Below are 72,089 nucleotides of genomic sequence, written 5' to 3'. Positions count from 1 at the left end.
CCCTTAAACCTAATAACATGTTTCAGCACCTTTAGCAGCAATACATTCCACATTTGACTCAGTTGTTCATAGGATATTATCCCAAAAGGCTTTGGGATCACCAAAGTGCTTTTTTGCTAATGTGAGATGATCATTGATGTTTCTCTTGGTTAGCAGTTGTTTCCACCTTGTTACTTTCCCAAGAATCCCATTTTTGCCCAGTCTCTTTCTTAATTGTGGAGTCATGACTACTGATTTTGCTGAGGCTAGAGAGCCCTGCCAATCGCCAACTATTTTTTGGGTATGCTGCCATGTACAACACAGTTGCCTGTGGTGTAAAAAACAGTCCCTTATGCATGATAGCATGTGCTTCAACTGCAGTGCTCATTCCATGGATAAGAGTGGTATAGCAGTGACTTAGGAGACACAGCTGATACCATTCAGGAATAAGGAAGAAAAGGAAAAAAGGAAAACTACATTTATAATTGATGACACAAGGGGGGTAGACATGATGGGGGTTTAAATTTGGAGAGAGGGATATGGAAATTTGTCAGATAAATTGTTTACATGCACCAGGCACATGTTTGGTGTCCATCATGTGCTAATCGGTGCCTGCCTGAACTGATGTGGATTGTTGCCATGTTGCAGAATGTTGTGGAAAAGACACTTAAGATCACTAGCACTGCAATAAAAAAAAACGGATGTAAAACAGCCCTTCCATCGGCCGTTCCACAGGACTGGTGAAGGCGGCAGCTATCATTAAAGTTTAAAGAAAAACGTTTAGGGCACTGGCTATTTCCATCCGCCACTTGGGCGGTGCAGACATGGCTCAGCTTCATTTTATTAAGCGGTAAACAGATTTTGATGGGTTATATATAGACTTTGCAGAATTTTGTGGCTTCTGGCCAAATTGCCATGGGATACCATGACTAAATATGCTGGTTCGGAATAGCGCTTGCGCTAATAAGGTGCCAAGAAGAAGGGGAAGATGAACCCATGACCCAAATTCTTAAAGTTGCCTGTACCCCTGAAAAGGGAGCTCGCTTTGCTGTTGAATGGAGGGGGAGCCCGTTGACAACAGAAACACTGGCTGCCTCCTGCCCCAGGGGTCAGGGACACATGCTCACCATAATGAAAGCAGTGAGCATCTCTCAACAGGGGGTAAAAACAACCGAGTCCCTCCCCACTCTCTCCGTCCAGCTTTGTTTGCCACCTCACATTTGCTGTCTCCAGCATTTTCTGTTTTACAAGCTCTTCACACTGTGTAGGCGGCCGCAAGGGGCATGTCTTTATTTTTTTTTATAGCCTGGTGCAGACATCATATTGTGGATATATTGGACAGGGAGTGCAGACAAACTGCTATAATTCACTTGTCATTTGGCCGTCTTTGTGCAGGTATAGGAAACTTTTTATAGTATAATGTAGCTAATATAATTTTTATCTAATCTATGTTTCACACAGTGTACAACAGTTACAATAAAGGGATGAAAACCTTTATTTTCTTCTTCCCATTTCGGAATGCCAAGCGGGATATATATCAGTGCTTCATTTGCAACTCCACAGACTTTGCAGTCACCTGATCAACCAACGGTGCTTAGGTGTGAGTGGCACTGTCATCCCAGCCAATTAAGGGCCTTATTTACTAATGATTTGCGGTGTTTTTATAGATGCTAACTAGACAAATAGCATTTTTCCCTATTTACTAAGGTGTTGCTCTGGAGATTTGCACTGGTTAAATGAGAAAAATGCGGCATTTCTGTGTTTGGGTTAATGGATATGTATTTAAGGGCATTCTGATGATAGACCACAAAAATATGGGAGGAGAGAATTGAAATCTATGCGTATAACCAGCTGCAGGTGATTTGTCATGCCTGGTGGCCCATGCAGAAAAGGTAATTGCATCTGTTTCTTAAAAGCGGGTGTTAACTTCTTTCACAAGTCACAAGATCAGAATGGCCGTTCTTAAGAGGAAACATCGTCAGCATGTTAGAGCAAGGGAAAGTCCCGTAAATGTAACTGTTTGGATTTAGATTTTTTAGATTTTTTTTTTTTTTTAAATGGACGCACAAGCAACTTTGTATCTTACTGTGAAGTGAGTTGTGGTAACGTCCAAACAGACGTGGAAAGCTGCTTTTGTCTGTTTCTTAATACCCAAGTAAGCTTTTACAAAGCAAATTGCTGACCATATGGACCAATCTGGTGTGTGCGTATTATAAATGCACGAGACCAGGTAACTGTTTCTCTTCCATTAGCATGGCATCTAGAAGATGAGGATATGTCAACACAGCAAGCAAATTAGCTGAACACATTTAACATATATCTCCAAACTTACTTAAAAAGTCATATTGATGAGTAAAATTAACATGTATTAAAGAAAATAAATACCATTTAAAATGTCTAAGGTCTCCCCAAAAGGACACTACACATAGAGGGTTGTTAACTCCATCTAGTGTCCCTAATGTCCAATTCTGTAGCCCCCTCCATAACCTCTCTGTGGGCGGTATGGTGGTGCAGTGGGTAGTACTGTCGCCTGCCAGCAAGAAGGTCCTGGGTTTGAATTCGGCCTGGGCCCTTCTGTGTGAAGTTTGCGTGTTCTTCCTGTGGCCGCGTGGGTTTCCTCTGGGTACTCCGGTTTCCTCCTTCAGTCAAAGACATGCAGGTAGGCTAACTGGTGACTCTAACATTGCCTGTAGTTCATTGTTTATTCCCATTCTCCATGACATTTCCAGTTGGTCTCCCCTCTGAAAATGGTATATCTCCCAAAATATTCAACAATATGGGCTGCTTCTGCTGGAGCTAATGTGGACCCTAATAAATGAAAAAAAAAAAGAATATGCAAACAAAAAAATACATGAAAAAGTACAAACTAACATCCTGAGAGCAAAAAAAAAACCAATAACAAACGATTACTTTTTCAGTTTTAATATTTTTTTGTTGGTGGATCTGAAATGAGGATGACGAACACAGTATTGTAAACAGAGATGTGAAAGTAAATCATCTGTCAACTTTATATATTAAGACATAACTAACCCTCATCTAGTCCACACCAAGTCTGAACAGTACAAATAATCTACCCTCATGTGACTCATAACACACAAATTTTACTTTGTGATTGTTTATTCAATTAAATTGAATCCAACATGTAGAAGCCATGTGTGGAAATAGTGCCCTTACTGCTGCCATAACAATTTAGAAGGTGATAATCAAGTGCACACAAATAGTTGCTCATCAGGAAAGTATACCTCCTGTATATAAAAGCAGAGACTTTGACAGTTTGGTCTGGAACATTAAGGTTTGTTATGACACAGCAAGGACCAAAGATGTCTGGAATGATCTCAGAGAAGCAACTGTTGCTCCTTATCAGTCTGGGAAGGGTTATAATGCCATTTCCCAGAAATAGGAAATCCATTATTCCAGAGTAAGAAAGATAATTTCGCAGGAGTGTGCGTCCCAGAAAATTCAGCCCAAGATTGGACCATATGATGTTCCAAGGAATTGCAAAGAATCTTAAATCTACATCCAGGGATCTACAGGAATACAAATAGAGACAGAGCGCAATTAAGCCCCGCCCACACCCGGAGGAGAAAACAATCCATCGCTCTCCATTGACTGTATTGCGTGAAGGTGCCTCCTTGTCACTTCCGTCTGCTAGCAAACAACAGAAAAATGCCTGTGTGGTGGGATGCACTTCCAACAGGGTAAAGAACCCAGAACAAAGTTTTTATAAGCTGCCGAACCGAAAAACTGAACCTTGGTGGATACAAGGTGGATACAAGCAATAAGACGTGAGGCATCAGCAGGAAGAATGGGAAAACTGTGGGATCCTGACATAGTTGCACACGTATGCCTACGTGTAAATGCCTACGTGTGCAACAAGCAATCAGCTTTCACTGGATACTCTTCTCATGCCAAGCTTTTATTACATCTTTTATAACATTGGGAATGTAACTTTCATAAAACTGAGGCTATGTGCCTTGATTATTATTAAATAAGTTACAGATGCTAATTTGACCAGACAAACTGTAGAGGTTGAAGCTAACTAAGCTATGCAAGGCCTGGTTTTGATCTTTGTTAGGTTAAATGATGATCTTATCTGGTGATTCGATCAAATAGTTGTAAATATCAAAGTATTTCACTTCTGGCCATTCAGTGGGACCAAGATAAGGAGAAGGGACACTGAGATAGACCGACAATATTGAGTTTGTCACAGGGTTCGTACGGTCATGAAAAACCTGGAAAAGTCATTGAAATTTAAAATGCAATTTCCAGGCCCTGGAAAAGTTATGGAAAATAATATTTTTTGAAAAGTTTTGGAAAAGTAATGGAAATATAGCTAAAGTTGCATCAAATATAATTACTAATTAATCCAATCATAAAAATAGTATGCATAGTAATAAAACGTAAATTGGCACGTAACCTTCGCGGTATTTTGGTGGTGTGAGAAGTTAATTTGGTCTGGCTCAGTCTGTTTACAGGCACGCCCAACACGCACGCTTCTGCTAATGTAGCAGTTAGTAAACGTAGGCCCTACTGTGCCGACAATATGCTAGGGAAGTGCAGCTTCAATTATATATCAGGGCTCGAAATTAACTTTTTTACTTGGTAGCACTGGTGGTCCCAACTTCAAAAAGTTAGGAGCACCCACCAAAATGTAAGGAGCGCCAACAATATATGCAATAGATTTTTTATTGGTAAAAAATGACAATATAACAGTACGGTTTACAAGTAACAGTTAAACTGTCACGCCTAAAATGTGTCGACTCTTCAAGGAATTGCGTGTTATGCATTCAAACGACAAAACGCTTCTCGTCACATTCATACCGCTAATTAAATCAACCGCCAGTAAACTGCGTCGGAGAAATTAGCTGTTTCAACCAGGTCGCTACACAAAACACGTTAAGTTAACGTTTCAAAAAAAATGCCGCAATCCTTCGCTTCAACTTTTCAGCTTTCGATCGATAACGCTAATAAATTGAACATAAACTTTTGTCTTCAGGTAACATTAGTTAACGTGTTAGCTCTCTGTGTCGCGTGACAGTAGAGTGCAGAGAAAGGGAGTGATTGAAGGCTAATATTAACCAATTTAAAATCAGCATTAAAGGTAAGAATGTCAAGCTCACGACTGGTTAGAAGGGTCATCGTCAGCTCACAAGGCACATACTGAGTGTACTAACTAGCGAATGTACAGAGAAAGAGACGTTCGGCTAGAAAAATAAAAAAGGTCGCACCAGCACAATTATTTGCACTGGCACAGATGCTCCCAATTATATTTCGAGGTCGCACAGATTAAATGGTCGCAATTTCGAGCCCTGTTTGAGACATTGACAAAAATGTTAAACTATTCAAATTAAAATGAGAGAATGTATCTAAGTGTGTCTGTCTGGTGTTTATTTGTTTTAGAGAGGCACCATATGTTTCAGATGCAGACCTAATTTTACTTAGTGTTACAATAAATAATTTTAAATCGTCCTGCTGAGATAGTCATGTGTTTTGTTCATGGAAATTCAGTTAAGTTGTGTTAGGTTGTGGAGAAGTCATGGAAAAGTCATTGAAAATCATTGGTGAAAAAGTGTATGAACCCTGTTGTCAATATACCTTTTCCTCTCCGGTAGACATAGGGTGCTAAAATAATCCTTTCACATGCTGAAATCTAATGTTTTTAGCTAGCTACAGGCATTTTGTTAGCGTTTCAGCCCTTGGTTGCATATTGTGGCGCCGATTGTTTTCCCCTCCGGTGGGTGTGGTTTTCAGTGTATGACACGTTGCGCTCTGTCTGTATGTAAAATTTAATGGCTCCCCCATTTTCTAAAAACAGAAAAAATATGGCTGGGAGAAAACCCTGTCTCTATAGAAAGAACATTGCAGCATGGCTTAGATTCACAAAATTGCACCAGAATTAACCACTAGACTTCTGGAACACGTCCCTCTGGACATGTGAAACCAAAGTGGAGTTATTTGGCAGTAATACACAATGCCATGTTTGGCAAAATCCAAACATCGCATATTGCCACAGTAGTCCATCCATCATGCAAGGGGGTGGATGGGTGATGATTTGGGGCTGTTTTGCAGCCACAGACTTGGACACATTACAATCATTGAGTCCATCATGCATTCCTCTCTATACTAGCATATTCTAGAAGAGAATGTGAGACCATCAGTTCAACAGCTAAAACTTGACTGAAAGTGAATCATGCAACAGGGCACATATAGTATATCTATGACTGAATGGCTGAAAAGAATTAGGGTTTTGGAATGAAAAACGATGCAGATTTGCCCTGTTTTCTGTTGGATCTGTAAGTAGCGTTACTTTTTGCCAGTTACATTAGGCAGCTAGATGCTCAAGGTTGGGTAGCTTTTATATTAAATTCTGTTCTCCCATCAAGATGTCTTCTCCTATGCTGTCACCATGTATAGTTGCTAGCTTGGTAATTCTCCTGTATTCATTTTGATCAGGGAACATGGATTCAATACAGCATGCATGCTATCTGGCTAAGTGTAGCCAACTTCACTAACAAAGTTAACTATGTTACTAACAAAGACTCCCATCCTCATCAGGGTTCACTGATGATAAAACATAGCAAAAAACGATACCTAGGCATCGGTAGTTCTCCTGTATTTATTTTAATCAGGATAACTGAATTCGATACAGCATACATGCTATCTAGCTACATGTAGCCAACTTCACTAACAAAGCTAACGAAGTTGATAATCAATAATCATATGACCTATGTTACAGTGCTTCCAATGTGGAAAATGACGCTAAATTAATATTTTCTAAAATTTCAACGTATTATTTTAAACTTTATACCTCAGAAATTTAACCATGTTTACAAAAGATTACATTTTATTTGGTAAACGCTTTTATCCAAAGCGACGCACTATAACTGCATACTTAACGTCGTTGGAACAACTACAGAACACAGATCAGAGAAGGTAGCTACAATTCACACAATGTACCAGTTATCCATTGCCATGACTATATACATAGTATTTTGTATTTCAGAAAATAAAAAAGCTAATATTTGGAAAGGCTACGTATAACTTCATGAAAAAGTGAATCCCTTTATATGAAGTATGTTAGACCTATAGCATGCCAATGTTACTTATTCCACACACAATTCCATGTTTACCTCCCAGTTCTAACTAAATGTCCAGAATAGCAAAATACCGGACAAGGAAAAACACAAAATAGCTGCAACAGCACTACAGAGTTGCTACCTTACGATTTTCCCACACGCTAAAGGGTGCACTCAGTATAAAGTTTGTTATAACACTCTCTAATTACTGTTACCAATTACTGTTATATAGAATCATTCATGTTATTAAAATGCAATTTTCTGTATCTCACCACTTTGTTTAACATTTTGCTTGTAGTCCTCGAGATTGTGTCCTCAACAGAGGTGTGGGTGGGATTGAGGACAGAAAAGGAGACTTAATTACAAACACAAAGTCTAGAAGGGCCACCTAAATAGTATGCCTTCATCATCATCATCATAAGGTGCAGTTTAAGATTTAGCATTTGCATATTATTATTGTTATTATTATTATTATTATTATTATTATCTATACCTGCTTATTCCAGGCAGGGTCACAGGGGATGCTGGAGCCAATCCCAGCATGCATTGGGCAAGAGGCATATGGGCAATTTCTCCAATTAGTCTCCAATTAGCCTTACCTGCATGTCTTTGGACTGTGGGAGGAAACCGGAGTACCCGGAGGAAACCCACGTGGACATGAAGAGAACATGAAAACTCCACACAGAAAGGCCCAGGCCGAATTCGAACCCAGGACCTTCTTTCTGTGACCTGACAGTGCTACCCACTGCACCACCGTGCCACTCTATTATTATTATTATTATTATTATTATTATTATTATTATTATTAATTTACAAATGAAATAACACTATACTAGTAGGACACTATTTTGCGTGTTTTCATGGGGTGGAAATGAAACATATACTATCCTTACTTTAGCCCATAAAGGACATGCACCTCCATGTAACGGGGAATGAATGGGGAAGTTGAAAAAGAAAGTATGCTTTCGTATCACTTGTGACATGTTATGCTTGGACTGATGCCATCACAGGCCAGGAAACTTCAATTAGAGTGTGGTACAGTATGTGGCCCCACATGCCTTTATTGGGGAACATTTTGGCAGGTGAGAGAAGCCAGTGTCCCCTTTCAGTTTACAAGGGCCTACCTCCCAGTGATGTGGTTGTGGAAGCCTGGCGCGAGGCAGAATCCGAGCCTCTTGCTGCAGGCAGATGCTTCTCTCTGACTCCCTCGCTGTTCTTTGTGAGACAGCTGTGCCGAGATTTAGATCTCGTAATTCAGCTGGTTGAAAGAGACAGCAGTTTGTTTCTCAGGAGGCTCAGCAGAAGATTTGGGTGTGTCCTGGGACGCATCAGCAGTGCAAACATAGTGGTGTTGCATGGTAAAAACAGGGAATGTATTCATTGGGCCTATGACTGCTGTAAAGGTTTTAGGGCATATGACTGACTTTTAATGTTGCTTTTGTTCTGCTACTGCTCCAGTTTTCATTTTGAGGGTTAGGCTAACTATTTTCTCAACCCCATGTTTTAGGGTTTGGCCAAGGACATGCAAAGTTAGCTCTTTTAATAGAAATAGTAAATACAGTATGTCTGAATCTAAACTACATAGCCACAATTTATTACTTGAAATTATACATTGGGTGGTCTCTGGCTTAGACACAGCATGAGAATGTACTGAAATATCTCAGCCACAAACAGAGATGTTGATTTTAGTATTTGATATATGATTTAAAATCTTGTCAGGAAACGCAGTAGCGCACATTGGTTTTGAATAAATTAGAAATTCTGTGGGAGACATTTTATATTGCTCCACAGTAAACATATATAATATTAAGAGTACCATGAGCAGGAGGAAGATAAATAGGTAAATGTCAACCATTTGTTGTTACCTCTGTTTCAAAAACACATTTTGATATTTTTAATCTTTCAAATTGGACCAATCCAGAGCAGACAACATTGTGTCCCGCTCCCCTCCTGCCAGACTGTTTTTCGGCCCAATGTGATGCCACATAGGGGATGTCACAAAAACAGCAAGTCAGGTGAGATTCCAAATCAATTTGTCAGCAGCAGGTGAACAGATTTGCTATTGCCGTTCGATGAAAAAAAAGTGGTCTTCTTCAGGCGATTGACAAGGCAGCTGTGGCCTTTTCACAGAGATTTGGGACTGAGTCCCACTGACGGATTCCTGTGCTCGCTCAGCAATCTCAAGTGTCAGAATGATCCATCAGGTTTCCCCGATGTGGAATGTGTGTTCACAGAGGCTGCTGGAAAGAACAGAATTTAGCATGTTTTGGCTCGAGGGAGGTGTGCTTTTTTTTGCTGTTACAACAGCAATTTTTGTCAGTTTATTATTTTGGCAAACTGTAGGTGAGCAGCAATTCATATCCAGAAAGGAAAGGTGGGGTCTAGAGTGTGTGTTCAGTGTGTGGGTGGGTGGAGGCGTCCTTACAGCCAGTTCCAATGTTGGTAAGATCAAATGGAACATGTGTGCTCCACCAAAGCCAATAATTAAAAGCACGTTCTTGGCAAGGCTGAAACATATTTTCAAATATGTCAATATTTTTAGGAACCCTTCTGAACAATAGAGGAAGCACAAGGGATTGTTAGCGTGCATGTTCTCTTAATCAGGTAATCTTGGGAAATGCAATTTAACAAACTTGCAGATTATAAAATTATGAGCCAACATTTTTTAAATTAAACATTCCACTGCAATGTGGGTGTTTCATGTCAAATTCTAAAATACTTCCTAATGGTAGTGTTTATTTTCCTTCCGTTGGAAATATTTCATGAAAATTCAGCTCAGTTGCTTTATATATATATATATATATATATATATATATATACATATTTTTTTTACCAACACTGAACTTCTTCACCTTAATTAAATGCATAAAATACAAAACTGTATTTTATTGCTTTTATCATTATTGTGTTATAATAATAACAACAGTAACTATTGATAAGGAGAGAGAAAGAGAAACATCTTTAATATCTCATGTGGAGCAATACAGTAATCTTTGTGTTTACACTCATTTGTCATACAAATTAGGTTATATTGTTAATATCCAGCTAATTAGATGCACCAAACATACAGTAGTAAATATTTGGGAAGAAACGGTTTAAAAATTTTTTTTAAAAAAAGCTGTTGGTCAAACCAACATAAGAAGCATCTAATTTTTATTTATCTCCTCTGTTTGGACTTAATGTCTCTCCAATTCTACCTCTTGCATCAGTGTCTGTTATGTCTCTCCTCTGTTTGGACTTAATGTCTCACCTGTGCTTCCTGTTGCATCAGTGACAGTTATGTCTCTCCTCTGTTTGGACTTAATGTCTCAGCTATGCTTCATGTTGCATCAGTGACAGTTATCCTTCCTCTCTGTTTGGACTTAATGTCTCTCCTATGCTTCCTGTTTTATCCATGTTTATTATGTCTCTCCTCTGTTTGGACTTAATGTCTCACCTATGCTTCCTGTTGCATCAGTGACAGTTTTGCTTCCTCTCTATTTGAACTTAATGTCTCACCTATGTTTCATATTGAATCAGTGACAGTTATGCCTTTCCTCTGTTTGGAGTTGATGTCTTGCCTATCCTATTTCCAAACCTGGGTTATTGTGTTTAGTAAACTACCATAATTCTGTATATACCAGTAAGGATAATTTAGCAACATGTTTCATTAATATTTTGAACAAAATTTTCTTTCTGTAACATGAAGCCTATAAGGTTCTGAAATATTGTCACTTTTAGGCAAGTGCACCAAAGGAGTGGCTACAGTTCAACTGCAGTGCCCCTTATGTGCATGGCACAGTTGTGATTTCTGATCCTAATTTTGGAAGAAAAAATACAAAATTGGAGGAAAATTGTTTAAAGAATGTATTTATTTATTTTATTATTTATGTTATTTTTCTATTTCATTATTTATTTATTTACTTGTTGACTGTTGAATTATTGTTGTGATTTTATACATGTAAGAAGAGCCACAAAAAACTGACAGGATTTATTTCAATCGTTTTTTTAATTCACTGACAATAAGGATACATCATCTGTGACATACAAAAGACAGATTTCAGAAAGTAAGCAACGGCACGTTCTCATCAAGAAATAGTCTTATATTTCCATGAACCAATGGCACCTAAAACAAAACAAATGAATGATTGCATTTCTGAATGCTCAAAGTGCTTTACAGTGAAGAGTGGGAACTCACCTCACCCACCACCAATGTGTATCACCCACCTGGGTGATGCACGGCAGCCATTATGCGCCCGAACGCTCAACACACATCAGCTAAGGTGAAGAGGGAGAAGACATTTTTTTGCCAATTGAATCATGGGATGATTAGGCGGCAAGTTTGACAGAGCCAGGTTGGGAACAACAGTGCCTTTTAGTATCCTAGTAACCTCAAACAAGATAGTTAACAATGTTTTGAATTTTACATAATACTATTTACTGTGAGGTGTGTCATGTTCAAGGGGACATTTTTTGACATGCTGATGGCCTGCCTTGAAGTGTTAGTGGTTGCCATAGCATGATCAGGTTTTTCTCATTTTCCTCTCTTCCTTTTTGAGCTTTTTTTAAATCTATATTGGCAAGTTAACGTTAACTTTAGGTTTCAAAATAAGAGCAAGCGCATTCTGACTCGATGACATAGCTGGATAGATTGCAGGGGGATATAATCAGGCATAAACTAGTGGTCATTGAACGGTGGTCAATATACAGAAATGTTGACTGCTCATTGACCAACCAAAACTGAGTATTTAACAAAGCCAAAGTTCACAAGACTTAAGATAAGAAATTTAATAATTAAAAAAAAAACTTGAATTAGTTTTAACAGAAGCTGCCCGCAGACATATAATGTGATTATAAGTTTTACATTTCTATTTGTGTGTGTGTGGGTGTGTGTGTGTACTAGAAATATTAGGCGTATTTCATGCACTACATTACTCAGAGTCAAACCCCTAACCCTGCCACGCATCCCTGTGACAACCAGCATGGAGATCTGAGACACACCATGCATGGAATACTTCACTACAAACCTGTAATGAGGGAGAGAGAGACAGACAGAGAACAGAGCAACAGAAAAAAACAAATTAATTCCTTCCCCAAATGATTGTGTATGGGGGTGGGGGGGGGGGGGGGTGGGGAGCAAGCAGGAACATTGCATAAACCATTCTCCCTACACCCCTAAATAAATAATATGCATGAATTGCTGGCTGTCTTCCTGGCATCGTACTGGGCAGGTCGGACGAGGTGCAGAATCTGGCAGCCAATTTGCCAGTGGGTACAGAGGATAATTGTTTTGTTAGTGGGGCCTGTGCAGAACCGAGGCAGGGATATGTCTGGCTCATCATTCAGTTGTCTCTGATGAGGTGTGGAAAAACAGGAGAAATCCAATAGACCCCTAATTTGAAGGTCTATTGGCATCTCCATAGCTAGAGCAAGCACATCACTGCTGTCTGATTGACAAGAGGAGAGGCTACTGAATGAAAAGATCAGGAATGCCTTGTTGACTTGACCCCTCCACTCCTGGGTGAACAAGGGGTGATGCTTTATTGCTCCTGGGTGGCACAAGGAGCAATAATGCATCACCCTTCTGTCACAACTGGCACAGTCAAGGTTTGATCTGCCCAGTGGAGTGCATGACTTTACTCAGAAAAAGTGCCACAGCTGAATATGGTGCTCAGTACATCTGATGGATATGAAACACAGGGGACCCGTCCATCCGTCCGTTATCTATACCCGCTTATCCTGGTCAGGGTATCGCAGCACAGGACATCCCTACTCCTTTTTTTCACATTCTTGAACTGGTGTGTTGAAATACTGATTTTTTACTTAATATGGAAAATACAAGTATACATTCTCTTTCAAAAAGGCTGAGCCAAAAAAACTCTGCCATGTTCAGTTGTTTGGTTGCCTCTGCTAGTTATCTTTGTACTTCATCAAGATGGTCGTAATGTGATGTTGGATATGTTTGAGGACACATCCAGACACTTTTCTTGATAACAGTCCAAGGAAAGCAGTGAGACAGCAAGATTAATGAAAGAAGACTTCAGGAGATGATACGCATAATGATGCAATAACATAAACACTTAAGCGTGTGAGGAAGTAGTCCATTTGTTATATTGCTATTCCTTTAAAAAAAAAAAATGGCTCACAGAAAAACAAAGCCAAAAAGAAAACAATGTAATAGGATGCACCAACATTTCTCATGATTTTCTAGGAATTCCCATTTGAAGCAAAATTAAAGAAAGCTGTCATCATTAATACCCTTTGAATGATTCGTATGGCCTTTTCCGGAGAGGCCTGGGATCCAAGAAGTACATTTTTGGAAGCCACAGCTAACCCCAACGCACTCCCTTCCAGCCTCAGTGCAATGAGTCAATGATTAGCAAAATGATTAATATAGCTAGGGACAACTATTCCGAAAAGGGCCTCAGTTCACTTCAAGCAGCAAGTTTAGCCTCTAATGAATACCTTTTCTGGCAGTGACTGGGTTCTGTCTGCATATCACTGAGAATCTTTCATCAAGCCTAATCTAGCTGGAGCCAGTATTCAGTGTGAGGATTGTTTGTCTGCAGCATGAACATTTTGTTGGGTTTAGTTGGTTTTATGGCAAGCTGAATGCTTTGAAATCTGCCTCTTACAGGATATAGGACAAAAATTAACTCTACTTAGGTATGCGTCCAGGTATGCGTATTGTTGGGACATACAACAGCAAAATAGCAAGAAGAATCTAGATATTAAATCACAGATGTTAACCATGATGGGACCACATAGCAGTGGCCAATGTGGACCAGCGTCTCATTCATCTCTCAGGGAGCCTTCCCAAGGCTCTCTGGCTCAAACCAATGCCCATCTCACTGAACTGAGGCTCACTAACATCAACAAGTTAAATTATTTTTTCTCAAATACAGAACAGATACTTTTTATCATTAATTCTTCTGGGCAGAGCATTTTTAATGAAACTTAGTTTGAGAATGACAGTGTCAGCACCTCAACAATGAGTCATATTTATAGAAAAGGGGTATATGAAAAGGGATTTATGAAATGTGGTGTAAAATTCATAGAAGATACTAAAAAATATTTGAAAACATTCTTTGAAACCGGAGTTTCAGAACAAAACAATTTTTTCAACAGCAACTTTTCAAACTAAAATTGTCGTGAAATGATACACTAGAAAGTATATTTTAAGAATTACATATAGTGCTATAAATATTTGACATATTTTTCCATTTTACTATGAAATCAGCATCTTTATATTAACACTGCCATAATGCGTAATGTATTCACTCACTGTTACTTAACTAACATTATTGCACATCATTCTGCCCTGACTCTTTCTTGAGGGGAAAATGTAAATGCAAACTTTTTTTAACCATTCTTTTTAATTGTTTTTGAAAGGTAACACACAGCTGTGCATTTCCAATAACGATTAGTGGTTCAGCCCACCACAAGAAGCACTAGTTAAAAGAGGCCAGGACTTACATGAGGGAGCATAACTGGACAGAACATTTATCCTGAGTTCCAAGCTAGCTCCTAAACGCTAACTCCATACCCTTCAGTTTACCTATCCTTTATTTGTGGCTATGGCACCTGTGATTTGGCCATGAAAGAGGAGAGAGGACACCTCCTAAAGGAAGTCTCATTTACAGCCTGCTCAGTTTTTGACCTTTCGATTCATCGGTAGAGCATGATGATCAAGCAATGGTGAAGTAGGAGGAGGCAGAGGAACAACTTTATCGGTAATTATATGGAATGCACTCTCCCTTGATACTGTGTTTTTTCAAAGGGAGGTATGTTCTATACTATAGAACCCATTCACTTCTTAACATTTCATTGTGAGGAGTTGTCTTTTTGATTTAAGAAAAATGTAATGATGATTGCCAGATCTTTGAGTCACTAGGTTCTAAGGGAGGGGTTAAGGTCTGGTCCAGAACTCAGAGGTAGGCTGTGTTTTGCCATGTGACTATGTGTAGTCAATTGAACAGTGTCAAAACTTGAGAAAAAAAAAAAAACAACAAAATTACACATTTTGAAATCAACAGCAGATGAGACGATGTAAGGAGAAAATATTGTGAAGAAAAGAAAAGCTGAACAGCACCCCCTGCTTGGAAGCATCACATTAGTTTACTTTTTTTTTTTTTTTCAGATTCAACACTTTCAATTCATTAAATTCAAATTTTGAATCCTGGTATTATCTGGCAATAGTGTGTCTGAAAGATAAATAATTGCAGTGCAATTATTGAGTGTTCACTGGAAAGTACAGATATATGAATCACAGCAGCATAAATGCACTGCTGGGAATACATCTAGGCAAAGCTGAAGGACACACTAACTGGTAGGAGTTCTGTAGGATGGCGATGGGGTTATACTTGAAGCCAAATGTGTAAGAGGCAGGTTTTCTGGTGTTGTGGGCTGAGGACTCAGCAGTCTTAGTTTGCCTCGTAGGTCAGTCGGTCCGTCTGTCCGACCCCCACACCCACCGCAAAATTCAGACCTGGTGTCACAGATCAGGCTGCTCTACAAATGCTTAAATCCACTCTACATCACTTTCAAAAGCCTCTTTTGACATGCGATGAAGTGTTTGGCTCCAAAACAAAATGGAGGAGAATTATGGGAAGAAGATTTATGACGAAGAATTACGATAATCATTCAGCTGCACTGATAAATCTTCAGAATGAGCAGAAACAGGTTGGGTTTGCATAGGAAATGTTTGTGCGTAGTTCAGTCTGAATCTGTATTTTTTGGGCAGGCTCAATATATTAGCCGAACAAGACATGAAACAAGGAAAATGAATGCTTGCTCCTTTGAATTAATTAGTTTCTTTTCAGGGAGTTAGAAAGACTATTTATGTGTGTGCGCACACACGTGTGTTTGTGTGTGTGTGTGTGTGCCTGTGTGTGCGCGTGCGTGTGTGTGTGTGTTTTATAAGAGGACTCATGGAATATATATTCAATTTACACAGTTCACTGGCTATAAACATTTGATTTAAACATCACTGATTTGCTGCCTTGTCGCAATCATTCTGATAATGTAGCTATGTTTATTACAGTTTTCAACATATAATAAGGGGTTAGGTATACCATTGGTGGGGTTTCTGGAGAATAGCCCCTCCTCCAGAAGGATCCATGAGTTCACCTCTTACAATCAGGACCCACTTCCTCCTTGGATGGATAACCAAACACAAGAGCTTCAGTTTGCCTTCATGCCTGTTTACGCCACAGTGCTGATGTCGTAATGGCAGGGACAAGGCTTTGGTATCCCTCCTCTGAAATTTCATGCCTCTAATATAATAAGGTGCTCAGCAGGCAGGTACAGTAGAAACATGAGTTTTATTGCCTCTGGCCCCAAGAGATTACATGCTGCTATACTAGCAGGGACAAAATTGTAGAGGTTCCCTACGCTCTTGAACCTTGATGGATGGGGGTAGTAGGTGGGAACCCTTTCTTTTTAAGCTTTGTAATTATTGGGCTCTGCTCAGCTTTACACTGCTGATCTCTCTCCAAGCGCAATCTGATCTAGGGTAGGATGCCATTTGTGAAATATATCCACTCATTTGATCTACTTACAGATTATCCCCAAGCGTGGGTGATTACACATGGCAAACTTCTTGAAAGACCATAAAATAGATATAAAGGGTAGCTATCATAATGAATAGTCAACATATGAAGTCAACATTTATTCAGAAATGTAATTGTTTACTGCATGTACATAGGTGGAATACTTTCAGATGTACATTGTAATTATATGTCAGTGTAACTCATTTTATAATACTGTATTTAAGACATAACATCCTGTGAGTCCAATTCTTATCAATCATACACCCAGTAGCAGTCATCAAATAGCCAGAAAATGATTTTTTTTTTTTTTTAAGCGGTGTTTAGATAAAGAGAACTGTAACAGCTGTTCTGGAATATAAGCAAGTTTTCTACTTCTATTCCCTTAGGAAGTTGGGCATTAATTTGTCATGCATTACATTTTGATAAATAAGTTTGCATGTCGGTAATATGCTGTGACTGCAAAGCAATAATCAGTAGCTCTAAAAAATGCTGAATGTTAAATGGTATTAAAAAGTACTGAAAAAATAACCGAATTGCATATGCTGTCAGCATACTCTTTAATTTGAATATTTCCCAAATATCAGCTCATGCCACAACTTTAGTTTGCACTCACATAATAAGTATGATGTTTTTGGAGAAGGCATGGCATCTGCTTGGTTAAAATTACATCTCCTGGGTAGTGCATCCACCAAAAGCACTAGGTCTCAGTACTGTCTGGTCTGGTGCTGTCTGTCCAGGCCTCCTATGGGAGGGACATTTTCACACACATCATTGCGTAACAGTGACTTCTCCATATGCTTGGTTGTCTGTAGCCTGGCTGTACCCACGGTGTAAGCAGTACCATCCCCTGGGACAGTGATTATACAGCTCAGCTGGTGGACTGAAAAGTGAAAATAAGATATTGGCTGCAGACATGTAGGAGGACATGCCTGCCATTTCACACCCTGACAAATCAAAGGAAAGGGACATTACAATAATATGTCGGGACAAAAACTTGTTCCAACAAATATTGAGGTGCACACATGCACATGTTTGCAATAAGAATACAGATGTATGTCACAATGATGTAAGGAAACCACATATGCATTTAGTTTTTAAAAGAGAAAGCCTACACCAAATTTATCACGGCTGACACAACCAAGACAGGTTACGGGAGACAATCCAGGGATTTTATGTTGGAGAGAGGGACATTGACATTCATCTGAGAAATTTCAGGTGTGCAGCAGACACGTGTTTGGTGTCCATCTCTCAGTATAGATGATTATTGCAACCAAAAGCCCATAGGATGTCAAGAAAACAGCAGGCACGCACACAGAATGATTTCCTGCAGATATTTTATCTTTAAACGGAAGGGGCGGAAAAAAATTAGAATGGCATTCTTGCATGATTCCACAAGGAACCCCTATGGACCAATCAATGGACAAATTTATCACCAACATTACAATATCCACACAGTCATTATGGGTTGCTGCAAAAAACTGCTTTGAGAATGCAGTGTGGAAACACATGTGAAGCGTCTGTTTGCCGGTCCTCCCTTCTTTAAATATAAATCTCTACCAGAAAGGAATGACTGCTGTCAGAACATACTTTATCAATAAAAATCAACTTTTATTGTTTATTAATTATAATTTATTATGTGTGCTGCAATAGCAGGCCCACTCACCTTTTGGCTTTTCAACTTGAAATGCCTTTGAAGAGCACTCAGATATCTCTTGAGTAAATTTCTATAATGCATATTCATTTGAAATGAAAAGATGCACAAATAGCAACTTACCTCACACTTCATTTATAACAGTTAATATTTAGTGATTGCATGATATGGAAACAAAAATAAAACACATGGTAAAACACTCAAGCAAAAGTCACAGTGGTTCAAAAGCAAATTTGTTTCAAGAGTCCCTGCCAAAAAAACATAGCAATTTCAGTGTACTTCAGTGAGCAGTGTCAAAGCCCTTTGACCTTATTTTTTCTTTCTTTGCTGGGAATTTCACATGAACCTTTAACATCGTGAGTGCATCACCTTGTCTCTCTGACAGACAAACTAATTTAGTGGACTCTATTTTGACAATGCAAATGCAATAGTTAATGATCACATTATAGAGCAATGGTAAAAAGGCAGTTGAGAGCTGTTTTATGTGGAAAGCAATGGGACTAAGTGGAGGTTTCTCATAAAAATCAGTTCAAATAACAGATTATATTATCTGTTGGCACAGCAAGGGTCATGGACAATCAGATTGTGTACACATTTCAGTCAGTTACGTTGTGGTAATTTTGGTATGGATAACATATATAATCCACATCAGAAAGGACGTGACCAGACTTGGGTCAAATACGCATTTGTCTATTTTTTGTCTACACCACTCATTTATACGATAAAACACATCATAATTGATTTTATTTATTTATTTTTGCTGTAATAGATGTGTGGTGCTTAACTGATTATGACTACTCATTTCATAACTGCAGGGTTAAAAAAAGACTGTACCCTCATGATGTATTGTATGAGTCATTTTTACCCTGAGGATGCCAGGAAGGTTAAATGCAGAATTCTTATTTGATGATAATAAAATTATAGGGTTTGCCTAGTGTTGTGGCTGTGGCTTCATTGTGTTTCTAAACCCATCAGGTACACCCACAAGCACCTGTATCTTTCAAAAAAATCATCTTTTAGGTGAGGAAAAAACTTCCACTGTTTGACCTTCTGTTACTTTCTTTCAGAAGCATTTAGAGTAAATCTTGCAAATTGAACTCCCAAGGGTTACGTTTCATAAAACACCAGGATTATGCCTGTAGTCCAAATGATTCAAGAATAGTAACCATTTTATTTTGGGTATGCCATTTTCAGGCTGTTAAGAAACAGGGCGATACATAAGGTTACTGTGTGTCTTTTGTTATTTCTTCAAAGGTGTTTTGGTACAATATGTTGTACATTACAAGGTTTGAGTCTTTAAAACAAGGAGCGATATTGAATGCGTTAAAAATCTGCATCTTTCTTAAAGGGAACCCTGCCTGTTAAGCCTTTTGGCTTTAATGTGGTGTAAATCCTTCAGCTCATAGCCCGCCATTGTTATTACCATTGCAATGCACTCTGGGTAGTGACGTCAAATGGTTGTTCAGGTCTCTAGTCCATTGAAAATGTTGCTCGATGGACAGCAGCCTTTTCGATTTGAGTCAGAACTGGACATTACTCAGGAGGAAAGCACTGAGGACACCCCTCAATAAATCAAAATGATAATGATCGGAGGAGATGAGAGTAGGGCATAAGACTAGAGATCGTGTCTGTGCGGCAACTGGTCGCCTATGCCAACAGAGAGATGGAAAAGTTGCCTGTTGTAAAGATCTGTGCTTTCTAGCAGCAGCTGTTCAAAGTCACTTTACTACAGTATATGGGTCAAACTATTGCTTTTGGTGAAACTGAAATGTGCCATCATCCCCATTCATTTCACTGATGTAATGTTATTGAAAATTTATGACGTGGATCAATAATAACATTACGACATGAGCTTAAACCGGTGATAATGCCTCCTTTAAATGCGTAATCCCTAAATGATAATGCGTGCTGATACACTAAGATGTCTATTGAACCCACCCTATTCACATATATCCCGTGTATCACATCACACACAAATTCTGTGACATTGTATTGATATTGTTCACTATTAATAACCGCAACTGCTGAACAAAACAACTGAGTTAACCTCCAGTGCAACCATTTTACATCACCTACCCAAAGTGCACTGCGCATCTAAAACAATGACGATCTCCATAGGTCAAAATTTCTATTAAAAGCTGGGGCTTTAAAAAAAAAAAAAAAAAAAAAAAAAACTGAAATCTTTTCTGTGGTTTTTACAACATATTTCCATAGTTCAGGGCATTTACTGTACAACACATTAAACCATACAAGTCTTAACAGGTGGGGTTTCCTTTAAGTAATTGTACACCACATTATAGGAAATTAAAGCATCAGTTGATTTGACTGATAAAAACGAATGGGACCTAAATATATGACATTATTCTACATGGTACGTGTGGCTACTTCAGACAAAATGTGAGAGTCCTTCAAAGGACTTTACCATTAGAATAGTCAGATTAAGAACTGCGTACAATTTACAGGTTGTAACTGTGATTGGTATCAATTGCAGCATACACAGGGGTCCCCAAGAGAGTTTGAAAATCACTCTCTTACTGTTGTTTTTTTATTATTTTTTACTTTTCTAATATGTTTGCTTAATATTGTAGCTTCCCATAACACTGTCATATTGCTATCGAAAAATATTTGCATCCAAAACATCAAGTTTTTTCAAAGATTATGATGACAAAATAAGCTTAAATGGGCAATAATATTTGGTCAAATTAATACGAGGAAAAATAAAGCGTATGCCTACATGTGCTGAAATGTGCACATGCAGGGGAAAGAAGGGGGCATTTGGGTTCATTAACAGCAATTCAACAACATCTATAAAATTATTGGCTGGACCGCAACAGCGGGGACAGCCCTATAAATGTGAATGTCTGTGACTGAGTGACTGAGCGAGTGACAAAGTTACACCATTGGTCGGCCGGTTCGGTCCAGCCATATACTAGGTTTTGACCTGGTCTTGTTTTAATAGCAGTGTGCTGGCAGACAGTAAATCCAATTTTTTCTTTGATGTACACCCTTGTCCAGGGCAATGTACACACTCCCCAGTTCAAAAAATAGATACTTTTCTAATCCAGTACAGGCAATTTATTTTGATTGAGGTGACCCACTCGGAAATATATATATATATATATACGCAACAGCAGTGCAATAGAACAGTGCGTACATGTTTGGATCCCTTATAATCTCACTCAGCCATGTATGATTCTGTGTATCAGTTGTACTGTATGTATTTCTGAACTGATACTGTAATCCCTGTTCAGAGTCATCCCAGAATGCCGATAATATTTTGGGCTCAGTACCTCACCTCTATTTGGAAGGGATACATCCAGTGGCTAAAAGACTTGAAAACACTGGACGCCTTGGTTAACAAACTGTCAAATGTTTCACGTGGTAGAACACAGCAGAGACCTCCTGTCTGGTCATCTTTGAAGATCGTTGGATTGAATGCTTGGTGTCATCTTAGCTTGGAATTGACTTTGATTTATTGAGTTTTTTTATGTTTTGACAGTTTGACGCGTTCACTCTTTTAATAACACCAGCATGGGCAAGTCGTATATTTCATATTACATCAAATATATATTATGAAGCATTTGCTGGCACAGATTATATAGTGGTACAATTTTGTAGGGTATCGACTTGTGTTTTATTCATTAAAAAGAAAAGATACATTGGCGGTAGGAAAAATGATGATACAGCTAACCGTATTTCTTCTCCTCTGTGCAATAACAAGATTAAACGATGGATAGTTCTCCAGGGAAGCAAGCTCTATTGAGGCAATTACGGAGTGTCTCCTCCATAAGAGCTCCTCAGATGCGGTGTCAGATGACAATTTCATTAGCTAAGATTAGAAGCGGATATGAGAAATTACACAACATTATTGCACTTTGCTGCCTGAAAGATCCGAGTTGTCATATGAGTCTTGACAAGCTTTGACAGATGTATTAAGAAGCGTGAGACTTGGGGAGAATTAGAAAGACTGCTCTCGGTCTCCACGCCAAGACGCAGGAACATTGTTGCATGCTTGCGTGCGCGTGTGCTTGCGTGAGTGTGTCCTTTTAATCAAGAAGAAGGGAGGGCACATCACATATGATTGTAATTTATGAAAGTGCTGGCTTTTTGCTTCAGCCATTTGTTATACTTTTCATATTTAAGTGTATTTTCCCTCTTTCCTCCCGGCTTTCCCATTCGTTTTAAAGCACCCCCCATTTCTCAGATTTTTGGCCCTTTTTTGGTTTGCTTTTTCTTCATATTTTTTTTCCTTTTATACAAAACTAGCCAAGCTTTGGATTGCTTGGAAGAATATGATGACCACTGTCTTCACAGACAGGCGTGAACATGCAAAACATTGTTTCTGAGAAGAAAGGTCTTCAATAACTGTTGGAACATTTTTTAACGATCTGAATCCAAATTCCATCAAGGTACTTCAAAAAAAAGTATAGCTGTTGTCATAGCAATGCGTAATGGTTATCTGAGTAGTCAGAGCCATATCTCGAAGGGAAACTAAAGCCTAATGGAGAAAATAAAAATAAATCTGGAACAGATGTTCTCAGGGGAAAGTCACAACCACAGAGATTTAGCTTATTTTAATGAGGGGGTGCATCTCACTTTGCTGTCAGCAGTCAGAAAGATGCTGATAGGAAATTTGCACATTGAAATAAAACTCACTGGATACTGGCAAACCAGGCTGTATCCTGGTCAGGCAACCACACCCTTAGCTAAAAAAGTACACCCTTAGCTGCAAAAATATGTCAAAGAAGTAGTGAGACCCTCAAGGACTGTCCTTAACATTTTCTAGTAAAGCAGCTCATACGATTATATCTGCATTACTAAGTTAAGGGCAATGTGCGTACTTTGTATATTGAATATTGCCTTTGGGGTCCTATTCTGCTGGTATTCATGCTTTTGCTTTGTCTTCAATTTAAAAAAATAATGTGCACCTTAAAAATAATAAAAATAACAAATACTTTTGCCATATTTTAGAATTCAAAAATAAGAATGATATGCATTAATGTTAGATTGAAGGAAGTGTATTGAAGATTTCTGGAGATTCCTCGTGTCTTCCTGTTATCTGAAGGATCCAAATGATCCAGAAGAATCCTGAATGAAAACAGCAAAGCCTTGATAATAAAGTTAGAATACTATGCATTTAATGAAAGGTAAAAAGAAAAAAAACATAGAAACCTCCCCTTTCTCCCCTGCCCCAGCAGCAGCAGCACCACCTTTCATGACTCTGATGATACTTAGTTGGGTTGATGCCATCCATAAAAGTCACCCGGGCAGTTGGTTCCTATTAAAGCCGATGTCCTGAAGTCTCGGCATCCTTCGTAGATAAAAAGATGGGGAGAGGGCCTGCCGCGGGTTAGAGAGGCATGCCAAGGCTTGGGTTCCACTGCCCTCCCCCGCCCCCAACCCCCACCCCAAGGCTCTGGTCTTCATAAGCCCACACGAGCCCAGTCAAGTTCCGATAAAGACCAGGCCAAACGAGCCGGGGCGCTCCTGCGGGGAAGCAGAGCAGGTGCTGAAAGAGAAGAAAAGGTCCATTTCATTTGCCGGCTCCACTGATTTTCATGCCGCTAGCTCCCCGCAGCTCCAGCTCCCTCCCCCCCGTAGCTGGCAGGCTCCAGTTCCTCTGATATAGGCCACGTTAATGAGTGCCAGTTGTTTCTCGTTGGATCCGGGGCTTCACAATCACCGGCTGCTCTTTGGCGTCGGATCAGTCGGGCTGCGAACGGGCCTCGTCCGCATCTGGGCGGCTCTCTGAGGCGAACCGCTTTGATTTGTCTCTGGATTGCATAAAGACTGCCATCGTAATGGGTTTACAAGCCCAGGTTTTAGCGGTTAGCACTTGTTTTTTTTTTTTCTTGTCTTTTTTCAAGCAAGCATTCTATGATGGGATGGAGGAAATGTCTGTTGACTGTTGACAAAACAAACATGACAAATCAAAAAGTGCTGCTGTCACGTGCAGTGCGTGAGATAAAAAAGGTGTGTACATATTTCATTGAATAGTGATGTCATCAATAGATAAAGCAAGTGAATGGAACAATTTATGCTGTAGGACCTAAGAAGGGTTTCAGTGTCATTCTTTTTCTATTTCCTCTTCTTCTTCTTCTTCTTCTTATTTTAAATCATTATTATTGAACTATAAATGCATTCTAAATGGCAATAATAAACGCATCGTGAAATTCATTATTCCTCAGAATGTGGAAGTTTCATCACCCAGGATTGTTCTGTAACAGGCAGGTAAACTCAAACAAGAAATCAATTCACTTGTTAATTTGGTATTTCACAGTTCAGATATGCTGCTTCCCACATTTGTCTCCAACTCCACACATGCACTCCCATGCAGGGGTACAGATGAACTTCTGGCAAAACAACAAACACATTGGGAACTTTGTCACCTAGAAACTGCAGGTAGCTAATCCCTAATTCCATGTAAAGACAGGGAGGAAAGGTCAGTAACGTACCATTGGAAGACACCAGCATTCGTCAGGACATACAATGACATCACATGCTGTGTAATTTGTATAAGCCAACATGAGGTGTAATTAAAAACAAAATTATAGGATCTATACTTATCCACAGTCTACAAAATGGCAAACAACTGGGAGTATTCCATTTGGAAAGGAAAACAAAATGTGGGATTGCTTGCCACTATAAATTTTTTAAAACTGCTGCTTGTAAAGCACAAAAAGGCAACGAGTTCACCTTGCACTGGTTTCGTAAAAAAATATGTCTATTTAACATTTGCATAAATTATTTTATGAAAAGAACAACATATATTTTAGTGTCTACAGCAGAAGATGCATGATACCTAATTTTCAACCACTAAATCTTCAAGTTCTGGGCTACCACAGTGCCCATGGTTTCCATTTTTGCTGTAAATATAATTACCCATCATGTCTGAGATAGTTCAAAAGTTCCAGTAAGAGCAAACCATATGGTCTTCAGCAAGCTCTCTAGGTGAGGAATTTATGTATGTACAGTAAGCTCGCCATGTCCAATCTTGCCAAAAACGTGTCACTGACATGACAATTATTTAAACTATTTAGTGGATATTTGGTATCCTGTAAAATCAATTCTACTTGCACTACTTTAGTTGAAAGAATCTGAAGTACGGAAGATTTGATATTGAGAAGATATACCGGAATATGTCATGATGGTAATGTCACTTGCTGCATCAGTTGTTCTTATGCCTATTTGAGGCTACTGAAGTTATGTAGTGCTTATGAAGGAGTTGTATAGCTCTTATGAAGGACTGTTCATATAAAGCATTGCCAAATCTTTTAGGGATCAGGACAGCAGAAACTCTATCCATCTTTTGCTAGAGACTGAAGAGAAACATCCTCTTTGGCTATCATCTTTGTTTTTGGATTTTTAATAGTTGGTGTGTCAGGCACAGTTTACACTCAGATATTATAAATGGGCTTTCTCTGTCTTCTTGGTGATATCTCAATTTTGTGTTCCTGTGACTAACATTGATGTTCTCAATTCTTTTTAAGTGCTCTAGATTACAGCATCTGCTAAATGATTGTAATTTAATGCATTGTAACTGAAACATCTATTTTTGTGAATCAATTAAAACAAAAACATGGATTTTATCTAGGAAAACTGTATCACCTGCTTGTTGAAACAATAAAAGCAGCCATTTGTCCCCAAGATGAGGCAATTTATCTGCTTTTATCAGTTTAATATTACACATCCCTATCAAGGGACAAGAGGAAAGGGACAGTATATTCAGCTGATTCCCATAACAGGGACCTGAAAAAGGGATTTGCTCTATTTTTAATAAGCATCATTCTTGTGTCCTCTGGGAATGGTGCTTTTGTTCCTATTCCAGGCAGAACTGATTACAGAAGGTTTTAGGTTCATATCCCTGGTGGACGAGTACTGATGTTTTTACCCTTGGGCAGTGTAGAGTATTAGAACAAAATTACTTCTGTAATGATTCATCTGTGAGTGATTGAAGTGTGAAATACATACTGTAACTTGCACTGGTAGCAAATAAATCCTTTGGAACATTTTCTGTTTACATTCCTCCATACTCAAGGCTCTTTCATTTAGGGCTTCTGGCGGCACTGTGACAATAATGGATGTTCATCATTCACCCCTAAGTGTAGACCATTATCAGACAGGTTTTACCTTAACAGACCTGGGGTCGGACGAGCATGAGTTCCCTATTAACCTTTCAGGTACATTTAAACAGAGTGCCAGGGTCTGGTTTCAATCATCATGCTTATGTGACTTTATTAAGAACACACTGGGAGCAAAATGCTAAGGCTCATCTTTGAGTGAGTGAGAGAGCGAGAGTGAGCATGTGTGTGTGTGTGTGAGAGAGAGAGAGAGAGAGAGAGAGAAATAATTGCATGTATGAGTGATAGTGTTTTTTATTAGCAGTTTTACAATGTTTTCATATAGTTATCATATACTGTAGTTATATAGCAATTAGACCAAAAATGTTGTATTCACAGTTTAATACCACAAAGAAAATTGTCGTAATTGTTATTTGTCAACTCAGTCATTTAAATATAAATTGTTTTTTTAATAAGCACCTAGAAAATGACCTGACAACCCAGGTATGGCATACAATGAAGAAAAATGCATCTGGGATGCTTTCTGAAACTCTCTACAGCTTTAATGTTGGTTTAAGAGCACATACCACCAACTGCATTGTGCTCACAGAAACAGATGTCATAGCATTTGTTTCCTGATAATTTTTATTCCAGTTTTCTTTAGACAAATTTTTACGACAGTATTTCATGGTGCAGGTGAAAATTAGCCAGGCTGCTGCACACTGGGGGGCGAGTGTGCAACTGGAGATCGCTTCAAAGCAAAGTCCAAATGACCAAAGCCAAAGGCTTTACTTGGCAATTACGTTGTATAAAAGAAAGCTGGAGATGAGAAGCATTTCTTAACTGTGTTATGCATGCTTAAATGCGCCGACGAGAGGACACACGCCATCGCCTGGCAGACAGACTGTTGTTTGAGGGATGTTTGTGAGGACGCCAGGACCATCGTGGAGCAGCATTGTTAAAAAGATGCAGGACTATATTGATTATGTGCATGTTTTTTTTTTTTTTTTACGTTAGTCTACAGTTCAGAGTTGTGTAGTTTGCCAGTTCGCAGTCCATTGCCATCAATTACAGTCTGATGTCCCGCTGTCTGCTGATCCTGATAACATTATTATTTATGTACTTCTTTACTTCTCTGTAACATGTTCATTACGGTAGTTGTAGCCCCCTGCCTCTCGCCCAATGCATGCTGCGATAGGCTCCAGCACCCTGATCCATTAGATAATGGATGGATATATAAAAATATGAACTGTCAAAGACATAGGCCAAACTAACAAAAATTAATGGTTTGAAACATCATTAAAAAGAAATTATTTCAATGCAATACAATACAGTTTGGAGGCATTTGGTTGAACATGAGCAGATAAGATGCCTCTGTAGACTTCATTCTGCTGCTGTTATCAAGTGAGCCAGTGTGTGTACATATATTAGCCTGTACATAATTTTAGATATGGCTATCCTCAAAATAGCCTAATTTGGCTTTAATTACAATTAAACAAATTGTTGGAAGTGTGTGTTTGCGTGTGTGTGTGAATCACTAGAGGCTATTCAGGTTGCTTAGATCAGCTGGAAAATGACCTTACTCCCTCTGCTGTGTGACATCATGGGAAATATATAAGACTCTTTTTTTTTTTTTTTTTTGCCAGGAGACCATGATAGTGACACCAAAATAAATTAAGAAATATGTTAACTAAGACTTGCATTACCCAAAAGTTAATTATTTTATAGTTATATGTGAAGGAAAGATGGATTTCAAATTATTCTTTTAAATTCAACTTAAGTAACAGTTTTTTCTTTATTTTCCATAATTTTAAAATGTACTGTTACCTCATGTTCTACATATAAATATGTTATAAGAAAAGGAGATCTTAGTCTTAATGATGAAATCTACGCATTGCGTTATTGTCCACTGCATAATTATTGTGTTGAAAAACATATAGACCTTTTCTTTTTACAAAAGGGGCTGAGGAACCATAGACAGTTGTTCAACTGTCAGGAAGGGCTCCACTACAGAAGCATGCCAGCAGGCTTTCACTTCTGCCATCATGCTTATTCGCTTTCTCACACAGGTTCGTCAGGCCCAGTACTAATCCCTGAACATACAATACAGACAGCGCAAATGCAAGCTCTCTGTGGGATGCACTGGCCTCTCCGGTGGACGCAACCAGCCACTTGACAGCTGTCAGGTAGAATGACCCCTTGCAGGTTAAAGAAGCTACTTCCATTGTTTTTGGACATCTGGACAAGCAGATAGAACACATCAAGCACTGGCTATGGGACAGCAGCTTCCCCAGGAATGTTGGAGTGCACCTGCCACCAAATGAATGTGCTGGAACCAAACATAAGGATGAAGCTTTGTAAAGGTCAGCCAGAGAAGGAACCACAGGGCTCAGAACAGTGTCATTTATAGTGATAGGGAAAAAAGGTTTAGCTACTTTAGGACTGTTCAGGTTGTTTTCTGCTGAAAAGAGAAAGAGAGTCAGAGAAAGCCACTTGGCTAGATGTAAAAAGGTGCACATAATATTAAATGCCCTGGGAATGCAGAGTTATAAAATGTACGAGGACTTTCAAAAGACAAAGAGTAAGGTCCCCCCAAGCTTGTTTTGCCACCCCAAATGTTACACAATAAGGAACTGTTTTCGCTAAAACATCAGCAAGTAACTTGGCCCTGCATTTTTTCATATTTCCATCTGAAGCGAATGTGGTTATATGTCACATCAAAATGATAATACAAGCACCCACCCCATAATACACCTAATACCCTGCTGAAGATAACAGTCATTTTACAAACGGATAAAAAATTACAGGAATTTGGACCGACGTATTAGACAGCACTCTCCACCACCATCATCAAAAAACCAAATGAGGGAATATGTTTTGGAAGAATGGTGTTCCATCCCTCCAGTAGACTTCCAGTATAATCTATGCTAAGGCTCATTGAAGCTTTTCTGGTGGCTCATGGTGATCCAACATGGTGAACCAAGACACTTTAGGTTTTTCCTATAATTTGTCATCTGTCTGTATATATAGGGCAGAAATTTGACTGACTTGTTGGAAAGCTGGCATCCTGTGACAGTGCCACATTGAAAATCACTGAGATCTGCAGTACGACCCATTATACTGCCAATGTTTGTCATTGGAGATTGCATGGCTGTATGCTTGATTTATGTACCTGTTAGCAATGGGTGTGGCTGAAATAGCCAAAACCACTAATTAGATGGGGTTTCCACATATTTCTGGAAATGTAATGTAATGAATGTGTAATATACTTAGCCCTTTTGCATTCCAACATAATACTCAAAATATGAGATTTGAGAACTGTTCATTTTCGAATGGTCTGCTTTTGATGCCAGTAAATGGGCGCACAAATATGAAACTGGAGTACATCGGGGGTCAATCGTGGATTGAATGTCGTCGATAGATGGGGAATATGATATGCCGGACCAGGTGCCTTTTTCGCTGGTCCCAAGGCCCTCCAGCAGCTTGCTTTATTGGGTTATAATAGCCGTGTCAGAATCGGGCCACGAAGCCAAATCTTTGCAAAGAGCGCAGCCAGGCCCGACAAAGAAAATGGACTGGTGAGCAGGCACGAACAGGGCGGCTGCAAAGAACGTAGGAGAGGGTAAACGGGTCCTTTCTGTCTGCGATAGTAAAGAATGCTTTTATGGCAGATGCAATAACAGTAGTAACTCTGCCGTGGACGTTGCAGTCGTCCAGTGCTTTACGACGTAGCCTTAAGTCCCTCAAGGAGGATCGCTACATCCCTGTGGCAACGGTGACCCGCCAACGTCTCCCCCGCAACATGAACCCCCCTCCAGATTTATGGGTGTTTTCAGCTTGTTACAGCAGATTTATCTTGACAATAAAAAAGAACAACAATCTGCAGAAGCCATTAGTGTTTAAAAAAGGAACCATGAACTTTAAGCATTCACTTCACTTTCTGCCAAAGGATAGCTTTATAAAACAAATATGTATCAAACACATTTTTGAAGGATTTACAGTTTGAAGAGAAGAAATAGCATTAGCAAGAATTTAAATAATGCCTGAGGCACTTGCAAATGTTGCATTAGACTGCTTTTTCACCATAATTATCATGTTACACAATTATTCTGTATTTGGAGAGTCTTCCAGAATAGCTTATAGGGCATTATACATACGTAGGCACGGGTGAGGCAGGGTTGGCCACAGCCACCTAAATAGTATCCTGGCCCACCCATTTACCCTGGCTAAACCACCACACCCAATTTTTAATGCCCACCTAGATAGTTCTGGCCCACCTCTTTGTATGTAGGCTAGGCTATTATAAGATAAAACAAAAATAGTGTAAACACATCTGCAGGTAGTAAAAACACCTTGACAAATGAGTGTAAGCAATAATATGCAAATCAAACCTGTGGCTTGTGGCCTTGTGGCTCACCCATTAATTTAGTAAAAAAGAACCCACTATGTTATTATTATTATTATTATTATTATTATTATATCTGTATTTGGGAATAGTGCCTTGCATACATCAAGTCTTCTTGATTTCCTTTGCTTCCAAATTAAATTGTTGCAGCCTTTATAATGACAAATGTTATCAAATATACAGTAAAAATAAATGGAGTATGGAGAAGGTAGCGTTTCATGAATACAGTAATACAGGCAGACAAGTTTTATTTATTGAGTAACAATTAACATAGTAACAATTAAATTCTTACATATTGGTCATGTGTAAATGTTCTAGACAGACCTAGTTGCTTGCAAAAAAGAAGACCTCAGTGGCAGTGAGAGGGGGGTGATTGTTGGGGCATATTTTGTGAGGTTTAAGTGAGCAGAACAGCTCAACTTGCTATTTCACAAGCCGTGGGGCCTTTGGTGATGTCAGCATGGACTGCAGAAGCAAATACATCACCCACCCAGCAAAAGTGGGAAGACACACACAGACAGGGTTTTTTCCCCTTCAGTTATTCAAACTTTCAAATTCTTAACCGGGCTGTCAGTGTCAGTCGGTTTCACCAAAAACTGTGGTGATCCAAAACCCTGTCAAATGACTTTATTTTAAATGTTCCGTTTTGAGTTAACTTTTTCCATTTTTTCCATTTTGCATTTTATTAGGTGGAGTGCATGGATTTTAAAAGTGTTATATCATGGCCAAAGAAAGAAATGACATTGTTCCAGTCAGCATGGAACTGTTCTGTTGATGAAGAGCTTGCTCTCACCCCTGGACATCAACACTCTGTGAACTATCGTCAAAGAACTTGACCTGTGCAAACACAAGCCTTGAAATAGACCACTTGTGAGTCGTAACATAGTAGTAACATGTCAGTTGAGCTGTTTACAACATGACGTCTATTCATTTCACGGTACTTAAAATGAGCCTTGTGCTAGTATTTGTAGAACAACTGTGGCAAGTTCAAAATATTTGAAGATAAATAAGTATTTGATCTTGCCATACAGTATGTCTGAAATTGTGCTATGCCAATTGGTAAGATTTATGTGGTAATCTAAATTACAACTTAGTAATCATTGCTGCTGGTGTAAAACATATCACAAAACCAAACTTCTGTTTAGATAATTACAAGTATTACAATTACTCAGAAAAATTAGGCATATAATTGTATTTTCTGTCAATAAATCAGTGAAAACGGATTGGAAAACAAAATATGAATTATATATTTATATATATTATATATTATTATTCATATTTTTATGGGACTCTTTCTACTAAAAGGTAATTAATTGTTTCTGTAACTTTTTTCCAATCAATCAATCAAAAAAAAAAAAAAAGATTATGAAAAGCTTTTTTATTTTTATTTTCAGCTTTTTGCCCCATTGGTTTAGATATTTGGCATACACAATATGTTAGTTTCTACTGCAGTAACTCATTGTCAGCCATAACTTCTGACCTAGTAAAATTCTCAGGTTTGACCAGCATAGATTGATGAGGTCATTCTGTATATATATTTTTTCTTCAGGGAAGGGCGTGAGCAAGGAGAGAGGGCACCTTTGTCACAAGGAGTCAAGTGAATGACACCGACAACCGTACAGTGGTGCGGATGTGTGTGTGTGTGTGTGTGTGTGTGTGTGTGTGTGTGTGTGTGTATGTGTGTGTGTGTATGTGTGTGTGTTATGGGGGCAAAGGGGCGTGGGACAATGAAAGAGGTGAGAGGGTGTCTCTGGTATTTAAGTGCAACATCTCCATTCTCCTCTGATCACTCCTCCCCCAAATTTGGTATGGTCAAGGTTGCTGACCCACTGGGAGAGAAAGATGAGTATAAGTTGGCTTGACTGCCAAAAGTCACACATGCTGGTCATGCACTAGAAGCAGGGATTAGAGTTTGACACACTGCCCATTCCATACCATCCTGCACAATGGGAGAGCCACCAAATGCTTAATGTTAAGCATTATAATTATTTTTCTTCATAGGCTCCTTTATTCAGAGTGACACAGTAATTTAGCGGTGTTGCGTCTGGGGATCATTCTAGCAATGATTTGTTACAATCCCAGTTTCTATCCACCAAACACATCACAACCATTCTGCTGTACAATGGAAGTTTTATTTTTCCTTGAATTTTCATAAATAAAGAAGTCTTCCAATGCCTTTAATCTGGGTAACAAAGTAATCAGATTATAATTTGCTATGGGGACTGTGCTAAAATGAACCTGGAGAGGTCCAAATGAGATGTTCTGCAGATACAAAGTTTTCTTGTTTCCTTACCAATTTTCTATATGTTTTAGCATGCATGCTTACCCAACTTTGATAACACACATATACATATTCATTTATATAACTGAACTGAAGATTCACTGAAACAATTCTGGTTGTAGTGAATCCTTAACCTGGCATTCAAACCAAGTTGCCTGCTGGTTACAAGTAGTCAGGGCCTTGCAGGGTGCGCAGCTCGTCATGCTCCAACACCATTGAAATTGCTTAACAATCTTTGCATACATTTCTCTGTCTGTGGGGCATTTTTTTGTTGAAAGGAATTTTATAGTTCCCCTGTGGACAGGTGTGTACACCCCAGTTGGACAGAGGATTTGTTACTCAATGTTTCTATCCTGTTTAGATTCCGTTTCCGTTCGTTTCTCTGTTCCTGTTTTCATCACCTTTTTTTTCATGCTGCATTTCAAATTCATTTCCAGTCGGGGAGAGGACAAAAGCAGGGATGACATTCGGCCAGCGGTCATTACACAATTGACCCTTGCCAAATATTACGAGCATTTACAACATGTGCCTGCAGCAGGTGGGCAGCGTGGATGGGCAGGGTGGGGGGGAACAGGTGCGTGTATATAAGGCAGAAGGCACAGAGGTAGGCTAAGCAGGGCACTAATCATATTCTGGGACCTCGTCCCTACAGTTATAGTTCCCACCCCTCCCCTAACCCTGCCCCCACCTCCCCACCCCCATTTAGTTTTTTTAAACTTACCAGCGGGATACTCAGGGATCTCGGAAATGCATAGGATCAGCGCTTCCAGGCGTTTTTTTTTGCGGTTCCAAGAGCCACCGGGGAGCATGATGCTCGAGAAAAAAATATGGCTCTGCCAAAATCTCAGCGTTGCTCCTAACTAGAAGCATATGAGAGACACCAGGCTTTTGGCAGCCTATCAGAACAGCGCAGGCAGGTTTGTATTTTATGTGTGCATAAGCTGCATATCTGAGCAAAGGACATAGTTGCAGTGAACCGTGTTATCCTTGTAAAACTCTGGCTTTGCATTTTCTTTTTCCTTGGGAAACTGTTAGCTTCGAGCTGAGGTGCAGGGGTTCTGTGCATCCAGAGCAAATCACAGTTAAAATGACTCAAACTAATATGCGGGTGGAGACAAGCCAGCTAGGGTATTCTGACATTGCTGGGCTGGAAGAGTAATGATGGATAAAATTATTTCCAGTTAATTTGCATGGCTAGAACATTTATTTTAATTATAGAATGAAACTGGAGTAAGAATATTGCATGGGACATAATAAGCATGAACAACATAAATAAATAGAACTTTTATTGGCACACAGTGAATGTTACTTTACTAAGAAACTTTATGTCTTTTGATGAAATCACTTAATTCCTTGTTATGATTCATTAAAGATATTGTTTTAAACAGTTAGGAGCTGCACATTAAGTGATAGCCAAGGACAAAGCTAAATCCAAAACAAAAGGTTAAACTGGATATTTTTTATATCAGTGCAATGTTATCATTCAAATAGAATAATTTTTAGCAATTACTGTGTGGAGAGCCTAATAGGACAGCTGTTCAGCCACCTTCAAAGCACACAATGTAACCCTGATGTCATCAGATGACCAAAAAAAAGGTGAGCAGTAGTGTATAAGTAGAACAGCGGTCATTTACTACAAAAGGTCAGCACTGTCTTCATACATTGAGACCTGGCCATAAAAGAAAAGAGACCACTGCACAAGCAGTTGCTTGGATTCTACATGCACTGAACTTTCTTCTGGCATGTTTGCTCAGATTCTAAGGTCATGGGTCCTGTCATGTTAGTAAGGATCTGGGAAAGCGGGTTTGCAGTTGGGCAAAAGGCCTGCAAAAATGGCCTTTCAAGGCTAGAGGTGGAGCAGTCACCTCCACAAGTGCCGACCCCCGACAGACAGGGCAGTTTCCTAGCTGTGAAACCTTTTGGGCCACTTGAGTGATCGGCCATATGGGTATAGCCTCTGGCCAGCACCCCACCATGGCAACCCTGGCAGGGTAAGAGCAGTAGTGAGAGTTTACACACTCCGAAAACACGACACTGGCCCACTCTGAGTACATCCTGTTGCCTAGTTTTTCTTGTTTGTTTATTTGTTTCTACAGCCCCGGAGGAGGGGGTCTTTGAGGTTGCTGGGTGGGACTGGACCTCCCCTGCTATAACGATCTCTCTCTGTTATAGCAAATAGCAGATGAAGGATGTGTTGTTCTTCCCAGCTAGCATTCAGACATGGTGTCAAGAGAAAAAGAAATCAGGAAACAAAAGTCATAGCCACATTCCTTTAGAATGGAGTGAGTGAGTGCTGCTTCTACTATTACTGCCAGTATTACTACTACTACTACTAATAATAATAATAATAATAATAATAATAATAATAATAATAATAATAATCCCCACTTTATCCCTACTGTGTGAGGCCCAAACAGTGATGTAATTACAACAACAAAAAAATAACTCTTAAAACCTTGTTATAGAAGGCATCGGATGAAGAAAATGTTGAAAAACAAGCATTTTTATGTTTTGGTGCAAGTTTCTGAGCATGTGTTGGACTCAAGTGACTCAAAATTGTCATTATTATTTGCAGTAGGCTTACTCACAGTTGGGCAAGTTTTAAAACTCAAAGTTTATCATTAAGTTGTGATGATGACAACAAACACTTTTATTCTTATTTTATTCTTTAATTCCTCAAATAATCATATTGTTTGTCTTCATATGTGTCCATGTCTCCCTATTCAGTGTGATACAGAAGGAAGCATTTCATTGTTTTGTTTTACATTTGAGTATCTACATGTACTACATACATTTGGCATCCCAATAAAAAATTTGGAGATAATTTACAAACTTCAAGTGGTGGAAAATCCAGATGTTATGAGACGCAAAGGGGATCTGCTTGAGGAGCCTGTGTTGTGTGTGCTCTAGACACTGTGTAACAGTTGGAAATGTTTGACTACAAATATGTTGCTAAAATATAGTATGGGAATTGAGGAATTGAGATATGTTGTTCTAAACTGATATTTGGCAAAAATGTTGTCTCTAGGCAGCAGTGTAGCACAGTGGGTAAGGAACTGGGCTTGTAACCGAAACGTCATAGGTTAGATTCCTGCGTAGGACACAGCCGTTGTACCCTTGAGCAAGGCACTTAACCTGCATTGCTTCAGTATATATCCAGCTGTATAAATGGATACAATGTAAAAAATGCTATGTAAAAAGTTGTGTAAGTCACTCTGGATAAGTGTGTCTGCTAAATGCCTGTAATGTAATGAAACAAAATGTTTTATTTTTGCAATAGTGGGTCTCACTGGGTTAAGTGGATGATGGTGATCGCAGAAAGGCAATTTGGCACCATAATGTTCACCACGCATTAATTGCAGCAATGAATATGTGTAATGTTCACCACATATCAGCTACAGCAGAGATTAACTGGCCTATTAAACAACATTTTATTTATTTTTATATATTAAAAAACTACATCATATTTTATCCCGACCTTGGAAACAAACTGCAAAAAGGACATGTATTTCCCAGATAAGCATGTGTTGGGAGGCAATTTTCAATTGGAGACAGCTGACACTGTAACTCTGACATAATGGGGGGCAGTAGTAGGATACAGTGATTCTCTCAGCCAATGAGGATACAGCACTGTGAAATATTAAATCTCCTTCGAAGCAGGATTTATGCTGATTTATTTAGCTGGGATAACAAGAGTCATAAAGTCATTTTTAAAGAATCGTCTTTCCCTTCTGCCACTAGACCCCCCCCCCCCCCCCCAACAAAAAAAAAAAGAAAAAAAAAACTGGTTGTCAAGACTGCTGTTCAGGTCGAGCTGCTGCTGCTGGTTAGGAGGCAGTGAAAAAGTTTCACAGGAGCAGTAAATCTACCAGACAAATATTTTCTTTGATTTTTTTTCAGCTTCATGCAGCCATGTTGCAGCCAGAAATCTTCTGGAAATGTCCTGTTGATTGGGAGGTGGAGAAGTTAATAAAAAGATGCAGACTTTGTGGTGAGATGTGTGGCACAGTCGGTAGGGCGGCCGATTCTCACGGCCTATAGGACTTCCCTCTCGTGGCGCTTTCTCAGCTGTGATACCTTCTCTGTCTGTTGCCCTCGCTGCTTTCTACCTGCCTGAAAAAAAGTAAAACCAAAAATATATAACAATAATGATCCAAAAGGTGGGTGGACTTTCCTGGTATCTATAAAAAAAATTTTTTTTTAAAGATTCAGACTTTGGGCACTTTCAGCTTTTGTACTTCATGCTGGCTTTCGTGATAGCTGAGATCCTCCTGTGGTCAAAATGGGTCATTTGGCTGTGTGTGATTTGCAAACAAGTTTGTACCCAGTGTTCATGTAAACTTTTTTATTTGTGAAGCCCATGTCAAAGCATATGTCAGGTCTGTTGATGATACATTGTTAGGACGCTTAGAACAGAATGTTATTTCCAATTCAGCTATGATTAACTCTCCAAGAGCAGGTGGCTCCCAAAGCAAGATGACAGTTTTAAAGGTCAAAGATAAACTGTGAGAAAATAACTAAACATCATACAGACACAATGCTGTCTGTGACAGTAGAAAGGGTGGGACTCCGAACTAGCCATCCCTCATCCCTCAGCCCAGCAGTTTGGATGTTTCTGGAAGAGGTTGTCACGGGTGGGGAGGATTACTGAGACTCCCTCAGGATTTGGGGTTCATTCCGATGACCACATGCAAACCCTGTTTGCACAGGCAATTGCACCCCTGCCAGGGCAGCAGTAACATGAAGCACTTAACAGCAGCTTGACAAAGGTCATAAACAGTCCAAGGTGTTAAACGGGTGCTGGAAGGAGAGAGCTAGGGGGAAAAAAAAGATTACTGGATGGAGAGAACCAGGAGAGGGGGGCGTGTCCTGGTTCACCGGTTGACCCCTGACCCCTCGCCCTGAGCAGGATGGTGTAGTAATAAATTGCCAGTCGTTAAGCGGCTGGACACCTCTTGGCATCCACTTCAAAAGGGCTCAGGAGTTCTGCCTGTTAGGTCTGGATTTAGCGTGGCGGACAGCGGGTTACGGCCCAATCGCGTTTTCATGCCTCCACATCTGGCTGGCAGCACCTTGGCTGAAATTGAGACTTTGTGTCTCTTGATGTTTTTCTGTGACATCTTTATTAAAGCTTGTATGCCTGTCCACACACGCCCTTGCTTTGCACCCCCGCATTACAGTTTGGACAGCAGCCTCCAGCCCCATACCCCTCCCCCCCACACACACACACACACACACACACCAACCTCAAATCAATCCAGATTGATTCAGAACTACAAAAAAAGTCCTGGCACCTCCTGCCTGGGCACCCCCCACTGTCCACGTCTCCCGGCATCGGTTCTGGCGCTGTGGCACAGCCTGCTGTGCGGCCCAAACAGGTGCCGAGGCAAACCCTTCATCTGTCCAAGGCAAATAAATTATATGGGCGGCTGAGTCGGCCAGCACCACTGCCGTGTTAATCTGCCAAGGGCTTTGAAGCGAAGACAAAAGAATTATGTGTCGAAAACCAGATAGAAAAAACAGCGAGAGGGAGGGGAAAAAACCTTCCTTTAGACGCAATTCAGCTACCATTCTGCATGGGGTCCATCTGGGCAGCAGGCCACTGCTATCATTGAGGTCAAGCAAACTGCTCAAGTTCTTTGCAAGGCTTTAGTAGAGCTAGAAGCAATATCACAGGAATACTGTATCTAGAAGGAGGCTATTATGTGTGAACAATTGCTTATTGTAAGAGTGGGAGTTTGCAGAAATATCAGTCAGTTAAAAAGCCAAACTGAGGAAAAGTCAAGTTCTGCTGTGTCGGTTGTGTCATGTTCTGCTATTCTTTCATGTGTGCTCACAAAGCCACAGGCACTCAGCAGACATGAGCCAAGAACCAAGCAGCCCACCTCCGTATTTTAAGCCTTTCCCCCCAGTGGCTAAAGAATGAACTGCAATGTTTGGTTGCAAAATGAACTTGAAACCCCACCCACCCCATTTTAACTCAATAAAGAAAGCCGAAAGAGGTTAGTGGAAATATAAAGCCACGATTTTTTGTACACAAGGAATGACGGTTTAACTAGTTATTCCCGTCCTTTCTAATGTCTCCTGTGCATCTGTTTTAAAAAATATATATATTGTTATACTTTTAATATTTTTATATTATTTTAAAAAATATATATTTTTTATAATAATTGCACCAATATTTCTGAATTTGGGTTCATCTCAGTGGATGCAGTGTGGCTTGTCATATTATTCTGAATTAGCATGTACAGTAAGGAAACTTACTGACTGCCTGGCACCTGCAGCAGAGTGCTTCAGTGGCAGATGTAATGATGTGCCATTTGATTCCAGTTACTTACCAGAGATTAGATCTCAGCATTTAGTAAAAAACGCTAGCTAGCAATCTACCTATCATTCTCACTATCTGTATACAGTACCTACCAATCTCTCTTCCGAGCTAGCTTGCTAGCGATCTATATATCTCTCTTGCTGGCTAGCTTGCTATACTGCACTGCCAGAAAACTTCACAAGCTAGAGTAAATTAATGTTAACAAAACATTATTTGGTTAATAGTACGTTCACTTACTTAAATTCAACATGTACCAGATAGTTTATTTGCTGTAATATTGATTGAATTTAGATTTTCTAATGTGCAGTCTGAATGCAAGTGGATGTGAGTGACAAACAAATAATAGTAATAGTAATGTTTTCTAGACATAGGTATGTCTAATGAGCATGCAAGGCAGCCTATTTATTCTTTACCTAATCTGGATATGGAAAATTGAATAGCATTTTATTTATTTATTTATTTATTTATTTATTATATACAATAATTAGTTATTTTAACATTCAAAATAAACACTGAAAAATTATTTTTTTATATATATAAAAATGTAAAACAATGAGCCTTGTGAATATGCAAAGCAATGTAGTTTATGGAGCAAAGAGTCGTTTTTAATTAGATGGTTTTAGGTAGTTTCATAAAAAAAACTAAGGGACAGGAGAATTGCTCAACACTTCCAGCAGGGCATTCCACAGCTGTGGAGTGCTGAAGCAGAAGCATCTGTCACCTTGATCTTGAGTTTGCAACGAAACTGTTGGAGGGATAGAGAGTGTGGGTGGGTGTGAAGGGCTTACTCATATCACAGAGGTAACTAGGAGGTGGGCCATGGATTGCTTTTTACATAAGAATGAAGGTTATGAAGTCAATGTGAGAACAAACAGGGCATGTCAATGTCATTTAAAGAGCACAGGGGAAATATGTTGGCAGGGAAATGTGTGTACAAGAGCATGAGCAGGACAATTGTGCACGTGCTGGACTTTATTTGAGGGACTTTACAGGTAAGCCATTGCAGGTAAGGCCATTGCAACGATCTATCCATGATGTGATGAATAAATGTATTAGCCTTTCAGCTTAAGTGGCCTAATATCAAAGTGGTCAAAATCCAACAAAATTAATTTTATTTGTATAGTGCTTTTTACAGAAAACTATCACAAAGACGCTTTACCAAGCAGCAGAAAAAAGCCAAAACAAGGCCTGAACCCCCAAATAACAAGCACATAAGGTAAACAAAAAAAAAAAAAAACTAGTGATGCTATTTATCAGTGTTTTAAGTAGTCTCGCATTGCCACACTCCGTTTCAGCGCTGTGCCAGTGCTGGAGAAAGATCTGGCTCAACCCATTATCATTCCGGTATAGGGGAAAAAAACACTCTGGTTTGTTTGTATTTCTTATACCCACAGTCTATATCCATAGAGTCGGACTAGTTTTAAGTGACTGATGTCAAATACAATAAACCATGCCTGGGCAAGAGAAGAGACTTTGATATCATCGATAGAATAACTGCAGTCTTTGAGATATTGATATTGAGTTCATATAGATTTATAGAAGGACTGTGGAAGTGTCTGACCAAGTGGTATCATCTGCACAGTAGTGAAATCCCAGCCCAAAATGTGTGCTTAAGCAGAAGATATAGATGCAGAAGGGGCCCCAAAACAGATCCCAGGGAAATGCCATGAGTGAAGTGCAGAGTGCGATTTACTGCTACCCATGAGAATGGTCATCCCTCATTCCTCTTGGGCCCAGAAGTTTGGAAGTTTCCGGAAGAGGTATTTGGGGGTAGGGGATTACTGGGAGGCTGGGAGCAGTCTTTGAGATAGGACTTGAACCAATTGAGTGCACTACCAGATAATCCTAACAACTTTTCCATATGGTCAAGTAAGATATTGTGACTGACCGTGTCAAAGCCAGCCCTGAGGTCTAACAGTTTAAGGATGTTAATGTTAATAGGGATTATGTCAGCTGACATAAGGAGATCATTCACAACTCTGACCGGGACCCTTTCACTGCTGGGCCCAGCTATGAAACCAAAATGGTTATGAAATGGTTCTAAAGGGTTATGTACAGACAGCTGGTCTTGTAAATGTGAGGATAATGCATATTTAAAGATTTGAGCCAAGAAACGATTGTTAGCCAAATCACAGTAATATAGGCACTAGTGGCAGTGAGGGTTATAGGAAGAGGATCGAGAATACAGGTTGTAGGCCTCACTTTTTATGTGCTAGTTTAGATATGAAGTATGGTGAAACTGGAGAGGACTAGAGGAACTAAGGGAAGTTCTACTGGGCCAGCAGAAGGGAGCAGAGCAGACAATGATATTAATACTCTCTCTTATTAATGCGATAGCTCAGAATTGTATTACATTGCACAGTGGAAGAGGAAGCAAGGATTGTTAATTGTGGCAAAAGGTTGGTTTACTCTGGTAAACAAACTTTTGATTTCCACAAGCAGCAATGACCTACTGTAGGAGTAGTATGCTGATCGGCTTTGTCAGCTGTACTCTTACTGACACTAATACATTTGTGTGTGAAGAATGAGTGCAGATTTTTTATACTGCTTCTTAAGTTGTCGACTTTTAGCTTTAAGAGTATGTAATTCATTTGTGAATGGTGGAGACGGCTTGGTAAAGAAGACAGCATGTTCTTTCATAGGGGCAACTTTATCTAGTACAGATGTAAGCCTACTGTTGTAGTGTTCGCAGAATTAGTAACAGGCAACACAGATAAAGGGTTATAAAGGAAGACAGGACCTATGTTTTTAATATTCCTGTATGTAATAGTGTGTTTATTGGAGAGCAATGGATCCTTTAGGTGTTTAGATCGAAGGTGCAGAGTTTATGGTCAGAGATATTCATAACAGTACTGTACCTTCAAAGTTAGTGATGTCAATACCATTATTTTGAACCAAATTAATGTATGACCTTTATTATGAGTAGCAAATGTAACATTTTGGGTCAAGTTGAAACAATCAATGAGATTAGAGAAGCCCACCTCATAACTACAGCAAGGAATTTTTATGTGAAGTTTGAAAGGGGAATTACAGTTTATAACACTTCTGCTTCTCATGACTGATATTGTCCTTCTAATGAATGTGTCGCCCTTCATTTTTCGATTAGTTATTTCATTTTAAATGTCTAACGTTAGAAACAAAGACCTATTTTTTTTTTAGCGCATGTCCACATAGTAGTATGGTTTCCGTTTTTTTCTTCTTCTTCGATTTCATTTCGCGGCAAAATCGAGAAGAAGCAAAGCAAAACATTCCTTTATCTTAGCGTTGCAATCGAACAAACTAACGTCTGCTAGCTTTTGTTTGATGCGATATCGGTGTAATAATGAGGTGCATTGTACCCGGTTGTTATAATGCCCCCAATAAACTTGCCTTGAAAGCACATTTTCATAGTTTTCCAGACGATGCAACTTTGTGTCAGACATGGCTGGATGTAATCAGATACCCCAACATAACAGCCGAAGAAGTTCGCAAACGAGGACTAAGGATATGCAGCGACTACTTTGAAGGCACCGACTACCAAGGCGACCATCAGAAGCCTGGAGCTGTACCCACCGTTTTCCCATCATTGGTCGGACCGCTCGAGGTAGGTACTATGCGGGCTGGCTAAGGCATCTGTCTGTGATCGGCCTGCTCCTGGCTTGCTCTCGCACGATCAGCCTGCAAATTAGCCAGCTCTTCTTCTGTGTATTCACGCTCGATTCGAGAGGGCACAACAATCCCATGATTATAAACAAAATCTCCTTCGTCCTCAGACATTTTCGGTTTCGCTAGCTAGTAGTCATACAACACTATTTCTACCATTGACATATGTATATATGTCTATGACTTCTACGACCGACCTAATGTTATTGTCTGCAGTACTTGCGTACCGCCCACATCAGAAGTCGCGCAACGATATGCATCCTCAAGTTCAACACTAAACTGCCTGGGTCTACTTCCTGCATTTGTAAAGGAAAACAACAAAACAGCTTAAAATATTAACATAATGAAATAACTAATCGAAAAATGAAGGGTGACACATTCATTAGAATGACAATATCAGTCATGAGAAGCAGAAGTGTTATAAAGTGTAATTCCCCTTGAAATCACCCGTTAGGACCATAGCAGATGGGACTGTGTTAACAGTACAACAAGTTCAGAAAAGAACTTGGGTTGGATTTTGGTGGAGGATAAATAAGCACATCAGAACTAAGAAGCACACAATATCTCAAAAGCAAGACATTCAAAGGCTGTTGCACCTGGAACAGGTACCTAATTGACAGTAAAATCAGACTTGTAGTTGACACAAAGAGGCCATCTCCTTGGCTAATAGGGCCATGGGTTATCTAGAAACTTACAGCAAGGTGCAGAGCACTGATTGAGATTTAAATAGTTGCTGCGCTGCTGCCATGTCCAGAATTATGTCATACATACAATTTATTGTTGAGGGCGCATGCATTTAGATGATCAATCATTTGGTATCTTCTTTGGAAATGCCTTTCTAGGCCTTCACTGCAGCTGCTTCCAGTTGACCTTTTTTCAGGGGTTTCTGACTGACCAAAACTTTCCACCTTTTCCCATTGATGAATGCTTTGCCTGCATATGCAGTGTGTTGGCCCCATTGTCCTGCTGCAGGATGAAGCGCTGGCCGACGAGGTTGGCGGAATTTCTTTGTGCTTAGCCTTACAAAATCTGTCTGCACACTTTGGAATTCATCCAACTGCTGTCGTCCTCCATTACATCATCAATAAAGATGAGTGAGCCTGTTCCAGAAGCAGCCATACCTCCTCCATATTTCACAGATTGGGGGGGGGGGGGGGGGGGTGGGGGGGCGGGGGGGGGGGGGGTGCTTCTTCAGACCTTTCCATTGCTTTGGTCTCATCCAGGCCCATTTTTTGGGATTGAAAAACGTAACGGTCACCTAACGCAGGGGTGCACAAACTTTTTCAGTTTGTGTACCCCTGCAGATATCAGATACAGATATCAGTCATTGCTTGTTATGAAGTAGTACACAAAGGAGTAGAGTATTCATTAAAACTACTTGTTCATTGCTGACAACAGCCATGCCTATGCATGTTTGGAATACTTCAAATCTAAATTGCGATTCATACCTCTGGACTAATTTTATCAGTGCATGACCCTGCTGATTGATACTCGTTATGTTGATCATCAATCCGTCTCTTTTTGCTTTGATGTAGTAGTCAGTTATCTATTTGCCTAATCGGGTACTTGAAACAAAATAATACAATGCTGATTAATTATTGTCTGCTCTGTCAAAAGCAACTTTTAGCTCAAGCTGTTAACTGACTAATGATTTAGAAAACAATAGCCTAAATAAGAACTTACTAGCCAAGCTAGAGGACAATCAAGGACAGTTATTACAAGCAGTTTTGTTAATTGCTGCCAATTGGTGAGTGCGCTGCAAGAATGCCGTGTTTGGTGTAAATCCGTGGTTATGTCTAATGATTTCATTAGATAACTTCTGCAACCAAAACTTGGGTTGTGACCCATAGTTTGTGCACTGCTGGCCTAGAGTGCCACCAGCCAGGAGGGGTGCCAAAGAGAGAGAATTATTTTATTTTATTTTATTTTTTTGTTTATCTGAAAACCCATCTACTGTCTGTCAAAGTGGCATTCGATGCAGCCATTTTATTTATAAACTAATGCTCGCACTACACTACACACCTCATACAGTTCTGCACAAATTGCCCTGAACCGTGGTGACCGGCTGACCTGTGATGTTCACAGTTCCAGAAAGACAGCAGCGCTGGCCTGAGAGATGGAGTGTGGGCATGGGGGATGGGCTTGTGCAGGTAGGTCAAGCACAGTTCAACTTTGACAGTCATAACATAACATAACATTAGTTGATGTCTATCAACTAATATTATGCTATATTAGTTGATGGTGATGTGACACCTAACTTTCCTAATGGTTTTTCTTCTGGTTCTTAATGGGCTAAAATATGTTTTATTAACAAAATAACAAGTATTACATTGTATTAATGCAAGATATGTACTTCCTGTGATCATTTTTAAAATATATTATCCTTGCAGTTAAAGTTATGAGAATAGCACCAAGGAAAGGTGCTTCTACAACATGATCTCAAGAAAATACAGGTTCCATTAGGTCCTACAATGATCATGATGATTGTCTTTTTTAAATATGTTTATTAATTGTTCAACCAATTTAATTAAGTTGTATGAAAAGAAAAAATCAGCTGAGTGTGGTAAATATTTTGTCATTTAAACATGTAGTCAGCTTCAGGTGTTTCCACGAGGCACAGGAGAATGTTGTGTTACAAAATAAATTGGCAAGCAGATAATAGACGTATTTTCTGGAAGCCAAAACACCATAGAGTTGAATGCATGCTTGTGAGTGGATTCACTTACAGCGAATTGGAGAAAAAGAACATTTGGCTACTTAGTTGTAGTTGAGCCCCAAATAACATAATTCACCTGCTTATTCCTGGTAAGGGTCACAGGGAGTGCATGCATTGGGCAAGAGGCAGGATTACATCCTGGACAGGTCGCCAGTCTATCACAGGGCACATGCACCATTCACTCACACAGTCATACCTATGAGAAATTTAGTCTGCAGTGAGCCTGCCTTCAGGTCTTTGAACTATGGGAGGAAACCCACACAGACACAGGGAGAACATGTACATGTACCCACACAGAAAGACCCAAGCTGGGATCCGAACCCAGGACCTTCTTGCTGCGAGGCAACAGTGCTACCCACTTCACCACTGCACATATATAAGTGGTTTCTGCCCTCAGACACAAAAATATTCAGAAACGGCCCTGGCCTCATCTGTCCATGAACCTTTGTTTCAAAACTCTTCTGGCTCATCACTGCATTTATTGGCTTGTTCTAATCCTGCATTTTGCTTCCTGCTACACCAATTGGTCAGATCTCTTTGTCAGAATGTCAATGTTAGAAAAAAATATATATATTAGCCAGAGTTGTATTAGTTTGCAAAAGATAACGTTAGCTAGCTAGCCATCGCCTCTCTCTTTCCCTCTCCCTCTCAAATTCAAACAAGCTTTATTGCCATGACGTATATAGAAACATATTTCCATAGCATGAGTACAACAATAAACATATGAACAGAATACAACTCTGTGTGTGTGCATGTGGTATTTCTGTATGGTAGCTTGTGTAGTGTCATGTACAAATTACACAAATCACCAGCTAGCTAGCAAGAGAAATACATAGACAGTCAGCAAAACAGCCAGATATACATATCACTAGCTAGCTAGCTAGTTGGAAGAGCTTCTCTTAGTCTTACATAATAACAGCTTCTCTTCCTAGCTAGCCAGCTAGCTAGTGATCTCTCACTGTCATTAGCAAAGAGCAGAGAACGCTTGGCAACCACGGTTGCTAAGTTGACGCTAACTTGGAAACCACGGATGTCAAGTTGACGCTAACTTACACATCAAGGAACATAACTGGAAACGTAACCCCGGAAGGGAATAGGTGGGATAAAATTTGTTGTGACATAGCTGGTTTCACTGTTCATCAAGGAATCCAAGGAGATGGATTAGGCAAATGAACAACAGGATCACCCGAGGCATGACATGATTGTCAAGTGATGTCTGGAATTAAGTAGTCAAGTGGTAAACAATCCCAAAAAAAGTCTTGTGGACTTTGACATGACCAGATGGCAATAGATTACCAAGTCAGGGGAACAGAGATATTCAACCCATCAAAGCTCACAGCTCAGAGCCATAACAGGCTAACTAAATAGCAGGCCCAGAGGCAAAATGAGCGGCATAAGTCAGCTAAAATTCAGGTGCAATCACAAGCGACCCTGTGCTCCCTGTCAGGCCAGTGGGGTGAGTTGTGATAATTGGGTCATTGGGATGAGAGAGGGATGAAGACAAATCAGCAGTAGCTAAGCCAACGCTCAGGTGGTCAGGATGACAGATAGGCCCCTTTTGGCAGGTGTTCCAGAGAATATGGTGGCTTATATCTGGTATGCAAACCACATTAATGTAGAGGTTGCACAAACCTTGAATAATTTGATGGATGACAGGAAGAAGCATTTATTTATTTTTCCCACAGGTGGAGAAGTGACAGCCAAGCTGAAGCAAAGTCCTCTCACGACCCGGATGTCTGTACAGATACAGTCCCCAAACTTTTTTTTTTTTTTAAATGACACACTGTATGGAATCACATGTCAATATGTAAATTGAAAATTGACTGTACACATTTGAAAGACAATGAAAAATGACAACCTCAGAAACTAACAGTTTTAATACTGTGAAACAATTTAATGGTTTGATCACTTATCAAACTACATAAAGCACACACAAGACATACAGCATGCATAAATATGATATGCATTAAACATTTATAAGGCTGTGTTCACCATAAACCATACACTACAACACATGCCATAATATTTGATGTAAGCACTAATTCTAGCCAACAATGTCAGACAACAAGAGCTAATGTGTATGTTACTGCTTATTAAACAACTTATAAGAACTTCCTGAGACATTCATGAATGCTTTATTTCATTTTACACTAAGGCTTTGTCATTTATTAATTTTTTGTTGTTGTCACATTTCACTTAATCGCTTATGTCATGTGACTCATGAATTTAACGCTGTCTCATTCCAATGGTGTGTACCTATTCACAAACACTATATGCATTTATGAAACTATGTATTCCCATAAATCTTTCATTCCATCCTTTGCTGATGTGTTGCCTGCCTCCAACACTAATGTTGCAGCCCCTGCGACACTTCAGTAACAGCGAGCTGGTGTTCTACAATGGAAACCAATACAAGTGATAGCACCGAGGACCACCCCAATTCTTTCAATTGCTCCTGAAATTTAAAAATAATGTATTTGAAACGGCTGCCTATACCTATAGTTCACACCCTCAGGGTTGATACTGCAGATCATACTTCTTGGATTATTACTAAATAATTAAACCAAATTAAGGTTGCTGCATTCCACAATCATTAAGACTAAGTACACTATATGGCCAAACATATGAGGACACCTGACATCCAACAGCTCATTCAAAATTATGGCCATTGGAGTTGGTTCACTGCTGGACCATTGCTGCAGGGATTCAGCCAGGGATTCATTCAGCCAGAAAAGCATTAGTGAAGTCAAGCAATGATTGGTCGATTAGGCCTGGCTCACAGTTGGCTTTTTAATTGATCCCAAAGGTGTTGGATGGGGTTGAGGTCAGGACTCTGTGCAGACCAGTCAAGTTCCTCCACACTGTTCTCAACAAAGCCATGTTTATATGGACCTCACTGTATGCCTGCGGGCATTGTCCTGCTGAAACAGGAAAGGGCCTTCCCTATTGGGGAAGCACAGAATTGTCAAGAATGTGACTGTATGCTGCTGCATTGAGATTTGCCTTCACTGGAACAAAGGGGCCTAGCCCAAATCAGGAAAAAAAACAGGCCTTGACCGAGGGTGTCCAGATATTTTTCGGTCATGTGTATATACATATTTCATATGTATATGAAATGTATTAAGCGATGGACATATGGTGTGTCTCTCTTAATATGTCGTGGTAATATCTGTGAACATAACGTTCAGCTATGTCATCTGACAATTTTGGCTGGATGCAGTGTCTACATAATCTTTGTGATAGCATTTGTTGTCTATCAAACACTTTTTTTACGCTTTATGTAGTAGTTATGTCATGCTTATGGATGCTTCATGCATGCCTTACACTTTATGTAGTTACTCTTATTGTATTTTATAATCGTGTTTACATAACTTGGATATAGTCCAATTAGATTGTAGATTTGAAAAAAGGTATCAAAGGTATGTATTTTGCTGGGAAACTACAATAATCACATACACTGTGGAAATAGTTTCCTTTGTTTCTGAGAGGGGAATTTAGTGTCAAACCTTTAGAGCGGTTCTAACCTCACAAAGTAATTTATTGCTCTGAATTATTGATTTATTTTTAAGTTACATGATTCATTTAAACCACATGCGACAGACGTTTACAGTCCCCATTAAAGCACTTTCCTCCACTTTATGACAATTAATTCTAACCTTAGCAATGTAATTTACATCTCAGAAAAAACATGTTTTCAACGTACAAAAATGCCTAGTTACTCACGCATACAAGACATACACAGTCTATAACTCATTCATTCAGACTGCCAAAATCCAGGCCTGCCATTAAAAGTATTGATATCAAAATGACGCCAAGTTACGGTACTACAAACAATATAGGCTATCTTGCCTCACTGGAATTAAATAAGATTCCAAAGCAATGCTACCCAATATTTCCTAAATTCTTTCAAGTAACTTGGCCCTGTGTGTATAAGCATGCAGTACATGGACACGCCAAACATATGTGTGGATGGCTTTCTCACAGTCAAGATTAATTGAATAGGCATCTATATGTCCAATTTGTATTGGTATGTATGTATTTCGCTGCCCAGCCTTTCTGTTGCGTGAATGATAGTATGTTTCTTGGTATAAGTGTGTGTTCGTAGATGTGAATGTAACATGCTGCGAGAGAAATGTCCCCATGGGGATAAAGCAGTTGTCTATGTATGTATGTACAATATTTATTTTACATGCAGTATTTATTGTACGTAGCAAATATACAAGAACTTGTACATTTACTGAAATTCAGTTCAGAAGCAAGTATAAACATATTTTTTCTGGAGAAATATGCTTCCTGTAGTTACTGGCCAGCAGTTTTCTACATGAATTTCAATATGTTCCATGAGGCAATTCAAAATATTTGACACTTTGATCTGACACAAAGTTTGCATGACATTGTAAAATGGTAAGATTACAAAACACAGGGCCAAGTGACTTGAAAGAATTTAGGAAATATTGGGTAGCATTGCTTTGGAATACATCTTATTTAATTTTGATGAGGCAAGATAGCCTATATTGTTTGTAGTACCGTAACTTGGCGTCATTTTGATATCAATACTTTTAATGGCAGGCCTGGATTTTGGCAGTCTGAATGAATGAGTTATAGGCTGTGTATGTCTTTTTTGTACGTTGAAAACATGTTTTTTCTGAGTTATAATATCTTTTTGCAAAGCGTTTTATTATGAGAGTAAGAAATGTGAAGTGACCCTGTAAGAAACGGTTGTAGATTATGGGTATCCTTGTGTGAATTTGTACAGTCTGATGAGTGTGTACCATTTAGCAGTTTCGGTTTGCTATATATGTAAAACAGTGGCTGTGACAAAGGGTGCGGTGGCGTAAGTGTGAACGCATCAGAAACGCAGGTGAAATATAGCCAGTGTATGTACTCACGAATTTGAAGGCCATCCAACGAGCCTTGATTGACAAAAGAATCAGCAAGCCCGTAGAATTAGAGCTCCCTAGGTCGCAACTTGTGTACCCTTCTGTCCTGCTCCGTTGTCTGTTATTTCGTGGAGATGCACTTTTAGTGTTTGTAAGGTTTATAAGGCATTTTGATAGGCTTATCTGCAGGTAGGAATCCTCTTCGCTGTTTTGCTAAGCTAGAACCGGAGAACTTGATAGTGGAGAATAGGAGCAGATGCGTATGTCCCAGCAGGCTTTGCATATGAGAAAATAACAACAGTGTGAGAGAAATTATGAAATTGCGTAGTTGAAACAATATGTTTTTAGCAGAATGGGCATGTACGTGAAGGTTGACATGATCACAGACTATAGTGCGAAGTAAATGAAGCGACCATGAGCGAGCTTAGTTTCCTTATCGAATGGTATATATAACAGTCTGTACAAAGCATTAGTTGTTAAAATGGAGGGTTAATTAACGTGTGAAATCTATTGCACTGATGTGCTTTTCTCATGTTCAGTACTAGTAGTAGTTATATTTATGAGTGAGTCATGATTTTAAATGTAATGTTTTAATGGGGAGTTGCAGAACATACATACGTAGTAATTGTCTGTATGTGGCTAGATAGAGAACAGGGCAAGGTAACATGAATGTAGAAACATGGCGTTTGCTGATAAGAAGGTTTTGTACAGTAGCCAAGTGAAGAAATGTAGTTAGTAGAAATGGCACAGTGGTGAACTGGTGTAACTTTTTAATAAAAGGAATACATTTGCTGTCATGAAATGCATATGGGTGGCCGTGAGTGAGTTTTGGTAAAGAAAATATAAGCGTAAGAAAACGTTAGTGTAAAAGAGGAAATTATCTGCCTGTGGGCGAGGCGGGATTCAATCCTTCAACCGGAGGTTTACCAGTCTGTGACTTTGTTAGTGCAGCACCATGACATAGCTATGCAATGCGTGAAATATCATTAGCAAACCTGTCCGTGGTTTTAAAGAAGAACACAGGCCAGTAAGCACAGAAGAGCTCCCGTTGAATCCATATGGCTTTGCAATATTGTAGCCGGTTAATAACTGAACGTGCAGACGGTACGTCATAATGCAGTGTATACGTTCGGTGAACGGCGGGTAGATATGGTGCAAAAGCAATAATTTAGAAGTAGTAGACAATTATTAGTGAGGGTAAAAGCAGGTTAAAGAAACGTGTTCCAAGCTGGGCTTGAACCTAAGACCCCATGTTCCCAAGACTGTAACCTTGCCCACTAGGCCAAAGGCAGGTTAGCTGTTTAAACTGGAAATGTTTCAGAGTGAAAAGGCATGGGTATTTTGCGTGTGTATGCGAGTTTTTGATTGGGTCGTGTAGGTGAAGATTTGGCTGGTGTCGGTGAAATGTCCATGGGGAAATGTGTTGTTAGTGGGATAGGCGGCAGAAAAAATAAGAATGAGAAGAAGAAGAAAGAGAAGAAGGAGAAAACGCAAAATCCCCTTAGTTTGGGGCTTTTTTGTGTGGACATGTGAAGTTGTTTATGAAATCTGTCTGTTGGAATGGGGTCAGAATGTACAGAATTTAATGTTTTTAAGGGCTGAGTGTCTGTGGCTGTTGTGGTTATTTCTGTGGGGAACCCTGAAAAGTGCCAAACTCTCGGTGCTGTATAGGTATGGGGCATGACCCCGCCAAGGCGTAACTTGGCGGGATGGCATACCTGCCATCCCAATACAATTAAAATCAAGGGTGATGATAATTGCTCACTGAATTTTCAGGCGGACATAAGAACTGGGGGTGTATGTGAACCTGAAAAGTATGTTTGGTAATGCACAGGTAATGCATTTCATACAGATTAAATTTTTCTTCCTGCACTTTACATTTCTAAAATGTTCAGCAGATGAGATTTGTGGAAAAAAAAAACATTAAACAAAAAATAAAATAATGGTAATTTGTTGCACCCTAGGATATGTTGTAATGTGTTCCTCAACACATTGACAGATGCTTTTATTCAATAACAGTGCAGAACAAACAGATAGCCCCCCTTGGCAGTTTTTGGTACCACCCCTCCCCTTTCCAATACAGATAATTTTGTTGATTGAACAAATACAGATCTGTACACTCCAGATAATAACTTCAAGAAAAACATAACTGTATACTAGAATACCAGACAGAATGACCCTGACTACACGCGTGACATTGACATAGGTCAATCTGCTGTGGATGACTAACACCAGGTGGCTCCCTGACCTGAAATGTCTGACAGGCAGCAGCAATGCCCTATGGTGAGACGGGGGGCGGGATGTTAGGTGAGACTGGCTTGACAGCAAAATATTCATGGGTCATTGTCTTGTCACTCTGCTACTGATGGCAAAGCAATTCCCCTGGGATGCAGATGTTCAACATATCTCCATCCAGCCTGTATATAGAGAGGGGGACAGAAAGTATACAATGGAATTTCAACAACTTTTGAAAGAGCAATATAATGCTTGCCCTGTGAATATATTTATTGTTGACTGTAATATTTGATTTTGTCTCTTAAACCAACTGTAATACCCTGCTGTGTGATGAAGATGCTTTCCAGTTAAGTGGTAAAGAATGTGAGATTTGAGAAGGACAAAGGGAGATGACTGAGGTCGATGGACAGATAGAGGAAAGGCAGATAATGGGAATGAGAAAGGAGAGAGAGAGGAAGAGCAAAAAAGTAATGGTCCCAGTGTATGGGGTCAGGTTTTCCCCTTGCCCAACCCAAACTGTCTCCCCAACCAACCATCTCCTATGGTTAAGCCTCAGTTCCAAGCAAAACGAGCCAAGCTACTGTTTTACTAACACAAGCATGAGCGGCATTGTTTTCAATGGTGGCAATTCAAAGTATTCTTTTCCTTAATGCTATTAGACAAACAGATCAATGTTCAAAAAAAGGAATGAATGTGGAAAAAACAAAAGACATCAGTGGTGGCCGACGCTTGCGCTTGCAGACTTTCAAATCAACTGAAATGATAATCAGATCATTGAATCAGATCATTGAATGTGAACAATGTGCAGAAAATCAAAGAATGCTCAGAGTGACCTGTGGTAGTTGCTCAGATTGATGTGACATTTTTGAAATACCACTTCTTATTTTTCCAGATGACCCTTCCCCCTTTTTAATAGCTCACAGAGCACAAAAAAATCCTGACTTTGCATTGGTGTTGTAGAAGCAAAACAAAATTTTAACAAGATAAGAATGTATTATTAAATCTGTAAATGGCAGCAGAAGGGAGATAATAATTTAAAAATGCACTCTCAGGTTGGGAAGCGGGTTAAGGGTCAACTTGCTAAAAAATTTAATCTGTCGCTGTCCCGTCAACATTTTGTCTCTTTTCCTTTCTTTTTCTCCTCGGAACCCATCTGACGGTTTTTTTCTTCTCCGCCTCCCTCTATTTTTTGGGTGCAGGACAGGGGGAAATTGGTGTAATGAATTTAGGGCATCCATGCTTGCTGAGGCGAGCCCTCGTGGCTGCTCACGGCCATTAATCTTCCGCACTCTGTCAGAGCAAAATGCGCACACAATCGGCGGAGGGGGAGCTCAAATTGACTACCAATTACGTGCCTGTGAATAAAGGAGAGGGGGGGATGGCAAGGTTCAGCGGCAACGCTTATTTTAACCCTGCAAATGTGCAGGAGTGCAGCCCAGGGAGAGGGGGGGAGAGGAGAGAGATAGAGAGAGAAAGGGACAAAAGCTGGAAGAGAAATAAAGGGGCAGAAAAACTGGCTGCCTATTCACCAATGTATGAAATTTGCTTCATTTTTGTTTATCTTACACATTGACCCATTGGGGGATGAGTGGTGGGTTCACAGAAGGACTGGATAGGCTGTTCTCTTGTATAAGCAGAATTAGATGAGGGTACCTGCTTGTAACTCTCAAAATCTTGTAACGCTGTCTACACGTTCTTTGGCTAACAATTATTCTCTCAAATGGGACCAGCCTCCCCTTCCCAAATTGAAGCAACAGTGTCAACTTTCAAAACAGAGACAAACTCAGGCTGTCTTTTGCTTTGTTGTTCCATGAAATTCTCTGACTGGCTGTCATAGCATTGAATTACAGAAAGGTCAAAGGTCAGGTCCATATGGAAAAACTCATGCCTTCACAGGATACTTAGTTCGGTTGCTCACACATGAGACCTTAAACATGTGTAGCTTTATTGCTGAAATGACTCTGGGTTGACCACTCTTGATCTTTCCAGTATGACATACATAAATGTGTTCCACAATGAAGCAGTAACAAGTGATTGGCTTAGATAATATGTCATGATTAATAATCATCATGTGAGATTCTAGGTTCTGAGCTGTTTAGTGTCCCTTTGAACTGTAACCCTTCCTCCAGCTGCCAGCTCACTTCAAGTGAGCTGAGAAATCAATTGCTGTCTGAAGGGCATGCATTATAACATACATGTCAGTATGTGATGCTCAATATTAAAACTTGAAATGCATTCAACTCAAATCCTCTAATCGAGGCTTACTCAATATGGGCTGGAAGCAACATCCTGTTTTTGTAATTCTTGTGTTCAGCTGCCTGAAAAGCCATGCTGTTCCTTTGATAGAACTGTAAGCATTTCAATTTTTCTATGAACAAGTCTGCTGTTCTGGAATGCTCCATTGTGGGGATTCCAAACTTTTCTCTTTTTTTCAACAGGACGTGTTCAGTTTGTTTTCAAGCTCTGCCCAGGTCACTGCCTCTCGCATTAGGTATGACCACACATGTGGAAAGTGGAGGCCTAACTCTGCATTCCCTGCAAAATATAAATTGGCTAAAAAATCTTTCCTCAGCAAATTGTTCTCTGTTTCCTTCAGCTGTATTAATTCCCAAATGCAAATTTACAAGAAGTGACTTGAAGTGGAGCTCCTCTGGAAATCATGAGGTGCCGTGGTGTGCTTTCAGCTTAAAAAGATAGCCACTGTATTCTGTGTTATATGTGGTGCAGGTTCATCTTTGTTTAACTCAGGTGGAGACATCTGTTTTCCAATAGCAGAAGCCAGAGCTTTCTGCCACTGTGCAAGTGTCAAGTTTGTCCCAAAGCCGCTGACCATTTAATTAACCCGCTCTCTGCAAAAGGTTCTCACTGTGAAGTTAGCAAATCCTCACACCCAAGGCCACTTGCAGGGTGGTGGTGGGGGGGGAGCATTTGGGACATTGACCATGTTTGGACTACAAGGTGGCCTTCTCTACTGCTCTACCATATATTGTGTTTCTGAGAGGTGCTCATATAATATGAAAAAATATTTTTATTGTAGTATGTAAATATTTTATTCATGATTATGTGTTTGCATGAGTTTGTTTCTAAATAGCAGAGTAAAGGGCAAAGTATCCTTGTGTCATTAATGAAAGAATTATGAACAGGCTCTGACGGCATTGACTAATATTCCATGCTCACCTGCTATGGGATTTCAGAACAGAACAGGGTAGACTCTGGTGATTAGCACACGAAATGTAAGAGGTGTAAGACCTTTATTGCTGTGAGTGGCCCAGATAAGGGCATAATATGTGTCAAAAATGTTTGATGAGTGGAACCAGATATTGAACCAGCAGTTATTTGATTTCTTTGGCACAGAAGGAGACATTTAAGATGTTGTTTGAAAGGAACCAGCTCTATGAAAGTGCTCAGCTAACACTCTCAGCTATGCCCATGAATAATTGTGAAGCTTTTGAAGTTTCCATCTTGCTAAATGTACACATATTGTTTGAGTAATGAGAGTAATAAGATATGTTTCAAACTATATTCAGGTCCTAATGATTAGCAACAATTTAGCAAAGAATTTATCCTGACCAGTTGCTTGTGCACTTTGGATGTGCTGGCAACACTAGCTCAGCACAAACTCTCAGTTAATAAACCCATAACACGAACAGAACTTGCACATGTGCAGGCAGGCCAGGAACACAATCTCGAGATCAGTCGGACATGATAATTAAGTTTGACTTTTAAGCAATGAGGTCTCAAACAAGAGCCGTTCATAATTATGCAACGTTTATAATTCCTGGGCAAACATTTACAGCTGAAATAATACCCTTCTCACACGTTTGCGGTTGGCTTGCATCCTCGTCGCGGGTATTTTTCATCACCTTCGTTAAAATTGAAGCGGAATGGTTTGGGTGAATTATGAGGGTGTGCACCGTGCAAAATGCCTTTCATTGACTCAAATGTCATGTTTCTAACCCTTTTACATGACTTTCCTCAATTGCTGGACTAAGAACGTGTCAACCCTGTATGGCTGACAGTCGGCAAAACGACAGTACCTTAAGTATGTGAGACCCAACCCAACATGGAAGGGTGAATGGTCACTGGGTGATTGAAGCATTTTGAGGTGAGCACCAATGGTTTTCCGAGACAACAAACTTGCAAGTCCATTCTGAATCAGCCTTGCAAGGACAAGTTGGTTTCAGTCATGAAATGCACACAGAAGTTATGCTGGACTTGGTTAGGACCTACATTCATCATTTGCATTTGAAAGCATCAAGCAAAATTCATAGAATTAGCAAGAACATGTACATTTCTAATTCAAGCATATTTTATACAGATCTTTGCTGCTGAACTTTTTCATAAGAATTATAGCCTCCAACTGTGATTTTATGCCTTTAATTGAAATATATACTCATGTTATATCACCACCATGATATATTGTACTGTAATTCAGCAGCAAAGAAAGGCATATCTGAACCTGAGATAGAGATGCTAGTATTTATCACAGTGGGGAACCTAGAGTTGTGGGTAGGCTGCAATTTAAGGCACACATTCTCAAAGCGCTGCAGTGCTAGAGTGCATTACATTGTTATTTTACATTGTATGGTAAAATATGTAAGGATTGCTACACTGCTGTAGTCTTGGTACATGGTAAACTGGGCTTGTGGGACAGCTTAGTTACCCCTGGTCTGTAATAAAAAAAACTATTTGGCTTTGTGGCAGCATGTCAGGTAAAATTAAAATCCCTACTTCAAAGAAAATGACATTTTTACTTCAGCTTTCTTAGTGTCAGACACAATTAAACAAACTAAAATAAAAAATAGTTTGACGCAATGAAACTAAAATATTTCAAACAGGTGAACTGTTTTCGCAGAATCAGCTTGTAAAGATTCAACAGTTTAGTGAAAATTTTAATTTCCTCCCTGGAAGTAACCCTTATTTATTATTTTTTTTTTTTTTTAATAAAAATGAGTACTCTACAGTTAGCAAAAGCCTAATTTTATTCAATTCCACCTCTATGGTGTGCTCCACGAGTACTTTACTCAGGTAGGGTTTAAATTGGCAAGCAACATGAAACCAAGCTGTGTACTTCCTCAGCGGGGAGAAAGTCACATGGAGGCTGTTGGGGCAAATGGACCACACTACTGACTACAACAGAGTGAAACTTCTTTTGAACCTGGTGACAACACCCACCGGGGTGGAAGCTTGTTAGTACCTCACCCCTTTAATCTTTAAGGGGTGGCTTCCATGAAAAGCAATGTGGCACAAAAACAACAAAGCCCAGTTGGACCTCATTGTCAGATGGCTGTCATTGTAATGTAAGAGGAGAGAGGGGTCAAGTTGGTGTATGGTCAGGGTCAGACAGAGGACAGGTATGACAGCACAACAGTCAAAATTCATCAGTTCATGAATTTCAGTAGTTAAATTGAGTAGTTTCTGCATTTCTTACCAACACACAGAATGTCTGTGGCTGAATTGACAAAAGAGTATAATAATATGTAGAATTAAGACCTTATATACTGATTCATAATTTGGCATAGTTCACTGGGGCACATTAGAGAACTGTAGGAAGCCAAGGTGCTTGTTGTGCGGTCTGTCTAAAATTTGATCATAAAATCGTGACCATGTGTGGGCATGTGTGTTTGTGTGAGTACATGTGTTGATGCTTAGGGAACCTGAGGGTGTGTGTGTGTGTGTGTGAGAGAGTGCTTATGTGTACATGAGCCTAAAGACCAGGTAAAATCTCTAGTTTTAATTGTTATCCCAGCAATATGTCCTGCAATCTCAACATGTCGACCATTCCAGTTCTCATGTAATGGCAGGACAGCATTACTGACTCACACAGTGGCCAGCTTGTGACTTTCACATTAGTAGGATGGGATATAAAGGTATAAGCTAGCTCATTTTCTTTTTTTTTAGGGGGGGGGGGGGGTAAGATTGTTGTCTTATGAGCTAGACCACACTGCCACCTATTGATGTGGCACAATGCTCTAACAGCAGATTTTCATTACAGATAAATAACGTCATTTGTTTGCTGTACATATTTCCTGTAGGGCAGCCACAAGAATGAGAGTTACAGTAATGAAAATCAATACAGTGAAGTGGCATTGAGATGAAAACAGTGCATGTTCTCTTCACAAACAGCATATACACACTGGTGGTGCTCTATTGTAAATTCATATTGAGAAACAACTTAAAGTTAATTAGATTTGATTTTTGCCGGATGAACAAGGTAAAGGCAGGACCCTTTTTTTCTCCAGCTCATATTGAAATCCAAAGGGAGAAGCCCTTCACTCACTGTGAATATAAACAAACAATCAATCGGGCTAAAGGTCAGGGTCCTGTGTTTTCCCAAGCCCATCAATTATGAAACTCATTTGCTGCCGTTATTACACCATAGCGGCTGCGGTCGGGAGCCAGCATAAGTGATACTGCGGGATTAAATAAGCCAATTACCCTCAACACATCCTCCTGAGGTCAGAATGATGCAATCTTTCAGCTCTTTAATTGGAAGATAAAGTGGTGTGAAGCTCAGGGCCAAAGTCCCGCTGCAGGCTCTACCCTAATGGGAAGATATGGGGGGGTGGGGGGGTTCTGGATGAGTGTGTGGGGGGGGGGGGGCATCTCTCAGGAACGTGTCAGAGACAAGACTTTCCGGGATAAGTTCCTGGACTGACATTCAAGTACCCAAACTTCCCATCCACAAAAGATAATGAAGCTGAGAGACTGGCCTAAAAAAACACACCTGCCTCTATCCTGTGGGCCTGTGGCCAAAATGAAGCATTGCCTCCCCTGTGTAGCCAACATTAAGTTCCTCCTGCCCCTACCTACGCACACATGCAGCTTTACACAGAAATTTACAGTTTAGAGGTCATGAGTGAATGAGAGCCAGAGTTGGCATTCCTGAAAAGTAGCTCCAGAAATCTGCCTGGTGAAGACCTAGTCACATTTATGGAACTGTTCCATTTCAATTTTAGTCTGATCAAAGCCGTAAACATTACTAGGGCAAACATGCAAAATTATTCTTGTGTTGTTGAGATATCCATCCATCTACACTGTTTCTTACTACTGTAAAAAAATAAATGAATCACATATTAGAAATAAATGATAGCCAACCTTACTGACTAGTTACACAGAACACAATGTCTCTGTCATTCATCCATGTCAAATAGTTACACAAAAAGTTTGTGTAGGTATACATGTATAGTATGCCAGAACGTTAGCTGTTATGATTCACTTTTTCTTCATATGCAAGCTACATAGCAAACATTAGCTAGCTTCATCTGTTAACAAAATCATACCTCCTTGTTCAAACATATTCAGACATATACTAGCAATGTGTCAATGCTACCAACCTGGCAAAATATTGGATAGTCCTTGGTTGTGTGAGCAAAAGAAGCTGGTACATTTAATATGGCGATGTTCTATGTGCAAAATCAGCGTGTGTTTGTGTGTGTGTGTGTGTGTGTGTGTGTGTGTGTGTGTCAGGGGGTGGGGGTGGATGTTTGAGGAGGGGGGAGTAGTATGAGAGAGGGTAGGGGAAATAAATCTTACATTAATCCCTTTAAGTGTGAACGGGCCCTTGTGGTTGTGGCCTGTGGGACTGGGGCAATGCCTGTCTTTATGGAGCAATTGGGGGGGTGGGGGGCAGAGCCCCTACAATGAGCTCGCCATGGTCCTGCTGGGCCCCGTCAGCTGGCCAGATGGCTGCTGCATCAGCCCGACAATAGCAATCTAATTAGATGAACACTAGGAGCTGCAGGGGTGTGGTGGGGGTGTGCTACCATGGAGGAAAGAGGAAGACGGAGTGAGATGGGTGGGGGCGAGCCTGCACACAAAGCTCCACTTCGAACTCCACCCCCCCCCCCACCCCCCACCCCCCCCCCAGCCCTTGTGCTAATAAAAGGGACTATGACTTTATTACCCCTCATTACCACAAATTAGACCACTTGAGCCCTTGAATGGAAGTGACAAGTTGAATTAAGTGTTTGAAAACAAATCAATACCCCCCCCACCACCCCCTGCCCCTGCCCCGCCCCTACCGACCCACTCACATATTGCGTTAACATCTAGGGGGGTAGAGGTTCACTGTTTACAAAGGCCTAGCTACTAGGTTTACTCTTTGGGGACCTGACTGATGAATTCAGTTTCTGGTACTCGGAACAGTTGTCTGTGTTCATTTTAACGTGAGGAATTGGCTGATGTGCGGTTTTGATATTATATTCTATTTAGTTCTAATCCTTATTTTTGTTTATATATATATACTCATTTTAGCACTCTGCAGTTCTACATTACATTACATTACATTACAGGCATTTGGCAGACGCTCTTATCCAGAGCGACGTAGTGTATAACCATAACCAGGAACAAGTATGACGAAAACCCTAGAGAGAAGTACCAGTCCAAGTGCAGGGAACAACCGCATAGTTCAACTTGGACCCTGAAGGTTAAACTGATTAACACTAACACAAACGAGAACAGCAACAACGCAGTCTATGTAAAAATACAAGCAGTAGTTAAGACAGGTGCATTAACTAAATTTTGTAGTAATAACATTGCATTACACACTCACATACCTGCTTATGCAAACTCAACAAGTTACTTAGTCTACACCTTCCTAACTTGTCAATCACTTTACTGTTATACAATTACAGAGAATAGAAGCAGTCTGACTAGCTAACTTCATGTTTGCATAGATTATATTAATCTGAATGCTGTCATTTACCTAAGTGGAAATCAGTGCATTATGTCTCTGACTGTCCTTTTCTTATTTATCTTTCTCATAATGACTTCCTTGACTTACATTGCTACAACTTTGGTCCTCATGTTGACAAACGGCAATAAAAGACTCCAAAGGCTATCAAAAGCCTAAAATTAAGACTACATACTGAAAGCTGTCTCATACCTGCACTAAGTCAATAACTGAACACACCTGATTAATCAGAAACATCTGTGAAGCCATTTATCCCAATCATTATGGTTCCCTGAAATAGAGGAGATGTATAAAAAGTATTTTTTATAATTCCTACAGAGTGAAACCAAAATGTACAAAAATATCACTTAATAAAAGCTTAGAATCTGCACTTTAATCAGAGGTGAATGGTTAAATTACAAATCTAAAACTGCTGAGTGCAAAGCCAGATAAAGAAGAAAAAAAATTCTGAAACATTATGGTGCTCAATGTATATATGCACATATTGTGAAAATGGTTACCTTTCAGTAAGGCAAATATTGGTACTAGAATGCAGTTTTTGAGACAAGAAGTAGGTCAAGATAGTGAACATTTTAAACCTTGTTAGTGCAAATGTCACTTGCATCACTTATGTGACAACAGTACAACTACGCACAGAGGAGTATTGTCAACTTGATATAAAGTAAGACTTCAAACTGTAGTCAGCACAGTGCCATTTGCAATGAAGTTGTCATAAATTTCCACACTGAGGAAAGAGCAGAGATCTGACAGGATAATAACAAAGTCAAATAAAATGCATAGGCTGGGATTCAGTCAGTCTTAACTTTGACTAACAATTAAAACAAGATTTATTTTCTTCACAAACACAGTTTGGCAAATTTAAAACTAAACTAATTCACCAAACTGAGGTTGTGAAGAAAAGGTGTAACACTTTTGTTTGCTTGCAAGTAAAAATGAATGAAAAAAGTGGATTGAATACAGACGCTGTAGCCAGCATCAGTAATAAAACTGACAGGCAAGTGAAAAGCAAAGCCAGATTTGATTTTAAATTATAACACTACATCAAAGCCATAACAAAATACATTGGGTTTAATTAGTTTAATTAGTCTAATTTCGTCCCACAGCAGGGACGGGCCAGACCACCCCAGGCTCTACAGCTACAAGAACCCATCCACCCCTCAATTGTATTAGTTTGGGTGCAGCAGTCACATTAGTGGGCTTGTAACCATATGGTTAGAGGATCAAATTATTTGTGTAGCATTCCTTTTTAAATCAAAATTTTCCGCATGTAAATGGAAAGGTTTTCGTCTATATTACGTCTTGGAACAGATCGGTATTTTCTTCTGGCCTGCAAGTCAGTCCCAACTCACATTAGCATAGCCAAGTGCCTATTGTGTCTGTCAGTGCTATTTTATTTTCTCTTACTGAAGCCTGTTATTAACTGTAAATACGATAGGGCAGTCTTGAGAATTATTATTTGTTCAGGACAAAAGGGTTTTTCCAATCAGCATGATGACCAACCCCTTAATTATAACACAAGAAACCACCAAGTTCAAAAGATCATTTCCAGACTCTTTCATTGCTAGCTTGCTAGCAGTATGGCTAATGGTCTGGGCACCAGTCTAATTTGCTTTAATTTTCAAACAGATTTAAGGCATCAGTGTGCCATTATCTATACATTTTTGTATTTCTCTCTGAGATCTGTTAAAAGGGGATGAGTTAGCCACAAAGGAAATAATCTAAGTTAAACTCAAATCACTGGCTTCTTCAGTAACATCGCCTTTTCATGCCTGATTCTGTTGGAAACTGAGGCTGAGTTTGAGGCTCGGTAGCTGTGAGTCTTGCTTCTTTGGAGGAAAAGTGATTTTGTTTCAGTTTTTAGAAATTTTGGAATGCCAGACAGATGTGTGGCTTAGCAAGTATATTAAAATTGGTAATGTTAGTTAAAAAAAATAAAATAAAATAAATAAATATCTCAGAATTTGAGTTGATTATTATTATTATTATTATTATTGAGTATAATAATAATAATAATAATAATAATAATTTTTATTATTAAAAAATTAATTTTTTAAATCATTTAAAAATTATTAAAAATACTGCAGAACAGTATTTTTCTGCTGAACAAATATACATGTCTAAATTCCTATTTGTGGGAGCCATGTCTTACATATCCATATAGACGTGCTGTTTCATGTTTTCAAGAGGATAATCCAGAGAACAAATATAATAAATGTGTATGTTGTTAGGATAAAAAAGTCCACAAAAAACAATATATTGAAAATGGCAAGCCACAAGGATCAAGAGCCAAAATATTCAGCGTCGTCTGCAAAGATACATGGTGTACTGTGATTTGTGGTATGTTTGTGACGAAGGCTCAACTATTTAAAATGAAATAACTATATAGCACCACCATGTGGGCAGAAAAGTACAGTGTTACATGTAACATTTGTGGCCATTTATACAGATAACATGCTTTGCTGGGTTTTTGTAAGGAATACACATTATTATTATTATTATTATTATTATTTTTGTAGTTATATTATATATACTTAAATCATGTTATATTATGTTATATATACTTTTATGCAAACTTTATTGTCACATGATCATGTGCAGTCTGGTCTGGTTTATTCCCCTCCTCATGGCAGTTCAGATGTCTACACATCTCTTCTTTCCTTGGTTGATTTTCCAGTCACCAATTATAATTCAGCATGTTGCCACAATGGTGTTGGCATACACCATATTTGGCCACATCAGATACTAGTTGTGCATGCAATTACTCATTAAGTATAAGCTGACTTACAGCCAGGTCTGACACTGCAGATAATATAAAGATAACAATGCAGGAGGTTAGACAGGATGAACTTGAAAAACATATTAAAAATGTATGTTCCCATTGTTGAGGAAACATGTACAGTACATACTGTCTAGACGGTTGGAAACACCAGGTGCATGTGGTTTGACTTGTTGTATCAATGTATCACATAGACACAAACATAATTTATGTTGTATAACAAAAACTTTATTTTTTTATTTTTTTCAGAGAATATCACAGGCTCGACATCCAGTTCTCCTACACAATCATAATGGTGCCCCCTTGTGGTAAAAGTTGTGAAATGGGACACCCAATATTGATATTTCTCACAATATAAAAAAAAGCCTGTTTCTCTGGACATTAAACAAATTAGTTCATTATGTAACCTATCACACTGAATTGTTCAAATTCTGTTACTATATATGATTTTGTCTGTTACATTTTATGCAGATTTTCCATACTGTGTTTGTACAGCGTTGTCATTGCTAATGCTTTTGAGAATACTGAATTTGAATTGTTGCAGACATTTATATATATATATGTATATATATATCAATTTAATTTTTTTATTTTAAATTCATTTTTTCAAATGCACCCGTTTCTTTCCAATTTGTATCATGCATGCTCAGTGTGGCTTTGAAAACAAATGAGCACTGAGTAACTTAACATAATCCGACTGAGTAACTGCAGTAAACTATATATTGCCTCATTCCAGACAATGGGTTATTACAACAAATGAACCTTGGCTACGAGTTTGGCCAAATGTCCTTGTACTTAATGAACCTCAGAATTGCTTCTTTGCTGAAATGGTTACTACTGTTCACAAGCCTTTGTAAGACTGACATCTTGTGGAAATGGAAGCATGGAGCAGTTAAGGAATGCAGTTCAAATGAGAATGCTAGAGAAATGCAAACACAGCAAATGAGAAAACCACCAGAAACCACCAGTCAATTCTTGTGCGTTTTATTGTTTATAATGTCTGTTTACAATTGAAGAGTTTGGTTCCTAAGCAAGACATACCCGTTTTGGGGAAACAAATGTAAAAATCTTGTTTGAAGTTCATTATTCAGTATTTTAAAAATACAGAGATTCAGTCTTCAAAAACATGATTATTTTATAAGTAAATGCCCTAGAATACCTAAAAGAGTTTCAATTTTATGTGAGCAATCATTTTATAAGTGTAGTTGTCACGTTTTTAAATGGTGGATATCTTACTTTCGTTCTCTTTCGCTTTGAATGTCCAGGCATGCTTGCGGAGGCCTGTACCATCACTCTATGAATTTTGATCGTTGCATACTAGTTTGGGAGATCCTCCAATGTGCATGTAACCGAACGTTTCTTGTCGCCTCGCAATGTGGTGCATCTCTACAGTACAGTTGAATGATTTTACTACAACCAATTAATTAAGACACCCAACCACAGTTGGCACAGGCACAGTTGGGGTTCAGTCAGGCCCTTAGACGATGTGTCTAAAATGGACACCTAACTTGAGGGCCTTACCCATTTCATCTCATGGGTAGGGCCACCAGGTTGTCTCCCCTTGTTTTTTCGCATGGTGCTTCAGTTCTCCACCAGTTAGAGGTCACAACAGCCCCTTTGTCAAGTCCCTTTCAAAAAATTATTGCATTTGTACCACCTCAGTAATCTCAGTTAATTGCCACTAATTAAGCACAGCCAGTGATTGGCAGTGATGTTCACAAGCAACACTCACTGTTTACTTACTTCAGTTTGTCTACTTACTACCGTAGACATGCCGCAATATTTTTACGTGTTGTACAGGTGCATGATAGGTTTCGTTATAAGCAGTGAGAAATGCCCACATTTAAAATGATAGCAATTATATTAAAGGTTACAGTCTTGTTTAATTGGTCCTGCAACTTGATTGACTTAAATGTAAACCTATTGCTGTTCAAATGTTTGCTGACGCCTGTATGTAAAGAGAGCATTAGGTGGTCAGATATACCAGCCTTGTTATAAGTGGACACTTGTTGGAGTTGAGAATGGCACCTGACCTGGAAAACACCTTTAGCTTGGATACGAGCAGAGGCATTTTGGATTGCAAAAATATTTACATGGACAATAGAACCATAAAGACCCAAATATTTGGTGTACCGAACGTGAATGCAGTCTGAGGCACTGTTTTGAAAGCTGAAAGGGTATACAATTTTTTTTGATGCTTTCGACAGTTATATTGTTTCATTTATCTTTGCATTAAAAAAAGTTGATAAGTGTATAATAAGTGATCAGGGGTTGGGGAGGGTCCCTTTGTTTTACTCCCATTTACAGAAACAAGTGACGTTGGCCAGAAACAGATATCTTGCAGGTGCTGAGTTTGAATTTGTGACGTGCTTGTAGCTCTTTTTTTTCTTGTAGTTCTTTTATAAATTGTGGATCTTGGCTTAATCCCGATTCGGTAGGCATGACCGCCAGCACCACTAGGGGGGCACTAACATAGCAGTATTTTAACTGCTTATTCCTGGGGGCCAAATTCTTTTTAGTGGTGTTGCATGCAGTCATTTCCTACATACTATTTATAGTATGAAGAAATGCTACCACATACCTTCTCTTGCCAAATCTCAAATTTTATTGCTGCTGATGTATCAGGTCAAGACCTTCATCCGAGCAAGCTTGTAGAAATATAATATTGGTTGTGGATGTTCTACATGTATACTCAGAAGGTGAGGCAAGCATTACCTTTCTATCGAATATTTATAAAACCATGTATAAATTCAATATATGCACATTTTAAAAGTGCATTTAAACAAACCCAATACATCTGGGAAATAATGTGTATTATTCAGCCAATATTGGCATGTATGCAGAGAATTTTCCATGCATCTTAATAACACTGTTTTCTCTGAGGCAAATTAAGGCTAAATGTCTATGAAGGGGTTCATTTGAATAGCTTTGCTGGAATGCTTTTTTTAAAGTGCATTTTTTTAATAACATGTTTGAAATTACTTGACCAAACAGGCATTTGGTCAAGACTTGCATGTATAAATAAAAATGTGTATATTTATCCACACCTGAATATGCATCAGCTTAAGAGGCAAATCTGTCACTGCAGAGCCAATATTTTAATTAGAAATCAGTGGATATCTCATGTTTTTAATCAACTGAATGGGAGTTCCACTTAAAGGGTTAAAGTATTTCTACCACTAAAATGATCATTTAAGTGTTCAGATCTGCTGTGATTCGAGCGTCCAAACTTTTTTGAGATTGTCAATTAAGTTTTGTTAATCTTATGTGAAATTTGAGTATGTGAACTTTATGTTAAATTTATTGAGACCATTACTATATCAGAAAGTTAGTTGAAGAGAGACCTTCCCCAGAGAAAACAGGCTGATCAATCAATCAGCCCATCAAATCATCTTTGGTCTGTCACTCTATCCCTTTAAGAGTGACACACCAAAGATGATTTGATGGACTGACTGAATGAGCGACATGCATGAAATGCACAGAGGAAGTTCGGTCAGGAAACTCTTGCTGTAGCAGCCAACCTTAGGTGTAAACGTTAAAAGTGACGTTAGCTTCCATGTTGTTCGCCTATTGCTGAGAGTAGACGGCCTAAATGGCCAACATCTGGTTATTTAAAACACGCAGACTAGCTGTGTAACCTGAACATTTATTCATCCTTCTTGGTTGTTTGTTTTTATTTGTATCTTTAAAATCGGTTGTTGCTAGCTAACAGTGTTGCTAACATTTATATGATGTATAAATGTTAGCACAGGGATCTGAGCGATGTTCATGAAGTGCACAGAGCAAGTTCAGTCAGGAAAAGCTTGTTGCAGCAACCGACCATACAGTGGGTAGGCCTTAGCAACCACATGTTCTCATACCCAATGCTGCTCATTGCCTGTGCTGCTCATTACATGCTTCACTCGCTGCTGCTCAGAGAACTGTGCTCACCCTTCACCACCGCTGTTTGGATGGGACTTTATATACCGGGGGTTTTCAGGTATTTCTCCCATTTAGTAGGGGACATGTATTTTGCTCCTTGATCAATAGGTAGTGCATGCACACATAGCAGATACATTCAGCACTAAACCAAAATGATCGCATAGCATATCCATCATTATATTTAATTTTAAATGTATGATTTGTCCTGACTGAATTGATCATCCTGTGCTTCATCTTTAATGTTTTAATATTTTATGTTTTTGATTAGCTCAGTGTTTATATGGATTGAAGGATATTTTCAATGTTTTCAGATGCTTTTCATGACCAGCCAAATTTACAAATAAATATCTAAAAGATTATTCATTATAAAACTGTCTGAGCCATACACTAAAACTGAAATAATAACAAACATTTCAGGGGATTCTGAAAGTATGTTCCATTGAGATATACATGTCAGTCCGTAAGTACTTTAAGAGTTCTTGTTGTTTTGCACATTTGAAATGAAACAATGAAAATGAAGTCATTGTGCAAAATGTCAGCTTTAATTTGCATGTATGTACATCCATATCAGTCGAACCATGTTGCAATTACAGCCCTTTGAATAGATAGCCCCTTCATTTTGGGGGACCAAAATTGACTGGTCAATTGGCTGCTCAGCTTTGGACAGATGAGATATTAACCTGTATCAGTGATGGAAAAATGAAAGTATTAAAGTACTGCTCCAAAGCATGATCCAAGGCATGCCCCCACCCCCCTCCCCCCATGTCTGAAACATGGTGGATGGTTATGGCTTGAGCACATTATGGCTGCCACTGGAACTGGCTCAATTGTCTTTATTGATGATATGACTGCTGACAGACACTGGCCAATTCTGAAGTGTACAGAAACCGCTTGTGCTCAGGTCCAGCCAAATACCGCAAAAGTCATTGGACAGTGCTTCACCTTGCTGCAGGACAATGACCCCAAACACACTGCTAAAGCAACCAAGCAGTTTTTCAGGGGAAAAAGTGTAATGCACTTGACTGGCCAAGTAAATCATCCATCTTGAATTCAACTGAGCATGTCTTTCACTTGTTGGAGACAAGACTGAAGGCAAAATCCCCTAAACAGGAAGTGAAGAACTCAGACTTCAGGCAGTCACTGAATGCAAAGGATATGCAACCAAGTACTGAATACAGCAACTTTATTTAAGATTATTTTAATTTGTGCAATTACTTTTGGTCTCCTAAAATGGGGGGACTACGTATAAAAAGGGTTGTAATTTCTTAATGGATCTCTGGATAAGCATAAGGTTGGCACTGGTAACATTGAAAGCAATGGCATGGAAAAGAGGGTGTTCAACCAAAAGCAAAGGTATTCAATCCAAAAAGGTTTTGTGTGGGTGCAGGTTTTTCTTTTAGCCCTGTACAATGACACCTGATTTAACAAATTAACTAATCATTGTCTTCAATCAAGACCCTGATAAGTAGAATCAGGTGTTGCAGTGCTGGGCTAAAACAAGAAACTGCACCTGCATTGGCCCTTTTTTGGATAAGGCTGGACGGCCCTATTCTAAAGCGATGCATTTTTACAGCATTTCTGCCCCTCTGCCTCACAAGCTCTTGCACGTTTACTCACCATTATCATGTCAAAGCATGTCATATCATGTGCAGCAATTGCTTACCAAGGGTTAAGGGCTTAATTTACTTGGTGTTTGTGTCTGGGCCCAAACAAAATTTGAATTACTATTCCAATTGATTTTCAAATCACACTAAATGGAAAAAGATTATACTGAGGTGAACCAGTAACAGGCTACTCAAGGTAAACTAGAAAATTTCAGTGAAATGCAATACTTTTACTTTAACAACCAACTCAATCTTTTGGTGTTTAGAGAAGCATATCTTATAAAGCAATAACCAATCGAAAGCAAACCTAACAATAAAAACAGTGCATGATCTGGCACCATGATGTCGCTTCTGAATGGTGAATATCCTTTTTACCTATGTACCTTGTTTTGTCATTTTTAATGCTTTCACTGTCTTTTGCATGGCTATTCATTTGTTATGGATGCTTCATTTTACATATTGAACTCTTTGTTCTGTCTTTTTGCCAATTTTCCACAACAGGAAAAAGTGCAACAATTTAAGCAAAGCTGCAGTCTTCTTAGCTTTAAGTTTTTTAAGTAGGTTTTGTAATATTATTGTTGAAGTGTTGATGCCTGATGTTGTCAAAGGCCCGGGCCCTGCGTAGGCCAAAAAGGGACCAATAATGGCAGGCTAAATTAAAGTAATTCCCAATAATGTATTTCACACCATGAACTACTGTTAAATATAAATGATTCTGGAGTATGTAATAATTTTGTGGCAAATGTTGTTCACTTGTTATTTGTCTATTCTTTACTGTTCTACCCCTTTTCCAATGTACACTCCCCTGTCTTTTGGTTTAAAAAAAAAATGTTTTCTGAAGGGTCCAAGCATCTAGGGATTCCTGGGGGCTGTGGCAGAGACAAGTGTTAATATGCTGTCCGTTCAGCAGAACAGGTGCTTCAGCGACCTGGGAGAACTGCAGAACCACGGGCATGGTAACAGCTGTGGCTCATGACCAATCAGGAAACCTGCAGCCCATTACTTCATTTATGGGTTGTACAAATGCGTAGCTTTTAAGCCGATGGGGAGAGGCTATTTGTGACCGCATATTCATGCTTTTCCAAAACCTCTGAGCCCTTTTTTATTCTTTATTCAGTCTGAAAGTAGCACCTTTTTCTTACGATTTCAGAAATTGTTCTTTGACGGACATTTTTGTTGTATTACAAACCCAAGCCAGATATAGGTTGCCTTTTTAACTTGCACCTCAAGGAGGAGTAAATAAAAAAGTTGTAAGCCACAGCTGTCATTCTGTGCACCTTGTCCACTTACCAACTGACATGGCGACCACTCCCAGACCTGTATCACAGGGGTTTCTCTCTTTGTTATTCTTTTGCTTTGTTCTGGTTTCATCTCTAACATTAAGGCTGACAGAAGCTGTCAGAATCTGAGATGTCAGCTGCTGTATCTCCCAGTTAAGTCTATTTGGGAGACAGGAACCCAAACCCCATCTGGAATTTGTAAGATTGTCATAGCCTTTCTTGATATGGATCTGGTACCCCTCATTACAGTAGACCTATTGAAGCGAGAGCAGTCTCTGAACTTTATTCATGAAGCATGTCTATGTCAAAAGAAAATCAATGGGATTCACAGTCTCATATTTACAGCCCTGATTCCGTTATTGTATACATTAGCATGGTTACAATGCTTCAAATACAGAACCATTCCACTAAGCTTGCATTCTCCGTCAAATTAATATGGGGCTCTATTTGTTCTGTGTTCCCATCTTTGCAGTTTCTCAGCATAGACACTAGAGAGCACTGGTGGACTTTTGGGGGAGCAGACGTAAAAGGAGAGGGAGGCATTTTTGTTATAATTCTTATAATTTGTAAGTAGACCTTTTGAAAACACTTGAAAATATAATATTTACATAATGCAGAGACACATTTTAGTTCCCTTGGCATGAATGTCACTGTTGAGCATCGACTGTTGGGGATAGTTTTCACTCACAGAGACTAGTTTCAGTTTTAATAGATCAAGTTTATTTCAATAGTCATGCTTTGACTTCATCTTATAAAGTTAACGGCAGCCAGGTAGCTTGCTAGCTTGTTAACCAACTGAATCAAGCAGCCAGCTTGTTTGGTATGGCTGTTGGTCAATATTCAAATTCACTATAAAACAGATGCCAGTATGCTCAGACCATATCCCTGGCATATCATGCTGGTCATAATTAACTATTGAGGACAGGGATTATAATGACAAGTGGAAATCATTGTGCTAGCTAGTTACTTAATAGCTAGGTAATCTACAGCAGCAGCAGCAGCAGCAGCATTGACAGATACTATTTAGCCA

The sequence above is a fragment of the Anguilla anguilla genome, chromosome 7 (assembly GCF_013347855.1).
Source record: "Anguilla anguilla isolate fAngAng1 chromosome 7, fAngAng1.pri, whole genome shotgun sequence".
NCBI classification, from domain to species: Eukaryota; Metazoa; Chordata; class Actinopteri; order Anguilliformes; family Anguillidae; genus Anguilla; species Anguilla anguilla.
The sequence above is the reverse complement of the archived record's forward strand: the minus strand, read 5'-3'. Positions refer to the sequence as shown.